Source organism: Rana temporaria, chromosome 2 (genome assembly GCF_905171775.1).
Source record: "Rana temporaria chromosome 2, aRanTem1.1, whole genome shotgun sequence".
Taxonomy (NCBI): Eukaryota; Metazoa; Chordata; class Amphibia; order Anura; family Ranidae; genus Rana; species Rana temporaria.
This window is the reverse complement of record NC_053490.1, coordinates 271,827,420-271,899,508: the sequence shown is the minus strand read 5'-3', so window position 1 is coordinate 271,899,508 and position 72,089 is coordinate 271,827,420. Positions and strand designations below refer to the sequence as shown.

Here is a 72,089-nt window from a genome sequence, read left to right as displayed (position 1 = left end):
AAATAGAGAACCCGCTCTCTATTTCTCTTCATGAGATTCTCGGCAGTGTTTTCCTGCCGGGAAACCCGAGCGTGTGTATATTTACCTCTCCATGGAAACCCGTGCATGCTCGAAATGACTTTGACGGCAACGGCATAGAATATGATGAGCGCATGCTCGTCGTAGTCGATGACGTCACCGCGTTCGTGCCATTCAAAAAAAAGGCGGTTACTTTGAATGGCCCGTGTGTACACTCGGCCGGCAAAAGAATCTTGCCAAGAATCCATCAGGAAAAACTAATTAGTTTTTTCCTGACGAGGTTCTGGGCCGTGTACAGGGCTTCAGAGCTTCTGGCCCATAATTCTAATGGAAAGGCAGATCACTTATTGCCCATAATTTTTTTTTATATGTTCTTTGCTATAGCCAGCTTTATTAGTGTTGTTTTGGCTGCTCACAGATAAACTAAACCTGATTCCCCAATACATTAGAGTCTGTCTGTCAATTGCAGGTCTTACAAAGATGGAAACATGTCAAGAATACTTTGGAATTCCTCCGCCGCCTATTGCATTTGGTCCACCGCTGAAAATGCAAAAAGGGGATGTCATAGAACTGACAAAAGCAGAAGCTGAACAGAACTGGTGGGAGGTGCGTCTTCTGATTTCAGATGCAGTGTGCATTTTTGTGTTGTGTCATCTCATTTTGGAGTATCATTTTTGTTGACTGAGTCACATATTTATCGATAAAAATCAAGTATTTTCTAAGTAGTGTGGTGCTACGCACGATGGATCCTCTGTTCCATGTCACGACTCTATAACCCACTCGAGCCCCGCCATCACACCTTGTTATAGGTTACTCACACCTCTGTAGAATAGGTGTTAATATTCTACTGTTTTATGATGGTACACAGAAAAATAGACCACAACTTGAGCATTAAAGGGGTTTTAAAGGTTTGTGTTTTTTCACCTTAATGCATCCTATGCGTTAAGGCCACTCTGTGCAAAACTAACTGCACAGTGGAGGCAAGTATGGTATGTTTGTTATTTAAAAAAAAAAATGAAACCTTTACACAACCCCTTTAATGAAAAACAAATAAGCAGGACAACAGAATACGTTGGATGAACTGACGGGCAGGTTACCCTCACTTTCTGCCATTAACTTACGCCTCAATAAGGCTAAGCCTCATTACATTAATCCACACAGCATCCAGAAAAATAGCATCAACCATGAAAGCATGAATGGCATAAAAGTAACCTCACTGAATTTCTTAGCAATAGATGCTCATACATTGCTCCTGAGTGCACTCAATAGCAGTTGGGTGTATGTGCGAAGGGGTACCCCTGGAGGTGACTGTAAAGTACCTTGCACCTAATTGACAATGTTGGCAGGTTTTCGTTGGGGCCCTTCTGTCGTAGCTGATGTAGCTGTCTCTTGAAGACTGTACACAAAGGATGGCTGATAGGCTGTGAATTAAGGGGCAACATCAGTGCGCATTAACTGTGGGAAACAAGGGGTTAAGCTCGATGGTTCTGCTCACAGCTCCCAGTATGCAACAGATCAGGTCCAATACACTTAGTGATCAGTTGTCCCAGAAGTCTCAGTTCGCACAACCGGCCCCTCATGGTCAGATCCTTGTGAATCAGGTCCTCTCTAAAGTGGTGGTACATAGCATAAGGCAGCCATTAGTCTCCATTCACTTGTATTGTGTAGTACCCCTTTAAAGACTACATATCCCATGATTCACCACCACACAGCAAAGCCTCTCTCTGATGCCCTCATAGGCTTAATCTCTCCTACTCTCTGGCACAATTCCACTGCCACAAGGAGGAAGGATTTCACACACAGCCCACTCTGCTCACATAGTATGGAAGCTAAGGGTGAGAGGCAACTGCTGCAGCACAATGACGATGATGAGGAGAGAGGCAAATGCAGTCGGCAGCACACCCAGATACACTAGCACTGACATGTCACCTTTGGAAGACTAGGGGGTAGCTGCTACTTGTTCATCAAGCAGAGTCTTTGTCTATCTGTTACCTATTCTAGTCAAGGGCTCATGTGCAAACACTAGTCCAAAGGAAGCGTGAAGTGTTTGAAGCTGCAGCCTGTAAGATTCCATATATCATTTTCCAGTTTAGGTTAGGATGGAAGCTAATGCCGCGTACACACCATCACTTTATGTGATGAAAAAAAATGACGTTTTTAAAAACGTCACTTTAAATGACCGTGTGTGGGGGAAAACGTCGTTTTATGTCTTCTAAAAAACGACCAAAAAAAATTGAAGCATGCTTCAATTTTATGTGTCGTTTTTCAAAAGTGCACTTTTTACTTCACAGAAATTGACCGTGTGTAGCAAAAAACGTCGTTTTCTAAGACGTTTTTTCATCCACGCATGCCCAGAAGCAAGCTTCAATGGTAAAACGTGGTGGAACGTAACCTCACTTTGCAAGATCATTGTGAGAAAACGATGGTGTGTAGGCAACTTCGTCTTTGAAAATTGAAGTTTCAAAAACGTCATTTTTTACTTCACAGAAAGTGTCGTTTTTTTTCATCACATAAAGTGATGGTGTGTACGGGGCATGAGCCCTGATTAGTTGGTTAATTGGAATCTATAATGTTCATTACTCAGTTTTACAGTATTCATACGAAAAAAAATCGGAAGACCAAGACCACGCATGCTCTAAAACAAAATAATACATTACAATACAATACAACACATTACATCACTTCCGAAGTTGTATTCTGTCGTACGAGAATCTTTATAACTTTAGTAACCCCATCATTTTTAATATAAGACTAGCATGCGAAACAAAACAGACGATCATATAGCCGACATTCTCATTGTGTGTACAAGGCTTTACACACTTTGGGGCAGATCCACAGAACGAGTACGCCGGCGTATCTACTGATACGCCGGCGTACTTTCAAATTACCCGCATTGTATCTTTGGTTTGAATCCTCAAACCAAGATACAACGGCATCTGGGTTAGATCTGACAGGTGTACGTCCTCGTACGCCTTCGGATCTAAGATGCAATACTTTGGCGTCCGCTGGGTGGCGTTCACATCGTTTTCCGCGTCGGGTATGCAAATGAGCTATTTCCGACGATCCACGAACGTACGAGCGGCTGGCACATTTTTTTACGGCGTCTCTAGTTGGCTTTTTCCGGCGTATAGTTAAAGATGGTATTTCGTCGCGTATAGTTAGATCTGCCATGTTAAGTATGGCCGTCGTTCCCGCATTTATTTTGAATTTTTATTTTTTTGCGTAAGTCATCCGTGAATCGGGATGGACGTAATTCACGTCTAAGTTAAAAAAAATTACGTTGTTGCGACGTCATTTAGCGCAATGCACGGCGGGAAATTTAGAAACGGAGCATGCGCAGTTCATTCACGTTTACTACTTTATAATTTCTCTTGAAAAAAAAAAAAGAAGGAAAGCAAACACAACATTGAAAATTTAGGAATCTGTAACATCAGATTCTAGGCCGGTGAAAGGAGAAATCTAATTGCTATGGATAACTGTAATTTTATTTTCTGGTTTTACAAACTTAAAAAAGCTTAATTATCTGTTTTAGGGTCGCAATACTTCCACCTACGAGCTTGGTTTCTTCCCATGCAGTCATGTAAAGCCCTATATATCTGTAAGTAATGTATTAATTGTGAATGAGGTATTTTAGGTGGACCATGTTACTTATTTATGATTGGTGTTCTTATATTGACAATGGTGTTGGTAGGTTAATAGTGCACCACATCCCAGAGATCATTAATATTATACAGGATTTATATTGCGCCAACAGTTTATGCAGCGCTTTACAACATGGGGGCAGACAGCAGTGGCGGCTGGTGCTCAAAATTTTTGAGGGGTGCAAACAAACTGAAAAATACTGAAAAAAAAACATCAATTGTAGCCACTGTGCCCATCAAATGCTGCCACTGTGCCCATCAAGAGCAGCCACTGTGCCCATCAAGAGCAGCCACTGTGCCCATCGAATGCAGCCACTGTGCCCATCGAATGCCGCCACTGTGCGCATCGAATGCCGCCACTGTGCGTATTGAATGCCGCCACTCTGCGCATCGAATGCCGCCATTCTGCCAATCGAATGCCGCCACTCTGCGCATCGAATGCTGCCACTGTGCTCATCGAATGCTACCACTGTGCCCATCGAATGCTGCCACTGTGCGCATTGAATGCTGCCACTCTGTCCGTCGAATGCTGCCACTGTGCGCATTGAATGCTGACACTCTGTCCATCGAATGCTGACACACTGTCCATCGAATGCTGCCACTCTGCCCATCGAATGCTGCCACTCTGCCCATCGAATGCTGCCACTGTGCCATCGAATGCTGCCACTGTGACCCCCCTGATCGCGCACCGTCTGCCCGCCACTTACCCTGTCTCGGTGGGGCAGCGGGTGACGGCGGTGTGCGGTGTCCTCCTGTCCTCTTCTCCCGTCAGGCATCCAATCACAGCACCTGTCGTTTCAGCCAATCAGGTGACGGGTAACAGACCCGAGCACCTGATTGGCGGAGAGGTGGTTCAGTGTTAGGAAAGCAAATTTTCATTCGCTAACACACCTGGGTGCACTGTGAGCAATCATCACCTTTTTTGATGCCTATTAGAGCCAATAGCTCTAATCGGGTGCTTCAAAAACACCCCCGACCGCTATAATTCAGGTGCCCGAAAAAAGGGCCGGGCACCTGAATAGGGGGTGGCAGCGGCGGCCATGGATAGATTCATGCAATACATGTATCTATCCAATGGTCATAGAGGGTGCGGTGCCCGTGCACCCTTATGTATGCACCGCCACTGGCAAACAGTACAATTACAATATAATTGACTACAGTAGGAATCAGAGAGCCTCATCTATGAAACCGATTAATGATTGGTGATAGACCTATTTGTAACACTGCCGATGCATGCATTGGGGTTGATTTAAATGCACAAATTTTTTCCGGGGCTTGATGAATGTGGTGAAGCTCTGCTGATTTCCATCGTCCAATCACGTGCAAATAAATAATTTTTTTTCCCTTGCACCTGATTGGACATTTTTTACAGAGTGAAGCTTCATCATATTCACTAAGCTCTGGGGAAAATGAGTGAAAATGTGCTTGCAAAGTGCACAGGGGGAGATTTACTACAAGAAAGGAGCGTGTAAAATCTGGTGCACCTCTTCATAGAAACCAGTCAAATTCCAGGCTTTATTGTCAAAGCAGTGGGGGACGTATAGGAGTTTGGAATGTGGAATGGAGAAATCGGTTACTTTATATGCAGCCACCCACTTGGGACCACGGCCTGGTTTCTGCCACCGGGCTCGGAGCATGTGCGGCGGTCTGGGGGCCCTTTGTGGTTTCTTGCATCGGTGCCCTGAAGGTTCTAGTTACGCCACTGTGTCAAAGCTTAACTGAACAGCTGGAGTTAGAAGCTGATTGGCTACCATGTACAGCTGCACCAGATTCAGAGTGCACCAGTTTTAGTAAAACTCCCCCACAGTCTGTTTACCTTTAGTAAATCAATTACAATGTGTTAGATTCCATTGATATACATTTGCAAATTATACAAATTCTATGGTTCACATGACAGATATTCCCTGTGGGATTCAATGAATCCCACAGGGATTGTCTATTAAAAGAGAAGTCCAGCCTGAGCTCGTTTGGCTGGGCTTCTCCTTTGAGTCACAGGAGTGCAATTTGTTTTGTACTCCTGTGACACGTTTTCAGCAGAGAGCGGACTGAAGTCCACTTTCTGCTGACATCACAGAAATCAGATCAGATCAGGATCAGCCAGGTGCCTAGACTGATGGCAGTCTCAGCCTCTCAGTAAAACACTGAAAGTCTGAGACGGTCGCTCCCCGCCCCTTCACAGCTCAGCGCTCCAGTGAGCGAGGAGGGAGCAGAGATGCTAATTGACAGTCATCACCCCTCGGGGAGGTGAGAGAACCGAGCCATCAGCGATGTTCGGTGGCTCGGTTCTCGGTGCAGAAGCGCCGGGGGACAGATGCAGCATCAGAAAGATGCTGTATCCACCTAGGTAAGTATAATAGGAAAAAAAGCAAAACCCATACTTCTTCTTTAACATACAGTATATGGGCCATTGGCTAAATGCTGTCTGTAATAACATGTGTGCCTGTATTGTACTACTTCTAATATAGAAATTTATATTTTCTCAACAGCATCCATTACCCGATCTCTCATTATATTCTTGGTAAGCGCTTTTTTTTATAAAGGATTCTAAACACAGATAAGCAATCATTTTTATTGGAAATATAATGAACAAAAATGATCTTCTGTGCTTTAAAGGTATGCTGGTGGCATGGAAAGAAAAGAAGCAGAAGTATTATTAGCCAATCGTTCTGATGGGACTTTCTTGGTCAGACAAAGAACAAAAGACTCAGGAGAATTTGCAATAAGCCTCAAGTAAGAAAACTGTTCTACATATTTATCTCATGTTAAATGTTGTTCTGTGTTTTCCAGCTTTCCTGCCATATTGGCCACTCTCCCACGTCAATCTTTTTTGGACCTCGCAGGGCCTATTTCCTCAGAGATCAGGGCCTGAATATTCAAGGGATCTCTGCCAATCACTGGGTAAGGTGGGGAGATGGCCCTTAAGTATTGAGGAGCCTGGCCATGTGGAGAGAGATTCCAGGATCCAGAGGCCTGAAGGGGACCCCTGTGCTTGAGGGGATCTGCCTCCAGGTAGAAGGTGCCAGAGAGAGAGAGAGGGAGAAGTAGTTAGAAGGAAAAAAGCGGAGAGAAACCCTCACCCCCCTTCAGCCTTAGCCAGGCTGGCATGAGACACCCTGGGAGCACATATAACCTGTTCAGCAGGAGGCCTGACCAGAAGTTACCATCTATGCTAAAGAACTCTAGCGACTAAGTGTGTAACCACTGTGCCCTTTGTCCTTTTGCGCCCCAGCACAGACTGCAAAGGCAGCAAATATAGTTAACACGGAGTGACATTTGCCCTCTTAAAGTGATTGTAAAGTCTTGTTTAAAAAAAATAACAATATTGGTGATGAGCACCTTATAGCCCTAGGACCATAGTAACGGCAAAAGAGGATAATATGTGTGTATACATAGGTAGAAATACTGTGGATCATTATGTTGGCTTAAATGTACTAATGATGGAAAATAATGTGTATATGTATATATATATATATTCATTAGATTGTGAATGAGATATTGTGCTTCCTAATACCTCCTTTTTGATAAATAAATAAATATAAAAAATAAATAACAAACATGTAATACTTGCCTCCCTCTGTGCAGTTGGTTTTGCACAGAGTAGCCCAGATCCTCCTCTTCTCGGGTCCTTCTTTGCTGCTCCTGGCCCCTCCCTTCTATCGAGTGCCCCCTCAGCCAGCAGCTCTCTGTTGGGGCACCTGAGCCGAGCTGCAGTTCCGTGTATCCATTCAGACATGGAGCCCAACCTGGCCCCGCCTCCTCTCCCCTGATTGGCTGACTGACAGCCGTGGGAGCCAATGGCACCACTTCTGTGTCTCAGCCAAGCAGGAGGAGTGTTCCGGACGGTTTAGATCTCTGGTAAGTATTAGGGGGGCTGCTACACACAGAAAGCTTTTTATCTTAATGCATAGAATGCAAAACCTTCTGCCTTTACAACTCCTTTAACTTTTTTTACTGTGTTTAGGTTTAATCAGGAAATAAAGCACATGAAAGTAACTGTTCAGGAAGGGATCTGGAGACTCACGGAAAAGAAAGGCTTCAAGGGACTTCCAGTAAGTAAAACCACCTTCTACTCTAACATATATGTATAAAATATATCAAAATATATATATACACACACATATGTATATGTAAATATACATATAAAAAAATCATCATAATATATACTATTTCAATAAATTAAATTATATTTCCCAAATTCATAAAGTCCATGTACTGTAATATAGAAAGATTATGTAAAAAAAAATGTATCCAAAAATGAATGATGATGATTAAATAGTTAAATAACAGTGCACCACTAGCACAGGGGCGGAGGTTGTAGCGGTGATGTCAGTATGCCCACCGGGGTGCTGGATGATTTTTTTTCTGTACTTAAAGCGGGAGTTCACCCGAAAAACTATTTTTAACATTAGATTGAGGCTCATTTTGTCAAGGGGAATGTTTTTTTTTAAATCGAAGCAGTACTTACCGTTTTAGAGAGCGATCTTCTCCGCCACTTCCGGGTATGGTCTTCGGGACTGGGCGTTCCTATTTGATTGACAGGCTTCCGACAGTCGCATACATCGCGTCACGAGTAGCCGAAAGAAGCTGAACGTCGGCTCTATGCGGCGCCTGCGCACCGACGTTCGGCTACTTTCGGAAAATCCTGACGCGATGTATGCGACCGTCGGAAGCCTGTTGGAAGCCTGTCAATCAAATAGGAACGCCCAGTCCCGCAGCCCATACCCGGAAGCGGCGGAGAAGATCGCTCTCTAAAACGGTAAGTACTGCTTCGATTTAAAAAAAAACACCCGATTCCCCTTGACAAAATGAGCATCAATCTAATGTTAAAAATTACGTTTTTGGGTGAACCTCCACTTTAATGCCTGATTATATATTGTGCTTGTGAGCATATGTCTTTTTATAATAAAGAGTTTTTTTTGGACATTGCACAATGAGAATTCCTCTTCCTCTCTCTATACAAATCCTGCTCCATACGTTATGAGCATGGTGCCTTAGCATTTCTGCGGAAGGTGTTTGTGGGGATCTACATTAAGAGGCCATACTGCTATCCAAAACCATGAGTGATGTTTGGATTGGAGTCGTGTGGCTATACACTAATGAATGAATGAAAAACGTATAAAGCGCGGCGCATGCGAACTGAATCGCTTCTGGGCGCTAGTTGTTCGTGTCTCATGACATCAAAAGAGCAGAGTTTTGATCTGTCTTCTGAAAGTCAGGTGGTCTTCCTCCAACCGAATGCTGGTTGGTAAAGCGTTCCATAGTCTAGGACCCTGAAAAGCAAACCTTCTTTCTCCTTTGGACTTGTATTTGGTTTTTGGTACCCTGACCAGATTTTGGTCGGAGGATCGCAGAACGCGATTCGAATTGTGAGGTTCTATCTTGTCGCAAAGATATTGCGGAGCCTTCCCATGGATGCACTTATGTGTCAGGCAGAGTGCTTTAAATGCAATTCTGTATTTTACTGGCAGCCAGTGGAGGGTTCTCAACGAAGGTGAGATTGATTCCCATTTTTTTTTCCCAGTCACCAGTCTGGCGGCCGTATTCTGAACGACTTGCAGACGGGAGATTTGGTACTTTGGGAGTCCGAGGTACAGGGCGTTAGCATAGTCCAGTCTGGAATTCACGATTGTTCCCACCACGACTGCTACGTCTTCTTTGGGGATAAATGGAATAAGTCTGCGTAGTAGGCGCAACAGATGGTGCGCTCCGCTGACTACTGACCCTATTTGTGCGTCCATTGTCATGAAGGTGTCGAAGATGACCCCGAGACTTTTGACTTTGGAGCTAGGGGTGATGATTTGGCCCAGAATGGGCGGCGGTGCCCAGGTTGTTGCCAGTTGACTCTTTCGGCTGGCGTGAAACATAAGGAGTTCTGTTTTTGAACTGTTGAGTTTAAGATAACTCTTCGTCATCCAGTTTTCTATCAAAGAGAGACATTTCTTTAAACTGGGATGATGATCCTTTTTGTTGCAGATGCGAAAATACAGTTGCGTATCGTCTGCATAAGAGTGATAGAGTAGTTCTTGGCTACTGATAATATCAAAGAGAGGGCGAAGATAGATGTTGAAAAGCACCGGTGACAGGGGGGATCCTTGGGGGACTCCACATGACACCGTGCGCTTTTCCGACGTGAAACAACCCAATTTAACTGTTTGTGATCGGTTTTCAAGAAAGGAAGAAAACCATGGTAAATCACCTTCTGCGACTTCTGCTACCTTGGCTAGTCGCATCAGTAACAGTTTGTGGTCTACCGTGTCAAAGGCTGCGCTTAGGTCCAGCAGAACCAGGAGACAAGATTCTCCTTCGTCTGCGGCCTCGAGGGCATCGTCCCATATTTTGAGTAAGGCCGTTTCTGTCCCGTGTCCGGGACGGAAGCCTGATTGTAATGGATCCAGTAGATTGTGGGTATCTAGATGCTGTTGCAGCTGTTGTACCACTACTTTCTCCATTATCTTGGAGAGAACATTTAGGCCTGTTATGGGACGGCGGTGAGTTGGGTCCTTGGGATCCAGGTTAGGTTTTTTCAAGATGGGCTGGATTGTGCCCTCTTTCAACAGGGATGGCACTGTGCCTTCCTTAAATGACTGGTTTATAAGCTGTGTGATGGGTGGTGCCAGGATGTCGGCACATTCCTTCAGCAGTTTGGTGGGGATGATATCATTGGGCGATGTGCTGTTCCACAAAGCACCAATGATATTTTTTGTGGTATCGGTGGAGATCGGTTCCAGAGTGAACTTTGTTGATTGTAGAGCGTTTCTGTGGGTGTTTTGTGGTTGATTGACGGTGGGGTTGAGGGGGGTATTGTTTTGCATGATGCTTTCCTGGATTCTTTCAATTTTGTTGATGAAGAAATCCGATAGTTCATTGCAGAACTCTTGGGTGTCTGAGTTGGGGACTTCAAGACATCCTGGATTCATGGTCTGGGTGACCATCTTGAAGAGTTCGCGGGGGCGGTTTAGGGCGCTGTTAATCGCCATAGAAAAATGATGTTTCTTGGCTTTGAAGATTTCTTTATGATATCGTGTTGTTATTGCCTTGTAGATGATGAGGTTATCCTCTGCAGGGCTTCTTTTCCAGGCGGCTTCCGCCCTTCTGCGCTCTTGCTTCAGAAGCGACAGCTGGTTGTTGAACCAGCCGGACTTTCTTTTTCGGATGCAGGCTTTGCGTTTCGGTGCTACTAAATCGGCTGACTGTAGCAGGGCTGCGTTTATGGCATCCAGTGTATCTGCGGCTGTTTGATGTGGATGGATTGTTTTGATTCTGTTTCCCAAGGTAGATTTGAAGAGTTCCGAATGGAGCTTCTTCTGAGATCTAGCCCAGTGTATTGTCACCGGCTTGGGTGCTTTTATCACTGGGGGAATTTTGGAGATTATGAAATTAATTGCATGGTGGTCTGTCCATGGCAATGGTTCATTTTCTAAAATGCTTATTTTCAGATTTTGTCTGAAAATTAGGTCGAGTGTGTGACCTGAAGCATGTGTTGGCCCGCATATAAGTTGCTGTAGCCCTAATCCCTCCAGGTGATCAATGCAGGCGTCCGCAATGGGATCCTGTGCGGAGTTGGCCCACAGATTAAAGTCCCCGAGCAGCAAAAGGTGTTTGCTGTTAAGGGTATAAGTGGATATAAACTCCGTTAATGATGGCAAAAATTGCGATTTTTGATGGTCGATCGTCGATCGAATCTCAAAAGTTGCTCTATTTTTAAGGCCTTTTTGGTGACGGCTGGTAATGCTGTTGCGAATTGTCTCAGACCCCGAATAGAGTCCGCAGAGTATCGCAGATTAGCCATTGTCGCCAGTCACATTGTCGTCAGTCTTTCCTAATTGCGGTGGCCGCGAATGAGGCCTGGTCTGGCGCGGATGCGGGAAGAGCCACGAGACGCCGGACGTGATGGGTGGAAGACTGTCCAAGTGAGCCGTCACTCGATTGAGTCTTCTCTCCCCGATTGGTCCAGAGGAAGGCGAAAAACCCCAGGCGTGCTGTGCCAATCTGCAGCGATCGGGGGGAAAAATTCCTTCCTGACCCCTTAACGGCGATCGGTGCAACCCTGGATCAATTGGCTAGGGGGGTGTGGTGGACCCTGCCTGGCTGCACTATCCCTGGGGAGAGCCGACTCGTTTGAGAGCGTCCTGCTCTCACTATCCCTGGGGTGAGCAGACTAAGATGAGAGCGTCTGCTGCACCGCTGAATCAATATAGCAAGAGTTCCAACTTTATTAGCTGCAAGCTTGTTCTGGATCAGTGATTGAAAAAAATAATGAAGACTCCTGTCTTACCTCCTGTTTCAAACTCCTGGTTTTTAACTCGCACTTTTGATCAAAGAATGCACTTCTGGTCAGAGAGTCCACATGTGAAGTCACCATCAACTGGGAGCCAGCTCCTCTGGGAGCTTGTACAGCCACTTTATACTCACCTGTGAAGACCTGTGAACAAACACACACCTGTGAACAATTAAACCCTCCCCTTAATTAGCAGAAAGGAAAAAGAAAAAAAGCTGTTTAAAAAGTGTCAGAGAAAAAGAGGGGGAAAAAAAATCTGCAAGCAGAAGCAGATGATAGCCAACTCCTGGTTTTTAACTCGCACGTTTGATCAAAGAATGCACTTCTGGTCAGAGAGTCCACATGTGAAGCCACCATCAACTAATGGAGGGGTGTTCTCCCTAAGCTAAAGTTAAACCCTGTAATGAGGTCATTTTATCTGTTTTGAGTGAAGCACTGTTGGGTGATCACTAGGAGCACAAGAATCTTAGGAGGTGCACAAGTGGAGCACTGTTATTTTCCTATTTAATTATCACCATTCATTTTGGAACCTTTCTACATAATTTTTTCTCTTTTTTTTTTTTTTTATATTACAGCACATGGATTTTATGAATTTGGGATTATTAGCGTTTCATTTATTGAATTAGTATATATTATGATGAATTTGTTATATGTATATTTACATGTCACGTGTGTGTGTGTATATATATATATATATATATATATATATATATATATATATATATATATATATATATTATATTCATAATTTTTTCACTTTTTGATTTTGATTGGGATGCATTTGTATTTTTGGTTGTGGTATGGAGGATTTAAAGGGGTATAGGTGCTTTTTCAGTGCACTGTAAATCACTATCCAACTGTTTTATAACTATTCTCACCTCTGTGACCCCCCCCACCCATTTCATAGCCCATTCCTTTCCTTATTTTAACAACTATCCTTCTTTATGTCTGGAGGAAAAGAGATTTCACCTACATATACGGAAAGGCCTCTTCACAGTAAGAGATGTGGAACGGGCTCCCTCAAGAGGTGGTTCTGGCCAGCTCAGAATATTTTTTTAAGAAAGGTCTGGATTCTTTCCTAGATACACTTAATATAATTGGATACCAATATGTATATGTAAAGTTCATCCAGGAAACATCTGATTGCCTCTTGGGGGATCAGGAAGGATTTTTTACCCTGCTGGAGCAAGTTGGATCATGCTTTGTTTTTTTTTTTTGCCTTCTACTGGATCAACTGTGGGAAAAGGGTTGTGTATATAAAGGATTGTATAATGTATTATTTTTTTTCCTTCTATTGGTTGAACTTGATAAGCTTGTGTCACCTTTCAACAAGACTAACTATGAATATAAGGCACTTACATGCACTTTAATTGACAACGTAACATACTTCACCTTTATTTTTTTATATACACAGAATATTGTTATGTGTAATACAGTAAGTGCAGCTGTTGAAATTGTTGAAGATTGATATCATTTGAGGGAGATTCATACTAAGCACAGAATATTACGTTACAATGTATAAAATATTGGCTGAATATGTTAGATTGCAAACTCCACTTGTAGTCAGGGTATTTAGTTTGTGAATGCATAGGAAGCCTCATAGTGCTTCCTATTCATTCTTCTCCAATGCAGCAGAGGCTGCAGAGAAAGGGATTATAGAATCTACAGTATGTCCCCCCCACTCCCTTTCTCTGTCCCAAAAGAGAGACATCAGGGGTCTGTTTGGAACTCTCTCACCAAAGACCCCCAACAGTGTTGTGAAAAAAAATGGTAAAAAATGTAAAGAAAAATAATAAAAAAAGAAATACAGGGGAAAAGAGGGTCCGTGTATACAGGGGGCAGTGTGTAGAGAGGGTGGGACAGTGTGTTCAGGGGGTGAATTTAATTTGGTATAATTCCCTGGTTGTTAATTCTAATCAGGCTAAAAAGCCACACCAGCTTTTTGCCACGATGTATGTACTGCGTCACAGGTCACCATCTCCCTAGTAGGGGCCACAGTGCCTTGCTTTTGATGCCATTAGGATGGCACTGACTGGAAGTGAGGATTGAAATAGCTTAATTTGCCGCAAACCCCCCCCAAAAAAACAGCCCAGTGGGACAGGCCTTTAATAAGCCAGCCATGACTGTAGAATTTCAATCCTCACCTCCATGGATTAGCACAGGCGCCACTGGGAAGGAAAATAGCGCATAGAAGCAGGCCCTATTAAAGGCACACTTCTTGGCTCACTTCTCCTTTCGTGGCGGTGCCCCTTTTCTAATAAACTATGGAAGCAAGGTTTGAAATTGCCTCATTTAAACCTTAACTATGCAGTGATTGTGTAGGCCTTCATACTATGTGTGCAACAGCACATGCAGAGTTAAGGCCAAAAGTCAACCCCTCATTCACTCACCGATACTGGGCGCCAGCCAGCGAATCGGCTGCTGTATTGCTACTCCGATAGAGAACTCTTCTTTTGGGTGGGCACTAAACTGAGTGTTTTCCCCAGGTGAAAGAATTTCTAGCTTTGCTACTGCCCCATGCTTTTAGGTTATTAGTCAAGTTTATTCTTGTATTAACTTTGACAGTCAAGCCTTTGTTGACATTTTCCAAGTTCAGCAAAGACTGTCCGAGTTTCAGTCCATGTATGGGCACCCTGGTTGTACAAAAGTCAATCTACCAGCCTGTTGGATTTTTCCCAAACGATTAGTGCCGTTGGTTATAGCCGGCAACATAAATTGTTATGTTTTGCTGGCAGGGTAGGCTCTCCGCCGGCAGAACATAATAGCGATGTGGGATTCCACCATCAACACTGACTGTGTTGATAGGGGAATCAAGCATTTTTTTTCCTTCCTCTTGTGGTGGAAGGAAAGAATAATTGCATAATCTATGGCCTGCCTTAGGCTGGACATACACGGTGCGAATCTCGGCCGGTTCAGCAGGAACATGCGGAGGTACGAATCGTTAATGGGCAGGCTAAATGTACCAAGTTGATCGATTTATCAACTTGGGTACAACCAGCATGCCGGATTCTCTTGCGCTTATTGCTAGCAGTGGCTATAGGCGCTAGCGATAATCACTTCCTTTGCCTGCCCGCCCACTGGGAGAAGAGAATGGCCCTGCAGGAGGGATTCCCGTATCAACACTGTCTGTGTTGGTAGGGGAATCAAGCTAATTTCAGATATTGTGAATGCAGGAAAGTATTTCACTCCGTGTATGGCCAGCCTTAGTAGTAAAGCTACAGTGCAAGATATAAGCATTTCTAATCACGTGAAATAGGACCATTATGAAGTTAACAAATACAGTGTCTCTGTCTAAACATGAAGACGTGTAAGTCAGCCTAACAGTAAGGTTGACATGATGACAGACCTTCACTGATGTATGTATATGTTTCTTGCAGGAATTGGTTGGGTTTTACCAACATAACTCGTTAAAAGATTGCTTTAAGCTTTTGGATACACTGCTTCAGTTTCCTTTCAAAGAACCAGAAAGGAAAGAAACCTCTAGAATGGCAGCAGATGGTATGTAAAAATATATTTCTGATTTATAGCAAATGGTTCACACGACAGATAACTGGGAAGACAGCCAGCAGACACAAAACTGTTGGAGTAATCCTTATTTAAAGCTACTATAGACAACAAGTCAATCAGTAGACTAACATGGGATTTATTGTTTGTTTTTTTTGTAATTCCATGCAGCTAGATTAGTCAATCTTCTTTAGTTATCCTAGGAAAACAACTGCAGTCTTTTATCACATTATTCTGTGCTTTGCAACCTCTCTCTCATGCCTGGAGTGTGGGGCAAGGCTGTTTGGGTACAAAGTGCAGCTTGTGGTTAAAAACAGAACACCCTAGTCATCATGTTTACCGGCCCAGTGTACATGTGATATTATGTTTCATTTAAAGTTTTACTAAACCCACTAAAGTAAAATTAGTCTGTATATGCAGTAAAGCATGCTTGTTATACTCACTGTAGAACCTAAGGGGTTAATCCTATGCATTGTATAAAAAAGGAAGTTTGATCCTGTCTTCTCTGATCATCCCCTCCTTCCACTGTCCCCTAATAATTTCTTGATAACGCAGAGTCTATGAAGTCAGGCTGCACATGCTCAGTTTGGTGTATATTGCTAGAGAGATTTTTTGTTTCTTGGGAGGATGCACGTGATCAGCACAGGGCCAAGCAGCACTGTCCAGACAGATGGTCAGGAGTCTTGCCGTCATATACGATAGTCAGAAAACTCCTCCTACAAAATGTAACCAGTGCTTGGCTGGACACTGATAGAAGTCACAAGACTTCTATATACTGCTGATGAGAAAAGGTATTTATCAGTTTATATTTACTAAATTAATTGCATTTCCATGTTCTGTGTACTGTGGGAGACCAGATATTGTGAATGCAGGCTCCTGGGTTTAGTAACACTTTAAGCTCAACTTTTTTTCTCAGTGCTGTTTCAAAACCTGCCCACTTTTATAACTAATTTATAATTAAATTCCCATGTTATTAAAACATTGTAATAGGTTTAGAGGGACACAGTCTAGAAGTGGAAGCATGTCCCCAGTTCAACTGTAGGTTTAGAGAAAGGCACATGCAAGAATCTCAGTAAATGGGAGTAGATGGCCTGTTGTAGGTGAAGTATTCAACATTAATATGGTGGCTGTAGAACAAAAGGGCACAAGCATGGAAAATTTTCGTTGCCTTTTTGTGGAGGGTTGGTTGGCTTCAATTGATACAGTGCCTTCTGTAGTGAAGTAAACCCCTTTAAGCATATTTAGGCCTCTTGCACACGCTACTCCTGTTTGAGCATCTACTTTTTCAGACTTTTTTTTGTATAATTTTTCGCGCACTCGCAAAAACGTATTCTTGTGCACATTTGTGTCTTAGTTTTGCAGTGGGAACAGGTGTATTGATGTTGACTGCTATCATTCAAAACATCTTTTATATAAACTCCTGTAATAGATAAGAGGGTGAAATACTTTGGATCAGCTCGAGCACGTTATGACTTCTGTGCGAGAGACAGGACTGAACTAAGTTTAAAGGAAGGAGATGTCATCAGGATTCTCAGCAAGAAAGGACACCAAGGATGGTGGAAAGGTGAAGTTTATGGCAAGGTAAGATAGTTTCTATGCATGATAGCTTTTAGTGGTAGAATGTGGATCACTTGGCTATATTTTAGTTTACAATGTATAGTAATCAATCCCAACCAATCAATTTTAACTTTCAGTTAGTACTCAATTGATGAAGAGGGATATGTAATTGTACATTATGTATTACCACACTTAAATATGACCAGTATACATGTATCAGACCATTGTTTAGCATGTCCTCTCCATGTTCAATATGCATTACGCCACTGTCACCTCTGCATTTAAAATGCATCAGACCACTGCCCCCTATTGTCATCTCCAAGTTTAGTATGTGTCATACTATTATCCCCTCTAAGTTCAGTATACGTCGAAATATTGTTCCCTCCAAGTCCAGTATGCATCAGGCTATTGTCCTCTCCCGATTAGTGTGCATCAGTTTACATAGTTACATTGCTCCAGCTTGAGCCAATATACATACCTGTGGCATTCCTCTGGAAGCTGGAAATCACTGTAGTAGTTACTTCTACTACAGTTATCTCCACTATCTTCTGGGTCCTGTACTGGCTCCCTGCTGCATGAGTTCCTCTTTAAGTATGTATGAGCTCCGGCGTGTTCGCACATTCCACAAGCAGAGCCCGCCAGGAAGTTGGCACTAATCACAGACAGTGAGACATTGTCCCGATGCTCGGCTGCAGAGATGGGAAAATGGCTCCCTGCCCGTGATTAGCGCAGCTCGGTGCCGACTTCCCGGCGGGTTCTGCACGTGGACTGTGCGAACACGCCGGACCTCATCCTTGGGTGTAAGACTCTTGCCTGCTTCAATTCAGTTTTCATATGCACCAGCCCTACTGAGTTCAGTAGACATTAGACCACTGTCCCCTCAGAATGCATCAGACAATTGTCCCCTCCATTTTCAGTATGAACAAGACTATTTTCCCTTCTAAACTTAGTAAACACCTGCTCTAATTTTAGTATTACCAAATAGGTTATCTAGAACTGGACTGCCCACAGGATTAACTAATCTTGTAATCCATCATTCGTCTGGATTTATGTTTGATTTCTAATGAATTAGCAGTATGATATTCCTTTTCGAGCAGGGCTGAACCCTATCACTTCTAGATTGCTAAGCTTTGACATACAATTCTGCAAAACATCTGTGTGTTTGTTAATATCATGACTTTCATTATCTTTCCAGATCGGTTGGTTCCCCTCAAATTATGTTGACGATGACTTTTCGGAGTATTGTTAAATGACTAAAAAAGAGACAGAATATGCAGCAAAACTGAAAATAGAATAATTATTTTGTAAAGTATTTAAGGAGTTGCTGTAATGATATGCATATGGAGATAAAACTTTTTTGTGAAATGGCATGACGTCAATATGTGAAGGATTTTGAAGATTTCTCCCTGCTGTTGCCATTCAGCTAATGCCTTGGACTCTTAAGAACACCATCGAGTTTTACATTTTTGTCCATCTTCATAAAGTGCTAGCTTTAATTTATAAGCGGACTTATTTTACAATCTATATATAGAAAGAAAAGCTTACCTCTCAGGACATAGGTTAATTACAGTTCCACCTTTGTTGAAACAATTCTCTCCATGGCAATTACATGCTTTGCAAGGATTTCTTACATGCTTCATTCCTGGAGTTAATGAGACGGGCCAACCAGCAACCTAATAAAACTCACTTATAAGTGAGGGAGTCTGCATACGCTAATCTTTTAATGAAGCCTATTGGTGTACTGAGAGACATTTCATCTACAGACCCCTTGCAACTAGCTCTATTGTCAAACTATCGTCAGAGAAAAAAGGCTCACAGTAAAAAAGGACAGGGAATGCCTGTAATTTAAATCAAGTTCTGTGCAGTCCCACAGATAAAAAACGTCAGCAAATCACATAAGCAGGAAATATTTCTCAAGTTGTTCTGACATACACTGTAAAAAATAATATATTCTGAGCTCTGCTTGCAGGAAGTAAAATGTCAAGTTTTGGTAGTTTTTTTTTTTAATATCCTAGGTGGATGAAGATTCCAAGGAATGAGTCTTGACAAGATTTAATTGCGGAGCTCAGGTTGGACTGTTCCATTAAATGCAACTAGTAGTCTAAATACCTGAATTTGACTTGGTATCTTGCATCCTATGTACAGCAGAGCTGGCAGCACAAGGGGCCAAACAGTTGTGTTGCATTATTCATGCGCTAACAAGGAACATTGTGGTAGATGAAGAGACTGACAGATTAGCTATTTGTATGTTGTTTCTCTTTTACTATTCAATCAGAGGTTGGGGGCAGGGATATTTATTTATTGAAAAGAAATTAAAATCTACAGTACCATTCTGACATTACTTCTGTCAAAACTGTTATAATCTGACAACTGTTCAGCAAGAAATCGCATTTGGATGTGATTATTACAGAATATTTCCAATTTGGTGGTGATCTCACTGTGCTCTCCATGAGACAGTTTCTCATCCATGGCCAGCCTTACACACTAAGGGTCGGCTCACATCTGCACGGTACATTACATTTTTGATGTGTTTTAGGTGCATTATCAGTGAACTCTATAGAATGTGTGTTTTGATAAAAGAGCATCAAAGGTCTTCTTTTTTTTTTTTATTAAAGAGTTTCAAGTATCCAAGTTGTATTTGCTTTTGTAACAAACCAAGGTTTACTTTTTTAAGAGTAGTATTTATTAAAAAGGAAGAAAAATTGACCAAGGAGAGGTCCTGAGATAAAGATAATTAAGGGAAGTAAAAAGGGAGAAGAGGTCAGGGATGGGAAGTGGGGTCTGGCCAAGTGAGAGTCTCCAAGGCTAGGTAGTATAGAAAAGATTAAGAGAACATGTTTGTTAAAGTTAAAAAGACGGCGATCAAAGTCTGCAGGTAAAAAATGGATGGCCTATGGTTCCTAGTCCTTTTGTAATCTTGGCATTGTGCCTTGCAAGATGGCTGTCAATTTCCCATTAATCAGTGTCAAGTGCATTCTGGATTTAACTTCTGCAACATCTAGTGTTGGAGACCCATACCTTCATTATTGTTTTTTTTTACAGCTGTCAGACTGTAAACTGGCATTTAGAGATAGTCGATGGCTTCAGGTTAAGGAGTGCCTCATAGAGGTACAAGGGAATCGTCTGTTAAAAAAAAAAAAGATACGTGGGATTTATTATACCTGTAGAAAAAAAGCTATAAACAATGGGGCAGGTGATGTTCCACCAGGTGTAAAAATGAGCCGGTTTCTGAACAGCCTTGGAAACAGTGGGGTTACCCGGAAATATTTGTGCTAATCAGTGAGGTACCAGGTATAGTAATACTTTATAATTGCTTTCCAATTGCTGGTGCATTAGTAAGCAAGATTTCATGGTGTCCAAAATGCGGGCCTAGTTGTCATGGTCCCAAGTCCTGTTCCCATTTCTGTACATAAGGAGTGGGATTATTTAGATATCAGAGTACTATAACGTAATGAGATCATCCCAGGCAAATAGGCCACATTTTTACAGTTGGATTCAGAGGGTGTGAGTGTTCGTCTTTTACCCAAAAGATTAACTGCTAAAAACAGTGTTTAATTTGCAAGTATCTGGTAAGACTTTGTTTTTTGTTTTTTTAAATGCATTGTGCAGGTAGGAATGAAGAGCCTTGGACTACCATCTACGCTCAATTCATTCATAAAGTTGGCTCAGTACTCTTCCAGTCACACCTTGTATCTGATAGTTGTTAAAGTGGATGTAAACCCCAAAAACATTTTTTTTATGTCACACTGTAGAGTATAGGATTTCCTATTACCTGTGCCCAGTCTTGCCACACAGAGTTAATCCAGCTCTGAGCAATCCTCTTGTATTGTTCAGTGAAAATTAACAGACTTCCAGATAAAACCCTGTCTAATTACAAAGTCCTTTCCTCTCTCCTTGCTTTGAGTGACAGGTTATTTACATATCTAGCTTGGACATGTTTATCATCATATGTTATTTTAATCATAATATGAGGTGATCCACAGGTCATTGTATATTACCAGGATGTGTTATGTGGGGGAGGGGTGGATTTCTCACTTTTTTTATACTGTGGATCACCTCATATGATAAACATAACATATGATAAACATGCCCAAGCTAGATATGTAAATAACCTGTGACTCAAAGCAAGGAGAGAGAAAATAACTTTTTATTTAGACAGGGTTTTATCTGAAAGTCTGTTAATTTTCACTGAACAATAAAAGAGGACTGCTCAGAGCTGGATTAACTCTGTGTGGCAAGACTGGGCACAGATGATAGGAAATCTTATACTCTCTATTGTGACATAAAAAAAAAAAATTGGGTTTACATCCACTTTAAGGATGAAAGTGCAACAGGAATATGTCAAAATATATAATTGTTTATCTCCAACTATTTAAGAAAACCAGAATGTATTTTACAACAGAGACAACTGGATTACAAACTATCAAAGCAAATTTATAAGCCATTTGTACTTGTGATTTACAAATGTTTACGGTATTCAGCCCGTGCATGATTTAAATAAATAAAAAAGTCTTCCCAATCAGCACTCTCACCCAAGGGCTGTCTCCTGTCAGAACACAATAGCACAGGAGGGGAGCTCGCTGTACCTGAGCGGTCAGGGTTTTTTTCCCCATTTAGCTCTACTGGGTTGAAAAAAAAAAAAAATAAAAATACTAGTGTGTATAAGGCTTTAGGATGACCTGCTGAGCATATTTACCACAGAGGTTTCCAGTACTTAGCTGCCTAGTGGCAGCAGGTGATAATATCCCAAAGTGGGTGTGTACCATTTTCTCGACTGCTTTTAACCCCCCGTTCACATCAGGGCGATGTCACATAACACCGACGTTCGAAAGCAGTTCCTGCACTATTTTTGGTTACAATTTCAATAGAAATCAGTGCATGAACCCCGCACAGATGTCTTTCAAATTGCCGAACTCACAATGAAATGCAGGGTTTGAAATCGTGCGAGTTTTGCTGAACTCACACGATTTCAAACCCACCTCCAATGTGAACGTACCCCAAAAGGCTAAATTCATGGTTTTGAATAAAATTCATTACTCATAAAATATATTTAGCAGTTTAAAAAAAATAAAAAATAAAATACCTAATCTAACAGGCCTGTAGTTACTAGTAATCACTGCAATCAGCGACTCTCTGCCCATCGCCTCACAGCCTGTCAAGTCTTACTCTCCGGGCCCTGGCTATTATTGGGTGGGGAGCAGAGGACAATCACTCCCGCCAGGGTAGTCAAGGACATAAGAATGTAGGCAGCTGCCCTGGACTTGAGCCAAGATAGAAGAACATGCGAGCGGAGCTGGCATGCACCCGAAACTGAACAACATGATCATCAGAAAGGGGCAAAGATAATGAGTAAAAATACACACAAAAAGGGGGGACTTTAACAGGGCAAGCAGTCTCGGGGGAAAAAAGGCCAAAATTGGCCTCACGATTGTGCTCAACCACCTCAATACTGCTGTACATATATAAACAGCCTCATACTAAGGTAGATATACCAGGATCATTGTTGAGGATACAAGGAAAAAAATAAAATAAAACTTATGCAAGAGGGAAGGCAGACTCTTTGAGACCCTAGAGTGCAAGTTAGGATGAACTAAACCCATGGTGGCACCATAGCATCCACTCCTAAAGCGAGGGTATTCCAGGGGATGGAGGCAATCCAGTGTTTGTGGCTAAACCTGGAATCTAGGAGTGGGAGATCTACAGCTGGCATCCTTGAACAGAGAGCGATCCAGAATACCTCAGAATTAAGAAAATTCTCCACAGATGAGATGCCGACTACGGAGAAAATCTACCTGCCAAAATTTGCACATCTGGAACAAAGCATAGTGGGCAGGGCTAGAACAGAATCCCTGTCCAGGTCAGAAGAAACCATGATCCCAAACAGTAGAAAGTGTGTCAGAACAGTGTTGAGGTCTGTCAATAGTGTTGAGGTCTGTCACCAATAGAGTGGACTCACGAACCAGCTTCAGGGCAGGGAAAGATGGCAAAAGTCTGAACTACTAAGGCCCTCAGGAGGAGAAACACTGTCACCAGGGCACCATAGGCCATTCTCCAACAGACTGCAAAAGGTGACTCGCAAACGAACTCCAGAGCAGAGGGGTTTATGACCCAGTGTGACTGGCATATAAACCATACCAGTAAGGTTATCTGATGCACCACCAATGGGAGGGGTAAACAGCCATTTGTGATTAGGTCATCTTAGGGTTTACTTTCCCTTACTTTCTTTTTGTGTAGCAGCCTGAGTTATATAGTTAGGAAAAAAAAAAAAGACACAAGCCCATCCAGTTTAATCATTAAAAAAAAAAAAAAATATATATATATATATATATATCATACAATCCCCCTATATCCAATTCTATAACCATAGTTGATTCAGAGGCCAAAAAAAACCCATCAGAGCATAATCCAATTTGCTACAGCAGGGGAAAAAATTCCTTCCTGATCCCCCAAGAGGCATTCAGATTTTTCCCAGATCAACTTTACCTATAAATGTTAGTACCCAGTTATGTATATTTAGGAAAGTATCCAGGCCTTTCTTAAAGCAATCTACTGAGCTGGCCAGAACCACCTCTGGAGGGAGTCTATTCCGCATTTTCACAGCTCTTACTGTGAAGAAACCTTTCCGTATTTGGAGATGAAATCTCTTTTCCTCTAAACATAAAGAGTGCCCCCTTGTCCTCTGTGTTGACCGTAAAGTGAATAACTTAACACCAAGTTCACTATATGGACCCCTTATATATTTGTACATGTTGATCATATCCCCCCCTTAATCTCCTCTTCTCAAGAGTGAATAGATTCAGTTCCTCTAATCTTTCCTCATAGCTGAGCTCCTCCATGCCTCTTATCAATTTGGTTGCCCTTCTCTGAACTTTCTCCAGTTCCCCAATAAACTGAACTGCATATTCCAGATGAGGTCTTATTAATGATTTGAACAGGGGCAAAATGATCTCTCTCTCTGGAGTCCATACCTCTCAATACAAGAAAGGACTTTGCTCGCTTTGGAAATCGCAGCCTGGCATTGAGCTCATGATCTACCAAAACCCCCAGATCCTTTTCCCACTATGGATCCCCCAGTTGTACTCCCCCTATTATGTATGATGCATGCATATTCTTAGCCCCCCCAATTGTATAACTTTACATTTATCAACATTAAACCTCATCTGCCACATAGTCACGCAATTAGACAGAGCATCGAGGTCAGCTTGTAAATTGGAGACATCCTGCAAGGACGTTATTCCACTGCATAGCTTGGTGTCATCTGCAAAGACAGAAATTTTACTTTTGATCCCAGACCCAATATCATTTATAAAGATATTAAATGAAGTAAAGGGGACCCAACACTGAACCTTGGGGTACACCACTGATACTCTAAATCATTCAGCGTAAGAATCTTTAACTACTACTCTCTGAATTTTGTCTTTTAGACAGTTTTCTATCCATTTACAAACTGATATTTCCAATCCTGTAGACTTTACCTTACACACACGAGCAGAACTGTATCGAACGCTTTTGAAAAATCCAAGTATACCACGTCCACTGCTGCCCCTCTGTCCAGGGTTTTACTTATCTCTTTATAAAAAGAAATCAGGTTTGTCTGACAACTTCTGTCTTTCATTAATCCATTCTGTCTGTTGCTGAAAATATTTTTTTTCCCCAGCACAAACTTGTCTATGTGCTATTTTATTCTCTCCAGTATTTTCCCAACTATAGAAGTTAAAACAACAGGTCTATAGATACTTGGTAAAAGACTTTGTTCCCTTTTTAAATATAGGCACCACATTGGCCCTGCACCCATCCAGTGGCACTGTTCCTGTCATTAATGAGTCCCTAAAAATTAGATACAATGGCTTTGAAATTATATTGCTTAATTATTTTAGGATCCGTGGATGTATGCCATTCGGTCCAGGTGCTTTAGCCACCTTTATTCTGTGTAAATATTGCTGGACCATATCACTTTTGACCCATTGTGGATCATCTGGGGCTGTGTCACTTCCACCCCCATTATGGACATAAACACGTAAAATGGTACCACCAAGGGATACTGACAAACCACACAGACAATGCTGAGCAGGAGGGGTCAATGGTTGTGCATGAGAAGGTCACCATAGGCCTCTGTACCAACAGTAACTAGTGAAACATTAGAAAAAAAGAAGCACACAACCCTCCTGCAAGGGGGGTTGGCATTAATGCAGTTCCTACATTACCATAGGCCACCATACAACCAGTATGGAAGCGAGACAGTATCAGCAGGGAACTCACTAACTTCAGATCAAAAAGGGGCCAATGGCTGTGTGCTTCCAGGACACCATAAGTCACCATACAAACAGAATTTAAGTAAAGCGAGACAAAAGCCACAAGGGATACATGCACACCAAAGCAGGAGGGGCAATGGCCCCACATGACCAGGTCACCTTAAGCCATTGTACAGTACACAGCCAGAGAGTAGTAACAAGGATTACTCACAAAACACACTGCAGACCAGTAGGGGCTAAAGCAGTGAATTCCTGGCTCACCCAAGGCTGATGTTAGAGACATTACCACAATTTTTTCTTGCAGAGTATTGGGGTTAATAGCGGTACGTGATAAACTCTCACATGGAAGGGTGCTGAAGTAGCATGGAAGAGACTATGGAGCAGCTAGGAATCTTGATAAAAAGGATCTGAGAGAAAAAAGCTTCAATATGCAAGAGGATACATCCAAGGACACTAGCAAAAATAAAATTAAAATAAATAAAAAAACGAACATCTGAGGCTTCCGGGGTGGGGTAATACAGTTTTGGGATTGTGCCAGTATCAAATCACCTGAAAATATCTGTATTTAACCCAAAAAAGATTAAAGTGCTGTACAATTCACAAATAGACTGTTGGCTAAGCTCACAAGGCAAAGCTTGGTTCTGTGATTGAGGTAGATAACCAAAAAAAATTATCTTCAATGAAAATCATCAGTTTCATCACTACAGGGAACCAGCGGTCAGACTAAAGTTTCAGCTTTCTGTTCAAGGGGTATACCCATGGGGTGAACTTTGGTTTCCTTCCTTCTAAAAGAAAGGCTTATGCTTCAGAGGTCTGCTGTGTCCAACAGGAAGCAACAAGGGAATTAAGACAGATACAAGTATAGTAAGTCACACCAATCAGCTTTTATTTTATTTTTTACAGATCCAACCCGATACATTGATCGTTATAAAAAAAAAAAAACAGTTTGTACATCATCTCTGTACAGTCCTGCACAACACACAATATAAAATACTAATATAACCACAGATAGGCATTTTATTAGCAATATGTAAAAAATTAAGTAAACCCTGAAAAACATGGACTGACCTTTAGGAATGTGCAATGATCAGCCAACACACCCAAGTCATTTACTATCAAATTTGGACCAAAGAGGCTTCTATCATGAAGGGAGAATCAACGGGCAATCACCTTAAGGCATAAAAGAACAGATCACATAATGCAGTACTGGTAAAGGCAACATCCCATAAGCCTTTCGTGCCTGTGATCCACTGTCAACTATTCAAGACAACTCTCATAAAAAGAAAGGAACAAGGGCTATTTATGCACCTAAAAATGCCAATTGTCATTGTTGCACATTATTTTAAATCCTCAACCTGCAACAGGTAAGCAGATAAGGTGTTCTCACTTTTTGCTCACCTTTTTAATCTGCATACTTATTCTAAATGAGCGTCTCGGAAATAATTAAAGCCATTGGATCAGCGTACCAGCCAGTTAACAAGTATTCTCTCAAGTAACCGAGCAATGGCACAATGGCAGCTGCTATATTGCTCCCAGGTTTACTCTAAGCCATCAAGTCTGAAGGGCCATTCACACCCTCATAAAAAAATGCTTTTTCTACTTTAACTTTTTCAGTATATCTGAACCATAAAATAATAATAATAATAAAAAAAAAGGGGAGTATGGAGATACACAAAATCTAGATTAAAATGGCTGCATATTTTAAAGTAAAAAAAACAAATTTAAATTGTTTGCTTGTGCCAAGCTGGCCCAAATGTATTTCTTTCCATTACAGAACGTGAAGCATGTGACACTTGTGCGTGCGCTAATGGACTGTAGTAGCTCTAGCTACATAGAGAAGCAGTGCTGTGTCCCCAGAGCAGCAAGGGTAAATTACTGTCTGCAGCTGGAATTAAAAAAAGTCAGGATGAGGGCTTCTTTGCCATTCAAAAAGAAGCCTTGTATTTTTAATCAATGAATACAATCCTTACTTCTGTTGGCAAAGGTTGAGAGGTGGACGGAAGACATCACAGTTTACACCTCTGGTAGAGGAGCTCCGTATTTATTTAATAAAAATACAAGGCTTCTCCTTGAGGAGAAGCACTCCGCCAGACTCTACTTCCAGCAGCAGACAGGAAGTTGCCTGTACTGCAGCTGGAATACAGCACCTCTTACTAATGTAAGTACAGTATATTACAGCAGATACAATGGCCATATAATCCATTAATAGAACGGTTTAGATGAAATTGGCCCTAACTATTTAAAAATAAATTACACCTGGAATTTTTCCTTCAATTTAGAAGTGTGAATGAGCCATAAAGAATGGCTGCTTACAGGTCTTGCAATGCAATTCACATTGTAATATATTCCACTGTATCCCCAAGTGGTTGGTATTCTCCTCAAATTACATATTTAATTCAGACTCAATAAACACTTCATAACTCACTAGATCTAGAAAACGCCCTAATCTGAAGGCAGCAACATTTTCCTTGAAATTTGAGAAAATACATCCAAGTCTAAGGCTAAACATACAGTTTTAGATCAGCTTAACCAGATCATCTTTAGCAGCAAAAGACAATTGACTGACAATTTCAGCCTCCACGATTTAATACTCAGATTTCATTCAGTTGCCCTTATTAAATGCAACCAGCTATTTTTCTTTAAAACTCAATTTACTCCATTCAGTCTTAGTGTCCAGCCAAATTCCACAGGAAAGACGCCAGGAGGAATGAATGGCAGTTGAACGATGATCCCCGACTCTGGGTCCGGTTTCCACCGCAGTTCTCCTGTGAGACCCAACATGGTCACCTGCAGGCAGCAATTCAATTAGCAAGTGAAAAGGTGACCAAAGAGTTTAGATTACTTATAAAAATATACTTCTGGATTATAAAAATAAAAATATACTTCTGGATTATAAAAATAAGAAGATTTCTTGCAAAAAAATTAAAGCCACATACGTAATCAACATGACATTATGATAAGAGCAAACACATCTCTAGGTCTTCCGGCCTGGAGTTTTTTTTTTTTGACCTCCGCTTTTAAAACTTTGACTGTGCTTGCAGCACCATCTTCCTCTAGAGAAATGCAAATGTACTTCCTGTTCTAATTTGTACACAACTGGTAGCGAAGGGATCTCTTAACAGGGATGATCACAATAAACACAAAAGGATTTTCTATACCTTACCAACTATAAGATAAAGATTGTACTGGGGCTTCACTTTAATATCGTATATAAAAATACTCACGTTAGTATTTGGAGAGGCTTTTGGTGAAACCAACTTTATCTGATTTCCTTCAGGCCATGTTAGAAAGATGCCATATACAACTGATCCTTTGGAAGTGTACCTGGAAAAAAATACCCTTGTTAAAAATTGAGAAGTACAAAAAGGTCATACTTTTTCTATACTATTTGAGAAATGGAGATAACTATTTGTCTATGATAAATAGGGCATTCATATTAACCCAGCAACATTCGGAAATGCAAAAACTGCATGTTAAATTTTACAGTCAAGTATGGCCATTCTGCAATTAAAAAGGGGAACCTGTAAAGATGGCTGTTATAGCTCATATCCTGCACTGAAAGCTTCCACAGCTCTATTCCTGGAAGCAATGTCTTTTATGAGATAAGCACATGACTGTGTATGATGCTGTACCCATACACAAACACAACTTTTGACTGTCATGCAAGGTGTTGTAGCATCCTTACCCCGTGTAGCAGAAACACATGTTCATATGGTTTGTACGACACTTACCAAATGCTGCAAGTGCTATTTTCTTTCTGTACCCTCCAAGGTTTAGAGGCATAAATTGCCTCGCCATTTATGTCCATCCATTTTCCTATATTCAGAAGTCTCTCTTGAAAAATTGGCATAATCAGGCCCTCTTTGCTGGGTCCGACATTTAAGAGATAATTTCCTCCAAAACTCACAGTCTGCACAAGGTCCTGAAAGGCAATATAGGAACATTTTAGAAATTAAAAGGACTTCGTTTTTTTTTTTTGCTTTTTTACAAAAAACACAGGCCCTACCAATTTATGAACACTATACAGTTGTGCTCATAAGTTTACATACCCTGGCAGAATTTATGATTTCTTGGCCATTTTTCAAAGAATAGGAATGAAAACAAACTTTTCACTCATGGTTAGTGTTTAGCTGAAGTCATTTATTATCAAATCAACTGTTTACTCTTTAAATAATGACAACAGAAACTACCCAAATGACCCTGATCAAAAGTTGGCATACCCCAATTCTTAATACTGTGTATTGCCTCTTTATTGAAGTCTTTTGTGGTATTTGTGGATGAGGCTCTATCTTCTCAGATGGTAAAGCTGCCCATTCCTCTTGGCAAAAAGAGCCTCCAGTTCCTGTAAATTCTTGGGCTGTCTTGCATGAACTGCACGTTTTGAGATCTCCCAAGAGTGGCTCAATGATATTGAGGTTAGGAGACTGAGATGGCCACTCCAACACCTTCACTTTATTCTGCTGTAGCCAATGACAGGTCAACTTGGCCTTGTGTTTTGGATCATCATCATGTTGGAGTCTCCAAGTACGTCCCATGCACAGCTTCCTGGCTGATGAATGCAAATGTTCCTCCAGTATTTTTTGATAACACACTGCATTCATCTTGCCAACAATTTTGACCAAATTTCCTGTGCCTTTGTTGCTCACACATCCCCAAAACATCAGCAATCCACCTCCATGTTTCACAGTAGGAATGAAACATGGAAGTGGATTGATTTCATCATAGGCCTTGTTGACTTCTCTCCAAATGTAGCGTTTATGGTTTTGGCCAAAAAGCTACATTTTGGTCCCATCACTCCAAATGACTTTGTGCCAGAAGGTTTGAGGCTTGTCTCTGTGCTGTTTTGCATATTTTAAGTGGGATACTTTGTGGCATTTGCGTTATGGCTTTCTTCTGGCGTCTCGACCATGCAGCTCATCTTTCTTCAAGTGCCTCATACATCTTGAAACAGCCACACCACATGTTTTCAGAGAGTCCTGTATTTCACCTGAACTTATTTGTGGGTTTTTCTTTGCATCCCGAACTATTTTCCTGGTAGTTGTGGCTGGAAATTTTAGTTGGTGTACCTGACCGTGGTTTGTTTTCAACAGAACCCCTCATTTTCCACTTCTTGATTAGAGTTTGAACACTGCTGATTGACATTCTCAATTCCTTGGATATCTTTTATATCCCTTTCCTGTTTTATACAGTTCAACTACCTTTTGAAGCCGATCCTTTGACAATTTTGCTTTCCCCAGGACTCAAAATCCAGAAACGTCAGTGCAGCACTGGATGAAAGATGCAAGGGTCTGTCAGGAGTCCAGAAACACACACACACAAACTAATTACAAGCAAACAGATCACAGGTGAGGATGGTTACCTGTAATAGCCATTCAAACCCCTTTGTGTCAACTTATGTGCATGTTATCAGGCCAAAATCACCAAGGTATTTAAACGTTTGATCAGGGTCATGTGGGTAGTTTGTTGTCATTAAGAAAAGTTTGAGTTATTCATATTCTCTGAAAAATGGCCAACAAGTCAGACCGCATTTCTCCTCCTCCAAACATGTTGAGTTGATGCCAAAGATCTTGATTTTGGTATAATCTGACGACAACACTTTCACCCAGTTCTCCACTGAATCAGATGTTCATTAGCAAACTTAATTTGCAAATAATTGCAATCACTGTTGTCACTCACTCATCAAGCTGCTTGGTAATGGTCTTGTAGCCCATTACAGCCTTGGGTAGGTCTGCAATCTTGTACCTGACAGTCTTGGACAGTGCTTTGGTATTGGCCATGGTGGAGTGATTGGAATCTGATTGCTTCTGTGGACAGGTGTCTTTTAAACAGGTAACAAGCTGAGGTTAGGAGCACTCCTATTCTCAGCTTGTTACCTGTATAGAAGACACCTGGGAGCCAGACATTTTGCTGATTGATAGGGGGAATCAAATGCTTATTTCACTCATTAAAATGCAAATTTATACAACATTTTAAATGTGTTTTTATGGATATTTTTGTTTTTCTGCCTCTCACTGTTAAAATAAACCTACCATTAAAATTATAGACTGGTCATTTCTTTGTCAGTGGGCAAATGTAAAAAAAAAGAAAAAAGAAAAAAAAAAAAAAAAAATCAGCAGGGGATCAATTTTTTTTCCCTCACTGTATGTTCAAAAGGTGTGTGTCCCTGATATATATTCCAAAAGAGAAGGTGGCACTAAAGGCTTAAAATGTGAGCACTCAATGAGGTTCATTTTGATGTGGCACATGCAGAGAAAGACAAGCTTGTGCCTTGTGGAAACTTCATCACAAGTGTTCATCTTTCAAACCCTGTGCATACCACCTTATCTTTTAGGTTATATACTGTGTGCACACAATTAGGCAAGTGAGTGTTTTGACCAAAACATAATTTTTATGCATATTTTCCCAACTCCAAGCTGTATAAACATGAATGCTTATCGGATTTAATCATATCAGGTGATGTGTACTTGTGTAATGAGGAAGGGTGTGGCCCAAAGAGACCAACACCCTAATTCATTTCCTTAGGCAAAATAGGCCAAACAATAGGAGAAGAGGACTTGCTTAACTGACAAAGTCAAAAAAATAAAATAAAAAAAAAAGTATTTCAGAGGGATGCAGCACTCTTGAAATTGCCAAGAAATATTTGAGAAGAATCAAACGAGAAGCTACCAGGAGCCCATTATCTCCAGTGCTGTCATATTCCAGAACTGCAACCTACCCAGAAAACCCAGAAAAAGTGTTCAGTAATGGTCAGAGAACTCCATAGCGACTTAAACACCAGCAAGGTGGAGGTGGGGTATTACTGGTATTATTAAAGCTGAGCTAGTTGGACCTTTTCGGGTTGAAGATAGACTCAAAAATCCACTCCCAAACCTACTGCCAGTTTTTAGACAGACGCCTTCTTCAAGCAGTGATACAGGAAAAAGTCTGCATCTTTCAAGAAGACTAAGATATTTATGCAGGACAATACTTCACTTGCCAACCAGCTCATGCCGATAGATACATCGGCAAAGTGGCACGTTCCCGCGAATCACCGTATTGGTACGTTGGCGCCTTTGAGAGCCATAGCAGGCACGCGCGGGGGACCAGCCAATGCTCTTGGTCGGCGAGCGAAATTGCGTGCACGAGAGCCAGAACGGGGAATTGTGTGTGTAAACACACAAAACCTCGTTCTGAGAGGAGACAGATCTGCTGTTTGTAGCAATTATAACAGCTATACGTCTCCTCCCCCAGTCAGTCCCACCCCCCCCCCCCCCACAGTAAGAAACACTCACGAGGGAACACGTTTAACCCCTTGATCGCCCCCTAGTGTTAACACCTTCCCTGCCAGTAATGCTGTATAAATGTCAATGATCTCAAAAAGGTGTACGCGATCTGTCCGCCACAATGTCGCAGTACTACTAAAAGGCACAGATCACCGCCGTAACTAGTAAATACATTTAAAAATGCTATAAATATATACCCTATTTTTTAGACGTTATAACTTTTGTGCAAACCAATCAATATACGCTTATTGCAAAAATAAATTTACTAGAAGTATGTAGAATACATATTGACCTAAACTGATGAAGAAATGTGTTAAAAAATGTTTGGGATATTATAGGAAAAAAAAAAATAATAATAATATTAAAAAAAGTCGCATTTTTGTTTATGCCACAAAAAATAAAAACCGCAGGAGATGATCGAATACCACCAAAAAAAAGCTCTACTTGTGAAAAAAAAAAAAAAAAGGATGTCAATTTTGTTTGACTACAGCATGGCAGGACCGTGTAATTGTCAGTTAAAGTGACGCAGTGCCATAGTGCAAAAAATGGCCTGGTCATCTTCCAGGGCTGAAGTGGTTAAAGATGAATGAATGATATGGCCCCCTTCCTTACCCGACCTAAACCCTATTGAGAACCTGTGGGTCCTCACCTCTCTGAACAGTGTCTGAGGCTATGGCTGCTGCACAAAACGTTGATCAACAGAACAGACTCCATGAATGGAAGGCTTTGACAGTTATTGAAAAGAATGGTGGCTACATTGGTCACGGATTTTTATTTATTTTTTTAAATGTCAGAAATGTTTATTTGTAAATTTAGAGTGGTTTGTTTTTAATCTTTTAAACATGAGAACAACAAGTGAGATGGGAAAGTTTGTTTTTCATTTAGTTGCATAATATTTCTGCACACCAAGGCCCCTTTCACATGTGCGGACCGTATGTCTGCATTTTCATCCATCCGTTGCAGATGAAAACAGGACATACATTGGTCCCTATGTGATTGCGGGTGTCAGCAGATGACCATCCGCTGACACCCGTAATCACCCGCCTCCGCAAATCTCTGCTTTTGTGGACGGAAGAAAATCCTATTTTTCTTCCGTCTGGCGGATCGGGTGAACACAGACATACGGTCCGTGTTCATCCGATCCCCCCATAGGGGAGAGAGGGTGTGCGGGGACCGCCCTGTCAGCTGAGGGCTCAGCGGGGATTTTACGGAGGATCCCCGTGGAGCAAAGCGGACACACGGAGGCAGATCATTACTGATCCGCCCCGTGTGAAAGGGCCCTTAGGCCCCTTTTCACACAGGCGGACCGTTCAGTGTGACGAGGGAAAACCCTATTTTTTTCCCCGTCTGTCTGCAGATCGGATGACGGACTCTACGGTCCGTCGACATCCGACCCCCCATAGGGGGGAGCGGTGCTCTGACAGGTCAGTCCCTGCACAGTGTGAAGAGACAGACCTGTCATCTGCCTGCTCAGCGGGGATCGACGGAGCGATTCCCACTGAGCAAAGCGGAGCCGGCACACGGTTCCGCCCCCCGTGAGAAAGAGGCCTTAGGCTGCATTCACACCTGAACGTTTTCAGATATAAAAAAAAAAAAAAAAAGCGTAAAAAAAAAAAAAAAACGCCTAACAAGCAAAATCACATTAATTTCAATGTCACCTGTTTACATCTGAGCGTTATCACCTGAAGCAAAAATGCATGAAAAATGCTCTAAGTTCAGAAAAGAACATGGGCTTCTTTGGGGCAGATTCCAGGCGTTTCTGCCTTTTACATTGGTGACCTGAACAAAATTGTGAGAAAATCACGGTAAAAATCATGCGACTTTGAAATGCTCAGGTGTGAATGAAGCCGAATAGTTGTCCAATAATTGTGCACACACAGAAAATCTCCTGAGAAAAGCCAAACCCTCACTTTCAGTAGTTCAATAATGAAATTAATCCTCAACAACTTGACTAATAATTGTGCACACAGTGTATGTACTTCATGTTTTGCTGAGGCCAAAAGATACTGTGTATAATAGATTTTAGATATAGCTCACTTGATCTATCTCACAAAAGTGATTATACCCCTCACATTTTTATAAATACTTTATTCTATCTTTTCATGTGACAACACTGAAGAAATGACACTTTTCTACAATGTAAAGTAGTGAGCGTACAGCTTGTATAACAGTGTCAATTTGCTGTCCCCTAAAAATAACTCAACACACAGCCATTCATGTCTAAACCGCTGGCAACAAAAGTAAGTATGTCCAAATTGGGCCCAATTAGCCATTTTCCCTCCCTGATGTCATGTGACTCGTCAGTGTTAAAAGGTCTCAGGTGTGAATGGGGAGCAGGTGTGTTAAATTTGGTGTTATCGCTCTCTCTCTTTCTGGTCACTGGCAGTTCAACGTGGCGCCTTATGGCAAAACTCCATGTAGAGCAACAATTCTTTTTTTCAGATCCTCAAATATGGTCTAGCCTATAAGAAGATTGCCAAGACCCTGAAACTGAGCTGCAGCACGGTGGCCAAGACCATACAGCGGTTTAAAAGGACAGGTTCCACTCAGAACAGGCCTCGCCATGGTCGACCAAAGAAGTTGAGTGCATGTGCTCAGCGTCATATCCAGAGATTGTCTTTGGGAAATGGACGTATGAGCGCTGCCAGCATTGCTGTGGAGGTTGAAAGGATGGGGGCGTCAGCCTGTCAGTGCTCAGACCATACGCAGCACACTGCATCAAATTGGTCTGCATGGCTGTCGTCCCAGAAGGAAGCCTCTTCTAAAGATGATGCACAATAAAGCCTGCAAACAGTTTGCTAAAGACAAGCAGACTAAGGACATGGATTACTGGAATCATGTCCTGTGGTCTGATAAGACCAAGATAAACTTTTGGTTCAGATGTGTAAAGCATGTGTAGTGGCCACCAGATGAGAAGTACAAAGACAAGTGTGTCTTGCCTACAGTCAAGCATGGTGGTGGTGTCATGGTCTGGGGCTGCATGAATACTGCCGAAACTAGGGAGCTACAGTTCATTGAAGGAACCATGAATGCCAACATGTACTGTGACATACTGAAGCAGAGCATGATCCCCCCTCCCTTCAGAGACTGGGCCGCAGGGCAGTATTTCAACATAACTACAAACACCTCCAAGACAACCTCTGCCTAGCTAAAGAAACTGAGGGTAAAGGTGATAGACTGACAAAGCATGTCTCCAGACCTAAATCTTATTGCGCATCCTCCAAACGGAAGGTGGAGGAGAGCAAGCTCTCCAACAGCCATCAGCTCTGTGATGTCATCATGGAGTGGAAGAGGATTACAGTGGCAACCTGTGAACTCCGTGCCCAAGAGGGTTAAGGCAGCGATAGAAAATAATCGTGGCCACACAAAATATTGACATTTTTACTTAGGGGGGTACTCACTTGTTGCCAGAAGTTTAGACATTAATGGCTGTGCGTTGAGTCATTTCGAGGGGACAGCAAATTTACACTGTTATACAAGCTGCACACTCACTACTTTACATTGTAGCAAAGTGTCATTTCTTCAGTGTTGTCACATGAAAAGATATACCAAAATATTTAATAACATAATTACAAAAATGTGAGGGGTGTACTCTTGTGTGTGTGTAGATTATATATACATATACACACACACACACACACAAACACTATTTTTTAAATGCATGCATTCCTCAAAAAATATGCATTTTACTCACAGAGATGATGCTTGCTTCAGTCATAATCTGAGAGTACTGCATGTTGCGTCGATAACCCCATGAATAGTAGTCCATGGAAGTGCATTTCTCCCATTTGTGGTCAGGCAATGTAGAAGGACTAAACTTATCAGCACAGTTATAATAACCTCCATGATAGCATGAACAGTTGCTTCCCCAACGGTCATTGACCACAACTTTGTCCTAAAAAAAAAAAAAATATGTACAATAAAAAAAAATGTAAAACATTATATTATTGTTTAATTATGATTCTATAATAACTATTTAGAATTTATTTGTGCAGGTTATTAAAAAATAAACAAACAATTTACCTCAAGTAGCCAGATTCAGATTCACAATCTAGGCAATGTACAAGTCAAATATATGCATGTGGCATATTGTGCAATGTGGATCTGTAGCAATGACATACCCTAAAATTAACCGCTTGCCGACCGCCGCACAAACTTGTACGTCGACAGAATGGCATGGCTGCGCAAATGGACGTATATATACACACACACACGTCCCCTTAAATTGCTTCCGTGTGGTGGCGCGCTCGCGACCCTGCCACAAGCTCCTTGACCGTGCCCTCTGGACCCACGGACTCGATGTCTGCCGGAGTAGTGCAATCTTGTCACATAAGCTGAACGGGGAGATGTTAGTGTGAATACAACATCTCCCCATTCTGCCTAGTGCAGGGGTCTCAAACTCAAATTACCTGAGGGCCACAAGACAAGTTTTCATATGCCATGGGGGGCCACATGCAAACTTTCAAACTTCAAAAACAACAGTACTGGTGTCAGCGAGCGCATTATTACCACCAGCACTGGTGTCAGCGAGCGCATTATTACCACCAGCACTGGTGTAAGTCAGGGTTTGACAAATTTGCTTGGAATCTAGGAGCCAGCTAAAAAAGTTAGGAGCCAGAAAACGCACCCCGTCCCGACGAGCTTGCGCGCAGAAGTGAACACATACGTGAGCAGCGCCCGCATATGTAAACGGTGTTCAAACCACACATGTGAGGTATCACCGCGATTGGTAGAGCGAGAGCAATAATTCTAGCTCCTCTGTAACTTAAAACATGCAACCTGTAGATTTTTTTAAACGTCGCCTATGAAGATTTTAAAGGGTAAAAAAGTTTGTCGGCATTCCACAAGCGGACACAATTTTGAAGCGTGACATGTTGGGTATGAATTTACTCGGCGTAATATTATCTTTCATAATATTAAAAAAAATGGGGATAACTTTACTGTTGTCTTATTTTTTAATTAAAAAAAGTGTAATTTTTCCCAAAAAAGTGCGCTTGTAAGACCGCTGCGCAAATACGGCGTAACAGAAAGTATTGCAACAATCGCTATTTTATTCTCTAGGGTGTTAGGATAAAAAATATATATAATGTTTGGGGGTTCTAATTAGAGGGAAGAAGATGGCAGTGAAAATAGTGTAAAATGACATTAGAATTGCTGTTTAACTTGTAATGCTTAACTTGTAATACCAACGGCCACCACCAGATGGCGCCAGCTCACATCTGGTGGTAATAACTTGTAATACCAATGGCTCACCACCAGATGGCGCCAGCTAAAAAAAACAAAAAAAAAACACTCCCCTCACTTCCACCCTGCCTGCGGGCCATTTATAACTGGTCCGTGGGCCGCAAATGGCCCGCGGGCCGGTACTTTGAGACCACTGGCCTAGTGACACTGTCACTGATAGTGTTCCCTGTCATCAGGAACAGCGATCAGTGATGTGTCACAGCAAGCCACGCCCCCCAACCGTTAGAAGCACTCCCTAGGTCACACTTTATTGCTTCAGCGCCCCCTACAGGTTAACCCTTTCACTGCCAGTGTAATATTTACAGTAAAAAGTGCATTTTTATAGCACTGATCGCTGTAAGAATGACAATGGTCCCAAAATGGTGGCAAAAGTGTCCGATATGACGCAGTCACTATGAAAATTGCTAATCGCCACCCATTACACTTTTTTTTTTTTAACAGAAAGATCGCCACCCATTACTAGTAAAAAAAATAAAATTATTAGTAAAAATGCCATAAAACGGTTCCCTTTTTTGTAGACGCTATAACTTTTGCGCAACCCAAACACTTTATTGTGATTTTTTTTACCAAAAATATGTAGAAGAATACGTATCGGCTAAATTGAGGGAAAAAATACGTATCGGCTAAATTGATGGCGCCAGCTCACATCTGGTGGTAATAACTTGTAATACCAACGGCTCACCACCAGATGGCCCCAGCTCACAAAAAAAAAAAAAAAAAAAAAAAAAAATTTTTTTTTTTTTGCCCCCCTTCCAAGCCAAGTCGCCAGGACCCTATTTCTAGTCGCCATGGCGACCTGGCGCCCGGGATTTGTCGATCCCTGTTATAGCAAAAGGGAAATATTGCATTTTTTTTTAAATTGTCGCTCTATTTTTGTTTATAGAGCAAAAAATTCAAACTGCAGACGTGATCAAATAACACCAAAAGAAAGCTCTATTTGTGGGGGGGGAAAAAAGACGTTAAATTTGTTTGGGAGCCACGTCACACGACAACGCAATTGTCAGTTAAAGGCGACGCAAAAAGTGGCCTGGTCTTTGACCAGCCAAATGGTCTGGGGCTGAAGTGGTTAAGCAATATATTCAGGAAAAACAAAACAAAAAACACCATACCTTAACAGGGCTGTCATTGTAAAGCCATGCCAGAAAATCAGTAGAGTTCCAGTAAGTATCTGGCGATTCCCAGTCACCATCAGACCAAATCAAATCCGGCTGGTATCTAAAATGATAATGATGAATACCATATATATGGGTCAGTCATCACTCCCCCTATAAACATTGCACAGTAAACAGTGTCCATGTCTTCTCCAACGACATTGGAGACTCAGCACAGACAAAAGGCCTGGAGGCTCAAAACTCACAGCAAGATCGGGTTCACACTATTGAGAATTGGATGTGGGGTTTCTCCACAGCCAATCCGCATGTCAGGAGCCCATGACCAGCTTTCAATGGAGCCGTTTCACACAGCTCTGGGACGGGGGTCCTGTCCTGTGCGTCTTCTGGTCTGTTTCAGGTCTGAATTCAGCCAAAAATTCGGACCGAAAGCGGACCTGAAATGGTGAACAGACGCACCGAACCCCTGCTGTGAGCCACTCTGCACGGAGATGTAAACCCAACCTAAAGCTTAGTTCAGGAGCTTGAAGTTTGATGCCAATCATTTTAAAAGGTAAATCCTAACACACTAAAAAAAAAAAAAACACACCCACTCAAAACCAACCGCTGGTGCCACCACATGAAGTGCTCACGCACCAAAAAATATGGACCCATGAACCCAGGAAGGTCAATATTTGCTTTATAAGACAACAGGCGAAGTGCCACACACTCTTTCCATTGGGTTCACAGCAATGGTTTCCTAGTTTAAACCTCCATCACAAGAGCTTCCCAGGATGCTGATTGCTTTGGTCGTCACTTCCGATAATCATTGATGTCCCGTCCAGGCTGGTACTTCCCCAAGCTTGGAACACAAGCAGGGTCCTGTAGGGGTAGGGTGGCACAGTCTCCCATTACTGGTTTTTAGGCTGTATACTTTGGTGCCCTTATCAGCATAACTAAATGCAATAGATGTTGTATTTTAATGGGATTTTTATAATAATAAAATATACTACATTATGAGCATTTTCCTCTGTTGCTTGGTATTTCTTGTGAGCTGTGGAGGAGAGATGTAGGTTTAAACTGTCAAGAGTGTATCCAGAGCTGTGGAATTTCTCCTGTTGTCATATAAAGCACATATTGACCTTCCAGGGTTCAGGACTTATTTCCTAGTGAGTGAGCATTTCACACTTCATGTGGTGGCACCAGCAGTTGGGTTTGGGAGAAAAACGGTCAGAAAAACAATTTCTAGCCAAGTGTGGAGGAACTTGAAACTGTTCTATGGATTTTCTTAGTCTATGGACTATTGGAGCACATATACTGTTGTCAAAATATACATTTTAAAGTTGCAAGCACCTATTTTACATATTTCTTCAGCAGATTAGCAAGTATGCATGCACTTTTTTTTTTACTTGCAGTTTCAGAGCTATTAAAAATATAAACTTTAGTGCTTTAAAGAAGAACTGCAACCCCCGCCCCCAATTTGGCTAGGAGTAGAGGGGGTTAACACCACTAGGTCTTTTTTTCTTGCCATCTGTGGAAATGCAATTCCTGTTGACTCAACAGGAAGCGAGATGAGGTCTTTCCAATGTGAGAGAAACCCCCTCTTCAACAGTTATAAAGAGGAAACTATGTCCCCTTAGCCTAGGTTCACACTGCTGCGAAACAAGCAATGCAGGTAGAGCAGCTAACAACCTATTAGCATAGCTCCGACCGCTGCACTAGGTTTGCCAGGAAGTATCGGCAACTGCCTGGGAACGGCGTGCGTTCCACTGACGAGCGACTAGAAACCGGAAGTGCGTGCGGGTGTGCGTGTATCCGCTTTACGCACGTTTCATCAAATTACGTCTTCTGAAGACGTAATTTGACGAAACGTGCGTAAAGCGGATACACGCGTTTATGCTTTGTATATACATTTATCTTTTCTTTCGTTAGCATCATTAATATTTTATACTATTTATTACTGAGTGGATTGTATATAATACACACACTGGAGGTTTGCACAGGCTATCTGACAGTCTGTCGGTGCCAGCACAGTTTGTGATTTTTTATTTTGTACACCTGTTTTTGCTTATGTCTATTCATGCATGCTAGCACTTAGACACTGGTACCCTGCATATCACATGCAGTTGGGATACACATTTGCTTCCACATAGTATGCTGGATATTTGATAATTACACCATCACCTATTTTTGTACCCTTTAGGGTCATTGTACCCACCTTACGGTTTGGACCAGTCTATAGGTAGGGCAGCGCCAACACCCCACCCTATTTTATTTATTTATTCTGTATCTCCTTTGGGGATTCTTTTTGGGGGGCTGCAGCCCGTTATTTATTCACCCTTTAGCTATTCACTTTAGCTATTTACTTTATTTTCATATTATTTTATTATCCCTAGCGTAGCGTTCTACTGTTACTTGAATAGCCTTGGTGGGCCCTAAGCGCGGTTTATTTCTCTCTTTCTTAATGTAAATCGCGGCCCGAAATCGCAAAAAGTAGTACAGGAACTACTTTTTGAAATCTCAGATGCGGCGTCGCACTGATTAGGACAGTGCCATTGCCGACAATTGCCGCCGATTTGAGATGCGATTTGACATGTCAAATCGCATCTCAAATCGTTCCAAATCGTACCCAGTGTGAACCAGGGCTTAGGAAGATTTCCCTTCTATTCCTGTTCTGGTGGCAATTTAAAATTTTCAATTTACCTTCACTTTCATTACCAGTGACTTTGACGATCAGGACAATTAGGCATCATTCAGATGGGCGCTGGCACTCATACTGTGTGCAGGCTCTGCCTTTTTCTTGGCATTGGCATCCACCCTGAGCTCCATGCAGGCAGCCAATAGAAGTGAATGCAGATGCAGTGGCTGCACAGACACAGCTGTCTTAAAATTTGATAGCTGTGGAGCAGATGCACAGCCCCAGACAAGTTTTGTCTTTAGTTATACTTAAATTCAAAAGAACATAAATACATTGTATTTGCTTATAAAGATATAGTTACCTTGTTACCAAATCATACAGCTCGGGCATAGTCTTTGCAAACACAAAATACTGTGTTTTGAAGCCATTCTTTTTGTCTAATAAATACAAGGGATGAAACCATTCCAACAGGGAATGATATAGTCCATAACGCAGGTTTCTAGGGGGAAAGAAAAAACAAACGTATCATTAGCTATTATAATCATTTTACTATATGCCAACCACTGAGTGATAACGAACGTTGGATGGTGGTTTACAAGAAGCCATCAAGCAATTCTATTAAGCAAAACAAACCTCTTCTTCAATGCTCCTCCCAAGTCTCCCACTAAGTCACGATGTGGACCAGTGTCTACAGCATTCCAGTTCCAGGACACAGGAGAGCCCCAGTTAGTGAAACCTTCATGGTGCTTTGTCGTCAAAACAACATACCTAAGCGAGAGAAGACATTTGGTTAAGCAATTTCAGTAGCAAGAATGAGGAACAATGATGAAAATGATCTGCTGCACAAAAGGTTAAAAAAAAAATGGTTACAGAGAAGCTGAGATAAGGAAATGACAAAACACTGGGCTGTGGTCAAAAGGTTTATATCTGCAAACTTTCAGTGTCATGGTGCTCTTTGTAGTACCTTGCATGTGCACATAGCAGGTCAGAATACCCAGTGAGTCTCTCACTCTGAAGTGGCTGGTCATACACTTTACAAATCTTTAGGATCAAAAACAGGTAACAGGACATACCTAAACGATTCAATTATTAAATCAGGCAGGTCCTTGTACTCCATAGTCAATGGTAGATATTAAGGAGATTGTATAGTGTATGGTGAGCTTTAAAATCAAACCTTCAGAAGCTCATTTACCATCACATACAGTGCAAATAAGGGTCAGTGTTCTCATGTATAATCATATAATCACTAACAGCCACATACACCACAACATTATCACCACTGACACCTAAAGTGGATACCATTTATTACCATGGCGCATCTCCTGTATTATGTCCGCAGTCTCTGATCATCTCCTGTAGCATGTCCGCAGTCTCTGATCATCTCCTGTAGCATGTCCGCAGTCTCTGATCATCTCCTGTAGCATGTCCGCAGTCTCTGATCATCTCCTGTAGCATGTCCGCAGTCTCTGATCATCTCCTGTAGCATGTCCGCAGTCTCTGATCATCGCCTGTAGCATGTCCGCAGTCTCTAATCATCGCCTGTAGCATGTCCGTTTAAAATGCATTGTTTATTGTGAAAATGACAATTACAGTTTGGGAGTTAACCACAGGGGGCGCTGATGGGGTTATGTGTGACCTAAAGTGTGTTTACAACTGTAGGGGGGTGTGGCTGGAGGTGTGATGTCATCGATTGTGTCCCCCTATAAAAGGGATGACACGATCGATGCTGCCGCCACAGTGAACGGGGAAGCCGTGTTTACACACGGCTCTCCCCGTTCTTCAGCTCCGGGGACCGATCGCGGGACTCCAGCGGCGATCGGGTCCACGAGTCCCGCGGTCACTGAGTTTCGGGTCGCGGGCGCGCTCCCGCGACTGGGCTTAAAGGACAACGTACATATACGTTGATGTGCCCAGCCGTGACATTCTGCCGACGTATATCCGCGTGAAGGGGTCCTTAAGTGGTTAAGCTAAACCATTCAATTGTAGCTCTGGCTGTATGTTGAGGGTTGTTGTCCTGCTGGAAGGTGAACCTCCGTCCCAGTCTCAAGTCTTATTGCAGACCAACAGGTGTTATAAGATTGACCTGTATTTGGCTCCACTAATCTTTCCATCAACTGACCAGCTTCCGTCCTTAAAGAAAAACAACCCCACAACATGATGCTGCCACCACGTTTCACATTGGGGATGTGTTCAGGGTGATGCGCAGTGTTCGTTTCCCACCACACCGTTTTGCTTTTAGGCCAAAAATTTACATTTTGGTCCCATCTGAATTGGTAGGGTGGGAAGCCGTTTCCTGGAACAGAAGGAACCCGGTTACATGACCTGGCATAGATTAAGGTTTTCTACCTGAATGTTCTGTGAAGTGTTATGCAGTGAACGCATCACAGAACATCAGAGACTCCATACGGCAATGTTAAAAACTTGTCAGACTAGCAGAGAAGTCTCTACACTTGTTACATGAAAGAAATCGGGAAAATCTGCAATAGAGATTGTGTGAGAGGTTGAATCGAGATGGCGATTTTTTTAACAATTAATTGTGCAGCTCTAATAGCTTGTGGCAAAATCGGGGGAGAATCACCCCTATAGCTGACGATTTAGCTGCGGACCGGACGGGTACTTAACTGTACATGGACATACCTTTCAGCAAGCCAATAAAAAAAACTTTTTTTTTTCCTTCTGTATTGGTCTTATGCAATATTCATTTTTCAGATACTGAATTTGGGATTGATACTAGCTGAAAGCCATAATAATCAAAATTAAAATAAACATATGCTTGAAAATATATCACTGAATCTATATAATATTGTGAGTTTTACTTTTTGAATTGAATTACTGAAATCAATTAACTTTGATGATATTCACATTTTTTGAGATGCACCTGTACACTGTAAAGATACAATATTGATGGTAGAAGGAAGCTTCAAGTGACTAGCAAAAAAAGTATGGTGGTGGAAGGCAAAATTTGCAACTCTGTTCCTTTGTTAGAAAAATTCATGCAAGGCTGAAAGAGTTGACATGTTATGCAAGAAATTGTTGAGGGAAAGATTTTTAAAAGCTTGTAAAGTCCTAAAGTGCCCTCCCCTTTACCTTTAGGAACACCTGTCCTGTCAAACAGGATCAGCAACCTGATTGTCACATGATAAAACTCCTGATTACAAACAATAGAAGCCACGCAACACCAGGTCCAGACAATCTGAATGTGTTCACAATGTTAGCTGACATGGGTATTTTTTTTTTTATATAAATCATTTCTAAAGGTGCTATTGACATGAAATTTTAATCACGTTGGTAATAACCCATGCAATCCATACATACAAAGAAATCAAAACAAATAAGTTCAGAAATAATGTTATGTGCAATAAAATGGATGATTAGGCTGAAACAAGGGTGGACATTTCAGCTTAAGGTGGACAGGGTAGGGGCTATGCCCTCTTTCAAGCCATCACAAAGGCTGCTGCCAGGCTCATCAACCTTATAAACAGCTTGGCATCTGCTACTCCTCTCTGCCAATCAACTAACAAATTAAATTCAAGATACTAATAACTTACAAAGCCATCCACAACCTGGCCCCCAGCTACATCACTAACCTGGTCCCAAAATACCAACAAAATGGTTCTCTTCGCTCCTCCCAAGATCTCCTGCGCTGTCACCTCATCCCATGTTCGCCTTCAGTACTTCTCCCAAGCCTCTCCCATTCCTCTGGAATGCTCTACCCCAATCTGTCCCACCATCTCCTACTTTGTCCACTTTCAGGTGATCCCTGAAAACGCATCTCTTCAGAAAAGACCATCTGACCCCACCTAACAACTGTACATTTATCTTCTCCATCAGCACATCCCCCACAGTTATTACCTCGTATGTCTTGACCCTCTCTCTTAGATTGTAAGCTCCAATGAGCAGGGCCCTCCGATTCCTACTGTATTAACCGCTTCAATACAGGGCATTTTCACCCCCTTCCTGCCCAGACCAATTTTTAGTTTTCAGCACTGTTGCACTTGGAAATAACAATTGCGCGGTCATGCAACGCTGTACCCAAATGAAATCTATGTTTTCCCCCCCCACAAATAGAGCTTTTGTTTGGTGGTATTTGATCACCTCCGCTGTTTTTATTTTTTTCGCTATAAACAAAAGAAGAGCGACAATTTTGAAAAAAAAAAATTTTGATTTAATAAATAAATATCACAATTTTTAAAAAAAAAAAAAAAAATTCCTCAGTTTAGGCCGATAATTATTCTACATATATTTTGTTAAAAAAAAAAAAAAAAAAAAAAAAATCACAATAAGCATATATTTATTGGTTTGCGCAAAAGTTATAGCATCTACAAAATCGAGCATAGATTTATTGCATTTTTATTTATTTCAATTGTTTTACTTGTAATGGCGGCGATCTGCGATTTTTATTGTGACCGTGACATTGCGATGACATATCGGACACTTTTGACACGTTTTTGGGACCATTCACATTTATATAGCGATCCGTGCTATAAAACTGCTTTGATTACTGTGTAAATGTGACTGGCAGGGAGGGGGTTAACACTAGGGGGGGGGGTTAAATATGTTCCCTGGGAGTAATTCTAACTGTAGGGGGGAGGGGACTCACAAGGGCACCCAGGACGTCATGACGTCCACCCAGAGGGAGGGATGGTTCCTGCTGACGTCATTTTACAATGACTCGGTAAGGAAGGGGTTAAAGAGGAAGTAAACCTGATGGGTTTTTACCTCTTTTCCCCCCCCTGCGAAGTCAAAGCATAATGGGCTTGTGTGCATCGCATACTAGCCCATTACGTTGCACTTACCTGAAAACTAAGCCCGCGATGTCACCGCATCCATCTTCACCCCTCTTCCTTCCGGGGCCATGGACTCTGGCTCTGTGACTGGTCGGAGTCATGTGACGTCACTCCTGTGTGTGCATGCGAGAGCCGCCGGTCACAGCACGATCATGCCCTTTCTTCAGTGTGCATGAGCCGATGACGTCGGCGCAAGCGTATATGGTAAATATTCATGTGTTTAGGCTTAAAAAGATGAGGTGGCAACCCTAAAACTAATAGGTGGCACCGATGGGCACAGAGTGGCATCATTGATGAGCTGCATCATAATTACGGCACTGATGATCAGTGCCCGGATCACCTTTACACATCCCCCCCGTGAGATGCCGCTGATCGCCTCTCCTCACACTCTGTCAGTGTGAGGGGAGCTGATAAACGTTATTTCCTTGTTTACATGTGATCTGCTGTGATTGGACACAGCCGATCACATGAGAGCCACCCCGCTTTGCAGCTATTTGTCTATACGTTAAAAAGTGTATTGTATTTGTACTACCCCCCTACATTGTAAAGCGCTGTATAAACTGTTGGCGCTATATAAATCCTATATAATAAGGAGATTTATCTATCATTTACTACAAAGTGCAGTGCCATATTGCAAAAATGGCCTGGTCATGGGGGGGGGGGGGTGAAATGGTTAAAGTGGGGGGTTCACCCAAAAAAAAAAAAATAATATTACATCTAGCAGAGCCAGCATAGTAAGGGCATTTACTTTCGGCGTTTTTTTTTTTTCTCCGTACATACCTTTATATTCTGTTTTTGTCCAGGGCTTCCGGGTTCCGATGACTGCAGGACTGGGCGTTCCTATACTTCCGTTCGATGATTGACGGCTTGTGAAACAGGTGACCTGTCGCACAACGCGCGTCACCAGATGTCGGGAAATAGCCGAGCTGCGAGTCGGCACTATACCGCGCCTGAGCAGTCAGCTCTACACGGCAGGTGCAGGCGCCGTATAGTGCCAACTCGCAGCTCGGCTATTTCCGGAAATCTGGTGATGCGCGTTGTGCGACAGGTCACCTGTTTCACAAGCCGTCAATCATCGAACTGAAGGATAGGAACGCCCAGTCCCGCAGTCATCGGAACCCTGAGGCTGGGATAGGAACGCCCAGTCCCGGAATCATCAGATCGCGGAAGCCCTGGACCAAATCAGAATATAAAGGTAAGTACTGAGAAAAAAAAACCTGCCGAAAGTATATGCCCTTACTATGCTTGCTCTAATGTCAAAAATGTATTTTTACGGTGAACCTCCACTTTAAGGAGCTGTCCTAACACAAGGTAGGCGGCACCTCCAGAACAGTACAAACCTATGAGGAGGAGAAACTCCACCTGCAGCATCCTTCACTTCACCTACATACTAAGACACCTTGTACAGCATTCCTATTGGCTTAGCACCTCATAGACTGACCAATAGGTAATTGAGTGGGCAGTAGTCACGCCTCCTCAGTGTCGGAGCTAGGGTGAGGCAGAATACAGGACTTTTCCTATCACTGACTTCCTGGTAGCGTTCACCCACATCCTGAGCCGGGTGCAGCGCCCCAATAGGATACTATAGTATAGAGCCCACTCCACGTACACTCACCTGGCCCCGGCCCGCTGGAAGAGTTCAGCCCACGAGTCCGGATCGAAGAACTCGGCGGTGAAGTGCGGGGCGAAGTCCGCGTACGAGAACCCAGGCGGATAGTTCTTAGTCATAAAGTCCACATAGGACTTGCTCTTCTCCTGCCGCCAGTTCCACCAGAACCACTCACTGCCGAACGACGGCACCGAGAACACCCCCCAGTGCAGGAAGATACCGAACTTCGCCTCATCGAACCAGGCCGGCAGGGGGCGCTTGTCTATGGAGTCCCAATCGGGGGTATACCGTGAGGAGACCCCGCTGAGCAGGGCGCACAGGCACACCAATAGGCTGGCACAACTAATAACAGCCATACCCATTATAACCGGTCTCTGCCAATTCTGCAGAGCCTGTCATGAGACCGGAAGAGCGGCTCCTATTTAAACCTTCTGGGTTCATCCTACACCAAGTCCCGCCCTGTGAGGAATGGACTCATCTCATTGGCTGGCTCTGCACATAGGTGACACAAGCTTGTCTGCTTCTATGTGATCATTTGTTACAGGGCTTGTACTTTGTTCACACAGAAGACAATAAAAGCTACTCTGTAGCTGAAGTGTAAATCATATCCTAGAAAAGAAATGAAAAAGACAATGAATAACCGGAAGCACACATTTGTTTTTGTTTTGTATAGATTGTAGGGAGGGGGATTAATGTTCCCCCATTAGGGAGGATCAATCCTGTTTACTGTTATCACCATAGTGAAATCCATATTTTAGATTGTGACCAGAACAGGAATGAGGGAAATCTACCAATGCAGACCCTAGTTCAGGTGCCAGACAGGGATTTCTTCTCACTTCCCATTGTAGCTATAAGACAGGAAGTGAAAGAAAATCTCCCAATGGGACACAGATCAGAAAAAAACATTAAAAAGTTACAAACTTTAGGGACATTTCACAGCACATGCAGTCCTGTGCGGGTTTTTTTCTGCATCAAAAACGCATGGAAAGTAGGTTATATGGTTTCCAATGGCATAGTTCACACCAGTGCTTACATTTTCTGCACTGGAATGTACTGGAACGGAATGCATTAAAACATATTTCAATGTAGTGGAATGCACCGGACCCCAGTACAGTAAAAAAATAGTAAAAAAAAAAAAAAGCATCTGGAATGCATCCAGAAACACATCAAAAACGCACAGAACGTGCCAAAAATGTGCATGCAAAAAGGCACCCAGAACGGATCTGGAATGCGTTTTTGTGGTGTGAACTAGCTCTTTATCCTGAGGGCTCCTTTGCTTGGAAACAGAAACCGAAGTGCCCACTGGGCAGGGGAGGGCTAGCAGCCTTAGGCCTGGGGGGCAAGTCCAGTCAAGTGGCCCATAGAGCGTGGAAAAGTGATGGATCGAGGAAAACAGTCTAAGATTTTTCATGATCACAAGAGTCCGCACATGGGCTCCCCTTACATCAGAGTCCACACAGAGGCTCCCCTTACATCAGAGTCCACACAGAGGCTCCCCTTACATCAGATTCCGCACAGAGGCCCCCCTTACATCAGAGTCCGTACAGAGGCCCCCCTTACATCAGAGTCCGCACAGAGGCTCCCCTTACATCAGAGTCCGCACAGAGGCCCCCCTTACATCAGAGTCCGTACAGAGGCCCCCCTTACATCAGAGTCCGCACAGAGGCTCCCCTTACATCAGATTCCGCACAGAGGCCCCCCTTACATTTTGAGTCCACACAGAGGCCCCCCTTACATCAGAGTCCGCACAGAGGCCCCCCTTACACCAGAGTCCGTACAGACCCCATATACATCAGATCTGATGTAAGGGGTGTTCTGGGAAACTTGATTTAAGGGTGCATGCTGTGGACTATTGTGTAAAGAGGGTCTCTGCTCACCAAAGCCTGCCCCCTCCCCTTTAACAAAGTCCACAGAGCACCCCTTTTTATACACTGGGAGGGAGGAGAGACTAGAGAGGGTGAGCTTACCAGGATGGATCAGAGCTGGTGTGCGCTGAGGCTGAGCTATGTGTGAGACGAGACATAGCTCAGCTCTGCAGCCATCTACCTCGGAGCCGACACAGGCACGGCTGCACAGCGGGAGGTGAGCAGTGGCCGTGACCTGTGTTAACAGAGCTCCAGCAGGCATATTCCTGCTCTGTAAAAACAGCATTTGGTAGTGGCCGCCAGTGGCTGTGCATAGTGTCACCAGCCAGGGGGGAGATTTCCACCCTGACCCCCTGCCAGCCCTCCCCTGCCACTGGGTAACATAGGGTTCAGGGTAATTCCTAGGTATGGGGGATACAGAAGGGCCCAGTGTTTCCTGATATGAACTGTGCTACCTTGCTTGGCTCAGAAGGAAGAGGGCCCACAGTGTTAAGTGCCCCCTGGGAGTGGCATCCTAGGGGTGCCAGAGAAACACTATAGTCGTGAGACCATATGTCCTACACATTACATCACTGTAACTTTATCAGGGGATAGTCTCCCCTGAAGAAGTCACATCACGGTAACGTGTAAGGCATTAGCTGAGGCAGACGGAAAACCGTAAGTGACGCACACGCAAGCGTAATCCAGTAACCGTGGTATTCTATACAATTATACAAGTTTTAACATTGTAAGTGCATATTTTAGCTTAATAAATTGGTTTTAAAAAAAAAAATACAACACAATGGGAAGATTACTCTGCATTTTTCCTGTGTTTTGGGCAAGATTAACCAGGGCAACAAGTACACGAGAGTATCTTAAAAGGAAATATTACCCACCACCTAGACCGGGAAACTAGGAGCTATCTTTGGAGGGTCCTTAGTGGAGAGTGGACACAGGAGGACCGACATTTTGGCGGATTAGTACATACTTCCGGACCGCCCACCGTTGATATATGTCGGTCCTTTGACGTTAAATACCGTTGTTATGGCAGCAGATAGCTGCCATAACCCCTGTATTGTTATTCACAGCAGGCGGTCCGCTTTAATAAAAGGGGTCTCTGCGACGGTAGAGGTGCCCCACTGCTGCGTCCCAGTCATCTCCGCCGCTTACCGGAGCCGTCGGTCGTGGCGGAGACGATTCAGTTCTTTCCCCAATAGGCAGGATGTCAAGTGAGGGAATGATGGCCCCCACTCGACTCCATGTCATTAGATGATGGAAGCAACGTCAAATGTCACTTCCACCCAACACCTAAAGGTACAACTATTTTTTAATTAAAAAAACATTATTTTTTTTACCTTTGTTATTGCTTCTAAATGTAAATATAAGATCAGAGGTCTTTTTGACCCCAGATCTCATAGTTAAGAGGATCTGTCATGCTTTTTTTCTATTACAAGGGATGTTTACATTTTTTTTAAAAGGGACAGTATAATAATAAAAAGTTAAACAAATAAGATTTTTTTTTAAAGTGCTCACGCACAGAAGCGACCACATATGCAAGTCGCGCCTGCCTATGTAATGATGTTCAGACCACACATCTGAGGTATCGCTGCGATCGTTAGAGCAATAAATCTTGCAAAGACCTCCTTTGAAACTTAAAACTGGTAACCTGTAGACATTTTTAAACCTCGCCTATGAAGATTTTTAAGGGTCAAAGTTTGTGGCCATTCCACGAGTGGGCGCAATTTGGAGCATGACATGTGGGGTATGAATTTAACATTATCTTTCACAATATAAAACAAATTGGGCTAACATTACTGATTTCCTATTATTTTTTAATTAAAAACAGTGTATTTTTTTGCAAAAAAATTGCGTTTGTAAGACACTATGCAAATACGGTGTGACAAAGTATTGCGATGACTGCCATTTTATTCTCTAGGGTGTCTGAATAAAAAAAAGTATATTATTTGCAGGTTCTAAGTAATTTTCTAGCAAAAAAAAATATTTTAACTTGGAAATACCAAGTGTAAAAAAATAGGCTTGGTCCTTAAAGTGGAGGTTCACCCAAAAACTTAATTTTTAAGATTTGATTGATGCTCATTTTGTGAAGGGGAAACGGGTAGTTTTTTTTAAATCAAAGCAGTACTTTTAGAGAGCGATCTTCTCCGCCACTTCCGGGTATGGGCTGCGGGACTGGGCGTTCCCATTTGATTGACAGGCTTCCGACAGTCGCATACATCGCGTCACGATTTTCCGAAAGTAGCCGAACGTCGGTGCGCAGGCGCCGTATAGAGCCACACCGACGTTCGGCTTCTTTCGGCTACTCGTGACGCGATATATGCGACCGTCGAAAGCCTGTCGGAAGCCTGTCAATCAAATAGGAACGCCCAGTCCCGAAGACCATACCCGGAAGCGGCGGAGAAGATCGCTCTCTAAAACGGTAAGTACTGCTTCGATTTTAAAAAAACTACCCAATTCCCCTTGACAAAATGAGCATCAATCTAATGTTAAAAAAAAAAATTTCGGGTAAACTCCCGCTTTAAGTGGATGCATTAAGGTGAAAAAACACGAAGCTTTACAACCCCTTTAACTAAGTTTTTAGGGTTTACGTAATGTTGCGACTGTGTATGAACCCACATACTCAATACTCACTCACTATTCCCAAAATGTGGACATCTGACAAAGAGGTTCCTGGTCAGTAATGAGTATGCACTTCTGCTTTTGTCAAGGGAATTTTTTGACATGATACTGAATTTGCTGCACAATAAAACATCTTCTACTATATAACATTAGACTGCATTCATATCTCAGCACTGCATTAACTTTTTTCTAATGGGCTGCCCTACGTATCCTAGAGAAGTTTCTGCACTTTTTTTTGGAATCGAGCTTCACACAATGTTTGACACAAGCAAAAACAGGTCTGCTGTATTTGTTTGGGGTGCTATTAACAACGAATTGCCCACTCCGCTATTGAGTTCTGACAGCAGGAACTCCTCCACTGATCAGCCAATTGATTGAAGTGCTGATCGAACAAAAATTTTCCAACATTTCTGTTCTCAAACAAGGACAGCCATAATGGTTTAAAATTGAAATCCATCTATGGATTATGCTTTAGATGACTCTAAACTACTGGAAAATGGATTTAATTATAATTGTAGGATTATTTTTAAGATCAAGATTACATTTGTCCTCTGTGTGTTTAGACCGAATAGTCCCAATTAGAGTCGGTCATCTTTCTTCAAGGTATCATGTTAAATAGATGGTGGATTACAGTCCTCTAAACCGGAGAAAGATTTAACAGAGATAAATACTGTATATTTGGTATCCTCAATCTACTGAGAACATTGAGAAAATTAAGGTTTCATTTTCTGCCAGTGAATTATGAGAAAAATAAAAGGAAAATATTGAAGGGCCTTGTTAATATATTGGTCACAGTATTTTTATTTTTTTCAAATGTTACACTTACAAATTTACTTCACACCCATATTGATGGGAATGAATTATGCCAATTGCTAAACATTATCATATTACTTGTGGGCAGCCACCAATGGATGCAGAAGGTGTTCCACCTTCATCCACAGATGGATTAGACAGAATGTAATGGTTAAGGAGATATTACTCAAAGTTTAGAATTCGATTTTCAGGATTTATGCACAATACTGGATTGACTTGTAGGAAGAGACAGTTACTTACCACTTTTCGTAGATAGTAGAGAAAGATCTAGTCATTTAGAATGCCATTTCATCTTCTAAATAGGATGGATTGAGCCAAACAGTTTATTTTTTCCACAAGGTATAGTTTGGAATATAGGGGGTAATCCACAAAGATCCGGCGTAACTTAATTTTTCCCATTTAAGTTACACTGCCTTAAAATTTCTACCTAAGTGCCCGATCCACAAAGCACTTACCTAGAAATTTTTGGCTGTGTAATTTAAATTCCGCCGGCGCAAGGCGTTCCTCTTTTCATGGGGGCGATTCCCATTTAAATTAGGCGCGCTCCCGTGCCGGCCGTACTCCGCATGCTCGTGACGTCATTTTCCCCGACGTGCTTAGTGCGAAATTACGTTACGCCGAGCTTTGTGGATTGCGACGGGTCAATAAAGTTGCGTCGGGGAAAAAAAAGATACAGCGCGAAAAAAAAATTCAAAACAAAAAAAAAATCGCGTCGCTGGACAGAAAGGTCTGCTTTTACATGGTGTACTAACTTTACACTTTGTAAAAGCAGCCCTAATTTTGCGTTTGCAAACTAAAACTTACGGAGAAAAAACGAAGCTGAAAAGCTTTGTGGATCTCCGTGTTACGGAACCATGAACCAGACGTACAACAAGAGATAAGTGAAAATAAGAAGGCTTTATTGAAAATCAAGCTGTAAAGCAAAAGTCCAAACGGATGGTGAAACCGAAGCAGAGTCTTGCGAAGCCAGAGGTCAGGAACCAGAAGGGTAGTCAGACGAAGCCAGGATCAGGAACCAGCAGGGAAGTCAGACGAAGCCAGGATCAAACACCAGCAGGGAAGTCAGACGAAGCCAAGATCAGGAACCAGCAGGGAAGTCAGACGAAGCCAGGATCGGAACCAGAAGCAGCAGCAGCAGTCTTAGAAGCATGTGAACACAGGAGGACCAAGCAAGGAACTGAAGCCACAGACCTCCTATATATGAGCCAGGCATCCAGCTCCTCCCAGTGGGAAGGAGGAGCCGCAGGGTGGGAGGCTAGAAGAGACCCAGAAACCAAGATGGCCGCCAGCACATGTCAAACGAAGGAGACAGGAGAGAGGTAAGACCATGACAGTACCTCCCCCTCAAGGGCCCCTCCTCCGCGGTGCAAAAAACGTTTTTTGAGGGAAGCGTGCGTGGAAGGCTCGGAGCAAGGCAGGAGCATGGACATCTGCGGAGGGAACCCAGGAACGCTCCTCCGGACCATAACCACGCCAGTGGACCAAAAACTGCACCCGACCGCGGACCAGGCGTGATTCCAGGATATTGCTCACCTCATACTCCTCATGATTGCCCACTTGGACCGGACAAGGCCGAGGAACCGAGGAAGTGAAGCGATTGCACACCAGTGGCTTCAACAGGGAGACATGAAACACGTTGGAGATCCGCATGCCAGGAGGAAGCGCAAGGGCATAGGCTACCGGGTTTACCCTGCGAAGCACTCGGAAGGGACCAACAAAGCGAGGAGCCAGCTTGGGAGTGGGCACTCGAAGGTTGAGGTTGTGAGTGGACAACCATACACGGTCTCCGACCTGGTAGGAAGGAGCAGGCGCTCGTCTGCGATCAGCCTGGAGTTTCTGGAGCTGCGCAGAGACCTCAAGGGACTTCTGGATCTGTACCCAAGAGGCGCGTAGGACGGAAAGGTGATCCTCCACAGCCGGAATATCCTGGGGAGAGAATGCCTCCGGTAACACGGCAGGTTGGAACCCATAATTGGCCATGAAGGGAGACGTCCCAGAGGAAGAGTTCACCGCCGTGTTCCTGGCAAACTCAGCCCAAGGCAGGAGGTCAACCCAATTGTCCTGGTGATCGGAGACATAGCAACGAAGGAATTGCTCCAAGGCCTGATTGGATCGTTCTGCGGCCCCATTGGACTGAGGGTGGTAGGCCGAGGAGAAGGAGAGATGAATCCCCAACTGGGAGCAAAAGGCGCGCCAGAACCTGGACACAAACTGACTCCCCCGATCCGACACTATCTCCTTGGGCAAACCGTGCAACCGGAAGACCTCCCAGGCAAAAATTGTGGCCAACTCTTGTGCAGAGGGTAACTTCTTGAGAGGAACACAGTGGCACATTTTGGAAAACCGATCCACAATCATGAGAATGACCGTATGGCCTCGGGATGCAGGGAGGTCCACAATGAAATCCATCCCCAGGTGTGACCATGGGCACTCCCCGGTGGCTATGGGTTGCAGCAGGCCCAACGGAAGGTGCCGAGGGGACTTGGGCAGAAACGGAGCATGCCGCTACATATGCGGCGATAAAACTCAGCATTCGATCCGGGTGTCTTCCAATTTGGAATCGTGAATGGAGGACAGTAAGGTACTGCACATGATCGGACATTGAAGAAATTGGAAGACACCCGGATCGAATGCTGAGTTTTATCATTACTGAAAAGGTATTGGGACACCTGACTTCCCATAGGCTCTATAAGACTGGTGGAAAACAGTCTTTACCTCTGGTAAGCGGTTAATCCTATTTTCACGAATTGCATGGGTGAACACCATTTCACAGCAATCAAGATCTCATCACATCTTGTTAATTAAGGATTTTCCTTATAGATGAAACTACACCGGATTGAGACACTCTTTAATTTTTGGGTTTTCAAACGGACTTTGCTTTTTCTTTTTCACTTATTCATTTAATTTATTCGGACTCTTTTTTATCAAGGGTTTTTTTTTGTCTACACTGTTTTTACTCAATTGTATTTAAGCATTTAACTATTAATATCAGCGCTGCACTGTCTTCTATATTTATCCACTCTTTGAGAGCCTGCACTATGGCCAATAACTCCCTGTCACCAATCTGATAGTTGCACTCCGCGGGTGACAGTTTCCGGGAGTAAAACCCACAAGGAAGCAGCGGACCCTCTGGTGTTCTACGCTGAGACAGAAGGGCGCCTACTCCCGTCTCAGACGCGTCCACCTCGAGGACAAAGGGCAACCCAGGGTTGGGATGAGACAGAATCTGAGCCGACACAAAGGCGGATTTTAGGGCCTCAAAAGCCCGGATAGCCTCGAGCGGCCAGACCTGGGAATTACTGCCTTTCCTGGTCAGATCCGTGAGAGGCTTGGCCAGCATGGAGAAGTCCCTGATGAACTTCCGATAATAATTGGCGAAGCCCAAAAAGCGCTGCAAGGAACGAAGACCACTGGGCTGAGGCCACTGTAAGACAGCCGAAACCTTCTCAGGGTCCATGGAGAACCCCTCAGCGGAAATGATGTAACCTAAGAAGGTTACCTGGGATCGGTGAAACTCGCATTTCTCAAGCTTACCGAACAGCTTGTTCTCTCGTAACCATTGCAACACTCGCTTGACATCCAGAATGTGGGCCTCCATGGATTCAGAGTATACCAAGATGTCATCCAAATAGACCACCACACACTGCTGCAACAGGTCACGGAAAACATCGTTGATGAATTCCTGAAAGACTGCGGGCGCATTGCACAACCCAAAGGGCATAACCAAGGATTCATAATGACCGGTCCTGGTGTTAAACGCGGTCTTCCACTCATCGCCCGCCTTGATCCTTACCAGGTTATATGCCGCCCTCAGGTCGAGTTTGGTAAAGACCGTGGCCCCCTTAAGGCGATCGAACAGCTCGGAAATCAAGGGTATCGGGTAAGCGTTCTTGATCGTGATGCGATTAAGGCCCCTGTAATCGATGCAAGGCCTCAACTCACCGCCCTTCTTTTTCACAAAGAAAAATCCAGCCCCTGCCGGGGACGAGGATTTGCGAATGTGACCACGGGACAGCGCCTCCATCACGTACTCCTCCATGGCCTCATTCTCCGCAACCGACAGTGGATAGACCCTACCGCGAGGAGGAACGGCACCAGGTTGTAACTCTATGGCACAATCGTATGGGCGGTGCGGAGGTAGGGCAACTGCGCGCACCTTATCGAATACATCCCGGGAACTCCTCGTATTCAGGAGGCAACAGAGAGTCCGAGGAAGTACACAGCAACTTGACAGGCCCATGGATGCAACTAGCCCCACACTGTGGTGACCATGAGAGGATCTCGGCCGATCTCCAGTCGAAAGTCGGATTATGCTTCTGGAGCCAGGGGTACCCCAAGACCACCGAGTAGTGTGGAGACGAAATAACCTGGAGGCAGACCGACTCTCTGTGAACGGCACCAATGGCTATCCCCACTGGAAGGGTCTCATGAGTCACGTGTGACGGCTGGAGGGGTCTGCCGTCTATCGCCTCTAGAGCCAGCGGGGAACCTCGAGCCTGCAGAGGAATGGAATTGGCGGCAGCGAACTCACTATCAATGAAAAAACCACCAGCACCAGAGTCCACCAACGCCTGGGTCGTCACCGAGCCCCCGACCCAGGAGAGGACAACAGTGATCAGTGGTTTATCAACACGGGAAACCGGGGATGAGGAGACTTCACCCAAGATCTGCCCCCGACAGGATCTCAGGTGCGAGCGTTTCCCGGACAGTTCGGACATGCCAACCGAAAATGCCCACCGAGACCACAGTACATGCATCGGCCCTCGCGTCTCCGGAGTACCCTCTCCCCCTCTGACAGGCGAGCAAACCCCAGCTGCATGGGATCACCCCCAGACAAGTCAACCCCAGGAGGCGTGGGAGGAGAGGGAGGCACGGGTGGGACAGCAAACGTAGGCGCCAAACTGTTAGGAGGCCTCCGCAGGCTCTCCTTAAAGGAAGGTCTCTCCCTGAGTCTGGTGTCAATCAAAATCAGGAAAGAAATAAGAGCCTCGAGCTCCACTGGTAGGTCCTTAGCTGCAACCTCATCCTTCAAGGCATCCGAGAGACCATGAGAGAAAGCAGCGACCAGAGCCTCATTATTCCAGCCCACCTCTGCTGCCAGGGTACGAAACTCAATGGCGTATTCGGCTACGGATCGTGAACCCTGTCTGACGGACATAAGGAGCTTCGCAGCAGAGGTGGCGCGAGCCGGCACATCGAATACCTTCCGAAGAGAAGCAACAAAACCGGAAAACTCGGCAACCACCGGATTGTTGTTCTCCCATAAAGGGCTGGCCCAGGCCAAGGCCTTGTCCGAGAGCAGCGAGATCAAGAAGCCCACCTTTGATCTCTCAGTGGGAAAGGCATGTGGCAGCAACTCGAAATAAATGCCCACTTGGTTAAGGAAACCTCGGCACTGAGTTGGCTCTCCCCCAAATCGCTGTGGAAGGGGGGCAGAACCGGTCATACCACGAAACACCGCAGGCGCAACAACAGGTGTCGGGGTAGACTCTGGCGCAACAACCGGAGCGGCAGTAGGAGCGGGCCCAGGAGCGACAACCGACCCATCGGCAACGGGAGCGAAATGAGCCGTGCGTTCAAGCAGGGTTTGCAACGCCACGGCGAACTGACCCAACAGGTAATCCTGCTGATCAAGTCTGGCAACCAGCGTGGGTAGCGAGGATGGCCCTGTACCGTCAAAATTCATGGCTTGGTCCTAATGTTACGGAACCATGAACCAGACGTACAACAAGAGATAAGTGAAAATAAGAAGGCTTTATTGAAAATCAAGCTGTAAAGCAAAAGTCCAAACGGATGGTGAAACCGAAGCAGAGTCTTGCGAAGCCAGAGGTCAGGAACCAGAAGGGTAGTCAGACGAAGCCAGGATCAGGAACCAGCAGGGAAGTCAGACGAAGCCAGGATCAAACACCAGCAGGGAAGTCAGACGAAGCCAGGATCAGGAACCAGCAGGGAAGTCAGACGAAGCCAGGATCGGAACCAGAAGCAGCAGCAGCAGTCTTAGAAGCATGTGAACACAGGAGGACCAAGCAAGGAACTGAAGCCACAGACCTCCTATATATATGAGCCAGGCATCCAGCTTCTCCCAGTGGGAAGGAGGAGCCGCAGGGTGGGAGGCTACAAGAGACCCAGAAACCAAGATGGCCGCCAGCACATGTCAAACGAAGGAGACAGGAGAGAGGTAAGACCATGACACTCCGTAAGTGCTAATTTGCATACCCGAGGCGGCATTTCGACACAAAATGCCCCCAGCGGCGGATGCGGTACTGCATCCTAAGATCCGGCAGTGTAAGTCCCTTACACATGCCGGATCTTCTGCCTAACTATGGAAAACTGATTCTGTGGATCAGTTCCATAGTTAGAAACAGGGATACGACGGTGTAACAGCAGTTACGCCGGCGTATCCCTATTGAGGATCTGGCCCATAATTTTTTGTTTAAAAAGGTGATTAGGAAACATCTACCCTTACTTCACAAGGATCCCAAATGGAGTGATATATAGGATTCATACTGTATAATTTGTGTGCAGCTAGGCCACTGGGCTTGTATTAGTTGCCTAACCTTTTAGCAGCGCAAAAAAAACACCCCACACTATTTGACCAAATACAATTGATATGTTTAAATGTGCTATGCTGAGATGTAGGGGACCCACATATTAATCATATCCTGTAGTAATGGGGACCTTTTCCCATTAATTTGTTATGACCTAAAGAGCATAGCATGTCAGATCCAATACAAGGAAAGAACCATAAAGATATTATGGGATGACCTCAGAGATTGAGACAAACAGGATATCCAATTAGCAAATCATTTTGATCATGTTCATAATAGGATTTAAATTTGGACGCTTGCGAATACAAAATATTACAATGTATGAACAGTTCCATTAGCAATGGAGGCAGATTCTCTATTTTGAGCAAGAGTGAGGTCTTTTGAATCTTTACATTAAAGTGGAGGTCCACCCACATTTTTTTTTTGAAAGCCAGCAGCTACAAATACTGCAACTGCTGACTTTTAAAAAAATGCACACTTACCTGTCCAGGGTGCCCGCGATGTTGGCAGCCGAGGCCTAGCAATCTCTCAGCTGCCCCCGCCGCCATCCTCGGTGAGGGAATCAGGAAGTGAAGCGTTGCGGCTTTACTGCCTGGTTCCCTACTGCTCATGCACGAGCCGCGCCGTCACTGGTCCCCGCTGTCTCTTGGGACCAGTGTGTTTCCCAGAAGACAGCGGGGGGGGGGGGACGCAAAGGGGCGTGACTTCTATTCCCAGAAGTGGGTGCAAATACCTGTATTATACAGGCATCTGCACTCCCTCCCCCCTGAAAGGTGCCAAATGTGACACCGGAGGGGGCTAGAAGTTTTTTGGACCTGCCTGTACCCCATAGATGCTCGACATGAAGTATGAGGGAGAAGTGACAGGTTAACATTCAGCATAGCTATATCCAACAATATTATTTGGTTAAATCATGTTCATACAGTATAGTTTTATTATGTAATTATTAAAGATTGTGTTTGAAGGAGGTTTGGGGATAGGCAATAGGTGTAATGATTCCTGGGGTGAACAATTTTTTTTTTGCTACAGATCAGGGATGGACTGGCCATTGGGACTACAGGGAGTTTCTCGGTGGGCCGATGGCTCAGTTGGCCGGCTTCAGTGACAGCGGACTGCCGCCCCCTCCGCTCCTCTGTCTCTCCCTCCCCGTAGCGCTCACCTGGGGGGAACAAAGAAGCGGAGGAGGACCAGAGGAGCAGGGGGGGGGGGTGACAGGGGAGCATGGGGGGAGGGGACAGACAGCTGACTCAACAGCTATGGCCTGGGAGTTTCTCACTTCTGCCTAATCTTGTCCCATAAGGGGGGCACCGAACTGATTCTTTGCCCCGGGTGAAATAATGTCTAGCTTCCCCACTGGTACTGCCTAAAAGAGTACCAGTACCAGCCGTTCTACTCTAATAAAGTAGAACGGCTAGTGGCTAGTGAAGGGGGAGAGGGGGTGCGGGTGGTCAGGGTGGGGGGGGGTGCGGGAGTTGTCCGGCCGTCATGGGAGAGACAAGTCAAAGTGGGCCAGTCTGGATGAAGTCCAGGGCCAAATTTCTTTCTCAGTCCAGCCCTGCTACAGATACCAGTCCACTAATGTCTTGACAAAACAGTTCATGCTATTTGCAAAGTATATATGGGTGCTGCTGTACAAAGTTCTGAAGTAAATAAATGAAACTTCAAAACAAAACCTATCTGTGTTTTGTCTCGGAATACACACCAGAAATCCAAACTAACAGGCTGTACAAGACTAATGCTTGTCAGTCTCAATGTACACAGCTCTGTAGTTTGCACCACTCTTCAGCTCTAGCAGACAAGGCTACTCTGCTCCCCTGGCTGCAGAGCACTGACAGTGGGGTTGATTTATTAAAGTGGAGGTTCACCAGAAAAATTTATTTTTTACAGTAGATTGAGGCTAATTACGGTAAGCACAATCGGTTGTTTTTTTTTAAATCAATGAAGTACTTACCGTTTTAGAGATAGATGTTCTCCTGCTGCTTCCGGGTATGGTCTGCGGGACTGGGCGTTCCTATTTGATTGACAGCCTTCCGACCGTTGCATACAGCGCGTCACAAGTTTTTAAAAGTAGCCGAACGTCGGTGCGCAGGCGTCGTATAGAGCCGCACCAACGTTCGGCTTCTTTCGGCAACGCGTGACGCGCTGTATGCAACCGTCGGAAGGCTGTCAATCAAATAGGAATGCCCAGTCCCGAAGACCATACCCGGAAGCGGCGGAGAACATCTATCTCTAAAACGGTAAGTACTGCTTCGATTTAAAAAAAAACACCCGATTGTGCTTACCGTAATTAGCCTCAATCTACTGTAAAAAATCACTAGGAACAGGAGATCTCTCTCTACTTCTCTGACAGAACGGGGGATCTGTCTGTTTAAATTGACAGATTCCCGTTCTGTTTCTGTGATCAGCGATCATGGGTGGCCGACAGACATCGCGACCGCTGGCCACGTGCACAGGCTCCTACGTTGCGCTACCCCCTATATCCCTTAAAGCAGCCAACGTACAATGACGGCGGTTCGCCCAGAAGTACTACTGCAGTGGCTGGTCTTTAAGGCCTCGTACACACCAGCGGATCTGTCCGATGCCGGATTTTGGTCTGATGGCTGTACACACCATCAGACCAAAATTCCAGCGGAAAACAAATGCGGTAACGTGCCGCGACGATGACGCGGCGACGTGCGCGGCCCTGGAAGGTCAATGCTTCCACGCATGCGTCGAATAACTTCGACGCATGCGAGGGCTTATGTCCGACGGACAGGCTTCCAGCGGACATGTTTCTTAGCAGGCTAAGAAACATTTGTCCGCTGGAAACCTGTCCGATCCGCCGGACATTTGTCCGGTCGGCCGTACACACGACCGAACATGTCTGCTGAAACTGGTCCGCGGACCAGTTTCAGCAGACATGTTCGGTCGTGTGTACGAGGCCTAAGTGGCACGAAGCCAGACGAAATCCCGATGTAGCTGTAGTCGGTTGCTATGGGCGACTGCTGCAAGGATAACTCTGTTGGGCACCAAATGTAGCCAAGTTCCAGGCCCTCTGAGGCCTAATGGTGACCCCCAGAGTTAGGGACAGCTGACATCCTCCTGTGTAGAGTGGGTTCCAAGACATAGTGGGCCAGATTCAGAAAGATCCGCAGATCTTTCTGCTGGCGTAACGTATCTTATTTAAGTTTTTCAGGCAAGTGCTTTATTCACAAAGCACTTGCCTGTAAAGTTGCGGCAGCGTAGCGTAAATCGCCCGGCAGAATTCAAATTTGGCGGGTAGGGGGCGTGTATCATTTAAACAATGCACGTCCCCGCGCCGAACGAATTGCGCATGCGCCGGCCGCGACTGAATCCCAGTGCGCATGCTCCAAATGACGTCGGCAATTCGTCATGCTTTCGACGTGAGAGTAAATTACGTCCATCCGTATTCGGAAACGACTTACGCAAACAACGTAAAATTTCAAAACTCGGTTTGGGAACGACGGCCATACTTAACATTAGCTACGCCTCATATAGCAGGGGTAACTATACGCCGGAAAAAGCCGAATGCAAACGACGTAAAAAAAAAAGCGCCGGGCGGTCGTTCGTTTCTGAATTGGCGTAACTCCTCATTTGCATATTCCTTGCGTAATAATACGGAAGCGCCACCTAGCGGCCGGCCTGGAATTGCAGCCTAAGATCCGACGGTGTAAGACACTTACACCTGTCAGATCTTAGGGATATCTATGCGTAACCTGATTCTATGAATCAGGCACAGAGATACGACGGCCGGACTTAGACATACGACGGCGTATCAGGAGATACGCCGTCGTATCTCCTTTCTGAATCCGGGCCAGTGGGTTATGCAAGGTAGATTGATGGGTGCCAGACACTTCTTGAATGCAAAGAGATTTATTGTCTCTTAAACAGAACTGTGGGAGAGAGGGTTAGGGCCAGGACACCCTTTAGTAGATGCAATGCTATTTGGCAGACTCCGAGAGTTCTATAGGCAGACAGCCATACAGGGAAAGGCATCCAACTAGACACCACATATGCATGAGTAGGATCGATGTCTCCTATGGCAACAATCTTGTAACAGTTTCTAACAACGGTTGCAACAAACTCTTCTTCTACAATCTCCTATAGTAGAACTTCACTCAGCTGTGCTCCCAGTCTTTCACTAGACTAACAGATCCACTCGCCACTGGATCTCCTGAGCTTTTCTAATCTTCTCACTCAGTATCTTCCTCAAACGTCACCCCCGTGTCCCTGCTGGGTCCCTAGCTTGGCACTCACAGATACTCCTCAAGCGTCACCCCACTGGCCTGCTTTGTCCCTGGCTTGGCACACAATAATGCTCCGAAAAGGTCACCTCCACTGGCTGGGTCAATGGTTTGGCACCTAATGAAGTTTTCCCAATTCTTTACCGTCCCCGGTTGGTGAGAATACTGCTCAGGTACTTGCTTCAGCTACTCACAGTGGTCAACAAGGTGGAAGGTCCCTAAGTGGTGACAGCTTCAGCTCTACCTCTGACCACAGCTGGTTCTCCGGCCATCAGAACCGTTGCTTCTGGTTGGACTGCAAGCCACAGTCCCAACCCTACGTTGCTCTCTTGCTTCTGGATAGGCCCTCGAACAGCCTAGCAGCCAAATGTCCCCGGGAGAGGCCCAAGGCTTATGGCCTAGCAGCCTGGGGCATTACCACACATGTCCACCCAGACAGCCATCACCTGACCCCACCCAAATAAATAGATTCTCCCAGCATGCCAAGGGATCCAAGAACATCCCTGTCCATTGGCTGAGACACCCCATTCATTCCTAGTCTGTCCTTGCAATGCCCTTGTCTTGTCTAATGGTACCAGGTACCCGGCCACCTAGCGACAGAAGAGAGAAGTGCAGCAATTTCAGCGTTAGGGTGAAATCAATTGACCTCCTGACAATTAGCCAAAGCAACTATCACTTGGCAGATAAATGTAATAGCCACCCTGCCTAAACACCAGGGTGCTACATATAAACATAAATTTGCCTACACTGACACTAGTAACACACTAAAGGGTGCTACATATGTCTCTACCCTCTGAACTCACTAACCCCTATACCTAAGCCCACATTAAAGGCAAAATGCATCAAATGGCGAATTATATGTCTGTGGCCCAGCTTGATTGCTTCTTTGCTTGCTTGCCTGGTGCCTATAAAGTTTTTAGGGCTGTTTGGAGATTGTCTGGAACACATGACCAGATCTAGAGGAGTGCTGGGGTGGCCTGCACCCCCCCCCCCACTTAAATTTTACTTGTACCTCCCCAAGCTGGCCACCCCATGGAAATTCTACCTTGCTGCTGAGCTTCTCTCCTCATCTCCACACTCAGGGCGTGACAAGGTGGGGGGCAGCCTGGAGCAGGGAACTAAAGTGAAGAGTCCAAGTGTAGTGACAGCGGCAGAGAGAAGAGAGCTGGGAGGAGGTGCGGGCTGGGCTGTGTGCTCCTCCTCGTCTCATAGTAGTGCTCCTCCATGTAGCAGGTGACACAGGATCGCTAGATCGTACAGTGTATGGTTTGATTACCCACCTCTATCAATATTTCCGAATGTTGGGAGATGGGCAACCCTTGGAAGACATAAGGAGCAGGTAATCAAACCCTGTGTATATAGCCCAATGTAAGAGCGATCCTGTGTCATCTGCTGCATGGAGGATCGCTGTTATGACAGGAGGGGGAGAGTACAGCAAAGCCCCTAACTTCTCCCAGCTCCGTAGCCTGTAAGTTTGGGGGTATGAGAAATTGTACTGGGACCAAAATGGGGGGAGGGGGATAAGAATCATTTGTATTGGGTTGGGATGAGAGGTTGTGGAGGAGGGAGGATGGGGGGCTATTTGTGCTGGGAAGGGTAATTTGGGGGGGGGGGGGGTTGTGCTAGGCATAGGAATGCCTTGTCCTTCTGACCACAGTACACTGCCCTTCTGACCCGTTTTCCTCTGCCCTGCTGGTCCCTGTCCTCTGCCCTTGTGACGCCCTCTTCTCTTCTATACTGCCCCTTGTTGGGCTGACACATGTACACAGCCCTGCAGACACTTCTCCTCTGCCCTGCTGATCCCTGTCTTCTTCCCTTGTGACCTCTGACCCCTGCCCTGCTGATTCTGCTAGAAGGAGGAATGGGGGGATATGTGCTAGGAGGGTGGGGATTTGTGCTTGGAGGGGGTGGGGGTATTTAGGTTAAGAGGGGGGATGGGGGGGATTTTCCCCTCTGTACCCTGCCCTGCTGACCCCCCTGTTCTCTGTCCTGCTGATCCCTATCCTCTGTCCTGCTGATCCCTATCCTCTGTCCTGCTGACCCCCCCCCTTCTCCATCCTGCTGACCCCTGTACACTGCCCTACTGACCCCCTGTCCTTCCTGCTGACCCCTGTACACTGTTCTGCTGACCTTGCATCCTCTGCATCACTGACATTTTTTACTGCACCCCCACATCAGACAGGCTAGATCCGGCCCCGCTGGAGCAGAGCTTTTTACCAGAAATTATGAGGTAAAGACTAAAAATAATTGTTTGGAAAATTCCTTGATGAAGGTTGTCAGTATTTTCAAAGTGTATATTTCCTTATACTATTCTGTCTTTGAAAAAAGCAATATTGTTTGTTCAAGTAAATGTTTGTGTAAGACTGAGGAATGTTCTTTCACCAGTAGGAAAAAGCTTTTCTCAACAATCATGTACAGTACATTTAGCAACTAGTTACTAGGCATATCAGTGTAGTTCCTGGTTGATTTTGTTAGCCTGAATCTGCCTGGGCACAAATGTTAGAAGTTGTCAGTAAACATATTAAAGGTGTGGAAGGAAGTCACTATCAACATAGCTCCCAACTGTCCCTGATTTCCAGGAAATGCCCCTCTGTCCCTCTTTCCCCCTTCCCTCATTTTGGTCTGATCTATATAGTTCTCTTTAAAAAAAAGTGTTTCCCAGGGCTTACCTTTCATCCAAATTCTAAATTGCTGCATTTGTAAATTGTAAAAGACAATATAAAGGAATAGTAGTGGTAAAAAAAAACCTTGTGGATTTACATTAACCTTTTTATGGTTAATTCTTCTTTAAGGGTGTGTGGCAGTGGGGCGTGTCCTATGCCTACATACATTTGCTAGTGTCCCTCATTCCCATCTCAAAATGTTGGGAGGTATGCCATCAAGACTTAGGCCTCGTACACACGACCGAACATGTCTGCTGAAACTGGTCCGCGGACCAGTTTCCGCGGACATGTTCGGTCGTCTGTACGGCCTATCGGACCGGATTCCTGGGCTGGCGGACAGGTTTCCAGCGGACAAATGTTTCTTAGCATGCTAAGAAACATGTCCGCTGGAACCATGTCCGTCGGACATGTCCGATGGTTAGTACAACTCATCGGACATGTCCGCTGGGCCCAAAACCCTTGCATGCGTCGAAGTGATTCGACGCATACGTGGAAGCATTGAACTTCCTGGGTCGCGCACTTCGCCGCGTCATCGTTGCCACCACGACGTCACCGCGTATTGTGTCCGCGGGGAATTTGGTCTGATGGTGTGTACACACATCAGACCAAACTCCGCCAGCAGACATGTCCGATAAAAACGGTCCGCGGACAAAAAGCTTCATTCATGGCAGGAAAGATGTGGTGAAGCAGGAGTGTGGATATCAGAGATGTTGCTAGGATTGGAACAGACCTGAGGCACCCTAAAACTGACCATACACGTTACGAACTGATTGCACAACAGGGAAGAAGCTATGTGGTTGCATTTTGGATCCTATTATATGTAAGAAGCTCACAATGTCTTACACCACTGAATCACAAAAGTGTTGGTTTCCCTGCTCCACTCCACAACAACATACCTCTTTCTTAGGTTATAGTGGATTTAAAGCGGGAGTTCACCCATAACATTTTTTTTAACCTTAGATGGATGCTCATTTTGTCTAGGGGAATCGGCTAGTTGTTTTAAAATCGAAGCTGTACTTACCGTTGTAGAGAGCGATCTTCTCCGCCGCTTCCGGGTATGGTCTTCGGGACTGGGCGTTCCTATTTTGATTGACAGTCTTCCGACAGGCTTCCGACGGTCGCATCCATCGCGTCACGAGTAGCCGAAAGAAGCCGAACGTCGGTGCGGCTCTATATTGCGCCTGTCGGAAGACTGTCAATCAAAATAGGAACGCCCAGTCCCGCAGCCCATACCCGGAAGCGGCGGAGAAGATCGCTCTCTACAACGGTAAGTACAGCTTCGATTTTAAAACAACTAGCCAATTCCCCTAGACAAAAGGAGCAGGAATCTAAGGTTAACATTTTTTATTTCCGGGTGAACCTCCTCTTTAAATTAACTGAGATCCATACCTGCTAGCGTACCTGTCATGCAAGCCATGGAACTCACAGATAAAGACTTTTCTCTGGTCTGAATTTCCAGTATATGGTTGTATATAAAATGTACTATTTATCTTTCAAAAAGTGCCAAATCTTTCACCCAATTTCTAAATTGCTGCATTTGTAAATTTCAAAAGCCAATATAGTGGTGGTAAAACAAAAATCACTTGTGGGTTCAACTTTTCAGTCTCTGGGCCAGATTCAGATAGCACTTACGCCGACGTATCTCGATATACGCAGCGTAAGTGTAAATTTGCGCCGTCGTATCTTTGCGCCGTACCCAGAAAACTAGATACGCCGTAAAATAGGCTTCCTCCGACCAACGTAAATTTTTTACGCCGGCGTATCGTAGGCGCATATTTACGCTGGACGCATCTGCCGCTCCCATTGTTTTCGTATTCAAATATGCAAATGAGCGAGATACGCCGATTCAGAAACGTACGTTTGGCCGGCGCAGGCTACGCGCGGTGCGCGTAAGTGGAATATCTGGCGTAAAGTTACCACTCATAAAGCAGGGGTAACTTTGCACCAGACTTGCTCAAGTCAGCTGGAGAGCAGCTACAGCAGCACCATTTCAGACGAGCTGAGCAACAACACTTGTAGGACAACACATCTGTATGCCAACATGCACGTAGGAGAACACGGGAGAGGATATACCGAACGCACATTGACGTCTTTGGCATGGGTGAATCTGAGGTGTATCGCATCTTCAGATTCAGCCCTGAAGCCATCATGGAATTAGCCAGAACCCTGCATGATGACATCACCAGCAAGACACAACGCGTACATGCAGTGCAGCCACTGGTCAAGGTCCTGGCAACACTGCATTTCCTTGCAAGTGGATCTTTTCTGCGTACAAGTGGAGTAGTGGCTGGGATGTCACAATCCACCATGAGCAGATGCGTGCACCAGGTTGTCCCCGCAATCCTCAGACGCATGTCCCACCACTTCATCAGACCCACCCAGGAGCATCTGCGGCAGAAGGCAATGGCAGATTTAGTCAGAATTGCCGGATTCCCACGCATCGTGGGGGCCATTGATTGCACACATGTGGCACTACGGCCCCCCCATGCCACAGAGCACATATACTGCAATTGTAAGCATTGGCATTCCATCAATGTACAGGTGATAGCCGATGCCCAATGCCTCATATGGCACGTCCATGCCAAACACCCAGGGGCCAGCCATGACAGCTACATATACCGTCAAAGCACCATCCCAACAGAATTTGAACAGAACGTGTACGGGAACAGCTGGCTGGTTGGTGAGTGACATGGGAGTCAGGCATGTCTGTCCAACCCCATGATGCAGACATCACGAGGGGGCACATGCACGACTAACATCCTCCTGTCTTTTCCCTTCCAGGTGACTCTGCATATGCACTTGGACCCCATCTCATGACTCCATTTCGGAATCCCCAAAACAGAGGAGAGAGAAAATACAATGATGCACACATACGTACCCGTGCAGTGGTGGAACGCACCTTTGGCCTCCTGAAGTCCCGTTTCCGATGCCTGGATAAATCAGGGGGGACCCTGTTGTATTCCCCAAACTTTGTGTGCCAGATCATCGGTGCATGTTGCGTGCTGCACAACTTCACCATGAGAAAGGGCCTGGAGATTGACCTACGTGAAGACCTGACCCCCGAACCCCAAAGTGCCCCCCTGCCCGAGGGTACCCCGTCTGCTGAGGGATGATACCTCGTGGAACGTATCTTTACAAGTTAAACACACACATTCATCATGGCACAAGGAGAATGCACGCATGCACACCACTGTGGTCCCTAGCACACACCCCACATCCACATCACATTGGATTAGCCCAAGTCCACCAAGCAGGACTTGGGAGCAGCAACGCCACGGCAAGGCTCCAAGTATGTTGCTGACCATTCATACCACATTCACACGGCCGTGGGGATAAATTCTCCCCAACGAGCCAGAGTGACACCCCTTACTGGCAGGAGTGTCACCCCCACATTCACTCACCAGTCACACTGTAGCCTGCACTCCTGACCGTGTGCAGGGATTAGAAACCAAAAAAAACTCATAACCTGAGTGAAAATTAAAAAAAAAAACTCAACATTTGAGCCAAAAAGAAAATCAACAAAAATAAATCATCTGCCCTGGCGTGGGCTGCGCCTAGTGCCTAGGCTCCTGGTCCGCAGTCGCCTGGGGGGAGCCTCAGGTGGGGGGGTTATCTGGTGGAGGGACATCCCCTGGTCTCTCCCTGGCTGCCAGGCTGCCCTCCAATGCCAGGGCAATGCGGCGGAGGTAAGTGTTTGTCACCGCCTGCATACACAGCTGGCGGGTGGTGGTATTGCGCTGGTGGCGCCGTGTCTGCCTCCCCTCCTCATGTACGGCAGCTGCCAGGCTCCTCCCCTCCACCTGCATGGCAGCCGTATTGGCCTGGACTGCCTCTGCCAGGCTCCGGACCTCCGTTACAAGCTCGTATGTGCTGGCCTGCAGATCCCCCATACAGGCAAGAATGCCATTGCAATTGGCACTCACGTCCTGCAGGCTCTAATTGAAGGTAACATTATGACCCTCATGCTGGGTGAGGGCCTGCTACACAGATAGCGCACAGGCAGCCTGGGTTTGGGCCTTTTTCGTCCTGAACGCCAGCGGTGTGTGAGTCCTGGTAGCGAGGAAGCATTGTAGCATTGAAGCATCGGAGAAGGATTCCTTCTTGTGACTGCTCGTTACTGTCTGTTATTCACTACTTAATTGTAAGTGCAACTTTTAATAAATACCTATTGTGATTTCAAACGTTATACGCTATGAGAATCCCTTTCTCTTTTATTATCCACGGTTCCGTTCGGATCCTATGCTGAGCCCTCTGATCATCCAGGTGGATGGGTTGTGGGATACCTCAATTCCCATAGGCTTTATGAGACTGGTGAGATACAGTCTTTAATTGCGGTAAGCAGGCATTTTTACAAGCACGGGTGCAGTGTGGAATTTCATCTCTCATCACCCTATCTTCACCATCTTGGAAATCTTTATGGATCTTTTTATATGGATTTTCTGTGTTATCTTTCCCTTTTTTAGTTTTTTCACATTTTCACTTGTGGGACAATTAAGAGAAAATTAAGTGCGATCATCCATTAATTTCTGGACTATTTGCAGCTTGGTGATTTTTTCTTTTTGTTTATTTTTTTAAATTGTCTATTCCTTGGAATGATCGTTTCAATCATTGGTTCTTTTTTGGTAACATCACCAATTATTCACTTATATTGTTGATTCGTCACTCATTAGCGCTGCATTTTCTTTTTTGTTTCTCTGCCACATTGTGAAGGTCCCCCACTAAGGCTGACATATGGTGGGTTTGGCGGGCCTGGTCCCTCGCTAAATTCTCCTCCAATGCCTCCGGGACACCCCTTGTTTTCCGGGTAGCCTTCCCTTGGGGCAGGAGAGGCTTGGGGCAGGCTGTATGGGGTGGCCCTTGAGGGGCTATCCCTGATGGGGGAGGTGGCCCTTGAGGGGCTATCCCTGATGGGGGAGGTGGTTTGGGAGGGAACAGGTATGGGGGTCTCCTCCACTATAAAGAACCCGTCCTCAATAGTGACCTGCTCCTCCTCCTACAGGTGGGGAGGGGTCACTCTTGGCCAGGGATGGGGTCGGTCGCCCAGCAGCCGACGACGGCCCAGCTACCTCCTGGACATCTGTGGATGACACAAAACATTCACATGTTGGTGGACCCACACACTTGTCACATGTTCCCTTGCCCCCCCCCCCCCCACACATGCTACACACCAGAGAGAAGATAAAACACACTTACCTGTCCTCAAGGGCTGATCAACCGAATCAAAGCCCTCCAGGCCCTCCACCAGCTGCCTATCCAGGCACCTGGCAACGATCAGATCATCGGCAGTGAGGGTTAGGTTGGTGGCTGGTCCTCCTTCTGTGCCACTGGCATGTCTGCGGATCTTACCCAGCTTCTCTTTGACAAGACGCCGCAGATCATTCATTTTTTTGCTAATATCCCTGGTGCTCCGAGCCGCAACGCCAAGGGCATTCACCTAGGTTGGAATTTCCAGCACAATTCTA

At 44.4% G+C, this 72,089-nt stretch overlaps 2 protein-coding genes across 2 annotated transcripts in view; one reads left to right on the top strand and one right to left on the bottom strand.

Annotated features, from left to right (window-relative positions):
• VAV1 (vav guanine nucleotide exchange factor 1) overlaps positions 1-20,138 on the top strand; it is a 125,815-nt gene extending 105,677 nt beyond the window's left edge. The window contains exons 20-27 of the mRNA XM_040336985.1: positions 488-624; positions 3,551-3,616; positions 6,146-6,177; positions 6,273-6,389; positions 7,621-7,708; positions 15,315-15,435; positions 16,871-17,022; positions 18,194-20,138. Of these exons, the coding sequence (XP_040192919.1) occupies positions 488-624; positions 3,551-3,616; positions 6,146-6,177; positions 6,273-6,389; positions 7,621-7,708; positions 15,315-15,435; positions 16,871-17,022; positions 18,194-18,247 (767 nt within the window). The 3' untranslated portion in view covers positions 18,248-20,138. The remainder of the gene's footprint in view (positions 1-487; positions 625-3,550; positions 3,617-6,145; positions 6,178-6,272; positions 6,390-7,620; positions 7,709-15,314; positions 15,436-16,870; positions 17,023-18,193) is intronic.
• Positions 20,139-26,249: 6,111 nt separating this feature from the next.
• On the bottom strand, positions 26,250-48,297 carry FUCA1 (alpha-L-fucosidase 1). Its single transcript, XM_040336984.1, has 8 exons — positions 47,885-48,297; positions 42,116-42,250; positions 41,844-41,981; positions 38,866-38,971; positions 36,207-36,407; positions 28,982-29,172; positions 28,475-28,574; positions 26,250-28,037 (listed from the first exon to the last, which is right to left on the bottom strand). The coding sequence occupies exons 1-8, from the start codon at positions 48,238-48,240 to the stop codon at positions 27,897-27,899; spliced, it is 1,368 nt and encodes a 455-aa protein (XP_040192918.1). The 5' UTR covers positions 48,241-48,297; the 3' UTR covers positions 26,250-27,896.
• Between the last annotated feature and the right edge of the window lie 23,792 nt (positions 48,298-72,089).

Coding starts and splice junctions, on each gene's coding strand:
- FUCA1 (XM_040336984.1), bottom strand. CDS start 48,240: ATGGGTATGGCTGTTATTAGTTGTGCCAGCCTATTGGTGTGCCTGTGC. Junction 41,982..42,115: donor GGAGGAGCATTGAAGAAGAG/GTTTGTTTTGCT, acceptor CTTTCCCCCTAG/AAACCTGCGTTATGGACTAT. Junction 38,972..41,843: donor CTGTATGATTTGGTAACAAG/GTAACTATATCT, acceptor TTATCATTTTAG/ATACCAGCCGGATTTGATTT.